We start from the raw sequence: 72,089 nt of genomic DNA, 5'->3' as shown, positions 1-72,089 counted from the left end.
TCACAAGGTCCTTATAGGGTTTCAAATCATGAAGAGAGGGTATAGGCTGGTTAGGTGAAGAGAAATGAGGCCATAAAAGATGGTTAAATACCAAACACTCCCTAAAAATTAGAATTTTCATCTTTCTTTAGTACGCCCCGCGTACATGAGTGTACGCCCACCATACTAGGCCACGCCCTAGTACGCTTAGCATGCACACATGTACGCTTAGCGTACTCCTCCTGCCCAAATTACAAGAATGCTAGTAAAGCTTCAAGGCACATTCTATTGGACTTAGGGACCAAAATGACATATAATAAACTTAAAGGGATAAATTTGGAAATACCTAAACATTAAGATGTTACAATTCTCCCCCACTTGAACTAGACTTCATCCTCGAAGTCTACTACGACAAACAAATTCGGATAATGCTCCCGCATCTCAGCCTCCGGATCCCATGTCCACTCGGAGCCCCTTTGGTGCTACCATGGTACATTTACCAAAGGTACTTCCTTGATATGCAAAAACTTCATCTTCCTATCTAGGATAGTCCAGGCGTAAATCCTTCATCTTCCTATCAAGGATAGTTCAGGTCCACTCGGAGCCCCTCCGGTGTTGCCACCGTACCTTACCGGCTTCCCTTCATAGTTCAAGCGTTCATCAACCTAAATATCATCCAAAGAAACCACTGTATCCTCATTTAATGTGCACCTTCACAGCTATGAAACATGGAAAGTGTTGTGAATCTGAATGAGCTTCTCAGGAAGATCCAATCTGTAAGCAACCTTGCTAAACCTAGAAATCACTCGAAAAGACCCAATATATCGGGGGCCCAACTCCCTCTCTTCCTAAATCGTATCACACCTTTCCACAGTGAGACCTTCAGTAATACCATGTTGTTGACCTAAAACTCCAACTCGGATCGGTGCCAGCCGGCATAGCTCTTCTGCCGACTCTGAGCGATCTGCACTCTCTACTTGATCTGTTGGATCAGCTCTGTGGTTTGAAGAACCACCTCATTCCGCCCCATAAACCTGTGACCAACCTCTCCCCAACAAACTAGGGTATGACATCTCTGATCATATAAGATCTCGAAAGGCGGAGCACCAATGCTGGAGTGATAATTGTTGTTGTAGGAAAACTCCACAAGAGGTAGGTAGGAGTCCCAGCTCCTACCGAAATCGATAACACAAGCCTGCAACATATCCTCAAGGATCTCTATCATCCGCTTACTCTGGCCGACGGTCTGCGGATGATAAGCAATGTTGAAGTGCAACCTCGTGCCTAATTACCCATGGAACTTCTACAAAAAACGGGAGGTGAACCGAACATCACAGTCGGAAACAATGGAGACCGGAACTCCATGGTGAGTAACGATCTCACAAACATACACATCGACCAACTTCTCAGCCGAAGAACTCTCCCGAATCGCCAGGAAATAGGCACTCTTGGTCAATCGACCCATGATGACCTAGATAACATCAAAACCCATCTCCGTCTTCGGCAACTTAGTGATGAAATCAATCGAAATCTACTCCCATCAAAACCCAACGTTTTGGATAAACTATAATAGGTATAGTTAAGATTCATCACATAACACACTAGTACAAAAAGGGTACATTCTTACAAAAAGGTTCTACACTCATGCACACTACACGTAAAGTTGTTAACTCAGGATGTGAGACTATCTCTCCCCGTACGTCCGAGTACGGGATCCCTAAAAATTCCTGTAAGTTATAACCAAAATCTCTTGTAGGGAGAGCGTGATAATTGTGTATAGATCTATATTGGGGTTGACATCCCACACCTCGCTGCTAGCTACAGCTGGACCGGCAGGTCCACGGGTGACAAGAGTCATAGGATCAGGGCGTCTAAAAGACGTTGTGCAGGTTACCTCTAGTCATAGTATGGTTATAGCGACTCACATAGGGAGCTAACAATAAATAAAGTTTAAGGGATTTTTATAAAACAAACGGGGTTTTATGTCTATTTAAAATCACTTTTATATCAATAAATTCAGATATTACTATACACTCTCGGTTTAGGTATTTATGACTACGCATCATTTGAAACCACTCTTATATCTTTAAGTATGACAAATACTTGTTCGTTTTCGGTCCTGGTATTAGGACCACATCACTTTTATAAGGAAAATATTGGATTTTTCTTGGTAACATACATCTCTCTACAAAGATCTATTTTCAAACTCTTACTGTCAAAAGCTTATGAACTCACCAACCTTTGTGTTGACACTTTTTCAAAACTACTTGGATTCTCAGGAATTCAGTGAAACAGGAAATCAACAACGTTTTGAGGATGGGACGATAATTCGTCAAACATTTCATTTTGTATCATAATGTAATTGATTTGAATCATGTAAATATATACTTTGTTGTAACTTTTCAATTATATTTATGATGGTTGTATTTACTTTAAGCACTATCATACTCGTTGTTGTGATACTCTACATGAAGTCCTCCACCCCAGGACGTTTCCGCCATCCTTGGTTTGGGGGTGTGACAGATTGGTATCAGAGCATTGTTTATAGTGAACTCAGTATATCAAACCACATAAGATATACAAACTATAAATGCATTGGGACTAAGGTCTCTGATTTAAAGTTTCAAAACAACTATACTTTTAGAAATAAATAGTTTCTTATTAAAAGTATACATGCACACATACATACTAAGGTCAGCACCATTCTAGAACAAAACAAAAGTAATGATTGTTGGATATCACAGGTAAGCTCGGGGATGTATGGTCAGTCTTGGGAGTGGCATAGCCTGATCAACTATGCTGATCTGAGGAGTGATTAGCACATGCCCAAAGAATAGTTGTGATATGGCAACAAGTCTAAAAACTTACCAACACTACCACAATGAGAACATCAAAACAGAACATGAGTTTAAAATACTATAGGAGTATTTTGTAATATCATAACTTATATGAAAACTAAATAGATCCTTAATAATAGGTCTATAGTCCCTAAGTGGATACTTTAAGTTTATATATAACTTAGAAATTTAGACTTAGAATTTGTGGTCATTACCTTACTTCCTTTTCCTTGTTTGGATGTGGACCTAGGGTGGGATCACTTATTCGAAGGCCTATCGTATCTTGTTATATGTAATTAGTACGCACTATGTCATTATAGAAGTAACTAATAAGGATCACCCCCTATAAGTAATTGATAATAGAGTTAGACGCATAGTAATTATCTCTTCCACTCGTATTCTCGCAAGTACAGCATAGCAAGATCCTACTTACTGGACGACCCTTAATTTCCTAATCCGAACTCGAGGAATGGTGAATGTTTATGAGAAGAATCAGAAGCGGAACCGGAGGTAATCGATCCTCCATGCATAGCAAGGGTTCCGTGAACCGTTTTGACTATATCGAACCTGTGACCCGTTGGGCAATCGTGATCGAGGGTTGAATGTCGACAACAATGACAACAACCACCATGTGGAGACCAACGAGGGTGCTATGACCTCAACCACGGGGGACTGACGGACAGAGCCCTCCCAGCAAAGACCCGGCGGATCACGATCATCGGGGATTAAAACAGGAAGACTACAATCTGAGTTCAGAAAACTGCGCACTACTACAGACCCTACCATCTCATGTACCGGTGACTTAGAATTATACTACTATTCCCGAGACCAACTCTCTTTTTAGGACTTTATCGCCGCTCGTGAAGAGGAAAGAGAGTGATGGGGTAGACACACGGTATTCAAAGGAAGGATGATTGCAGCCAAGCATCGATTTGCAAAGCTACAAAATGCATCGACCTAGCCTCAGGCATCACAAGGGATGGATCGTCGTGAGTAGAGTTCATACCGCTCACCAGACCTGGTAAATTAGGTTATGAGTATGCGTTGGTACTACTCTATTATAGGTAAAAGCATGACACTGCAAATTAAGTGGTCATACTAATCGAGAGATCTAGTTACTATCAAAACCCGTCCATGCACAAACGTGAGGTAGAACTGCAGCGAGGTCAAAATTTTCACTGAAACCATGATTTCTAGAGTCATATTAACATGATGGGCTTAGGATGTACCTAACAGACTCGAATGTCTATTTAGCCTTAATTATATAACTAAGCATACATCAATAGATCATGACAAGGATCTAGCTTGGGTCAAGTGTAAGGTTTCACTTGGATACAGAACTACTAAAATACATGAGTTTACCATACAAAGAGTCTCGTTATATATTGTTTTCAGAACACCCTCAACAACCAAATTACGTTACAAATCGATATGAGATAAACTTAGTTAGAAAACTTGCGACATATAGCCATTCTAAGAACTCATTATCGTCTCACCTTTAAAAATTTTGTTGAGAAGTTTCTTCTTCATAGACCTATGGATGCGATCATACCAACACTAATGCACCAAAACTCCTCAGCCAGATGTGTTCGGACAAACATGATTCTAAGATGAGTAAAGCTTAACGCCCGTATGAAACCTACTCCTACCTACTGCCATAACCCCATCTCGGGAGCGTTAGCAGAAACACTAAGAATAGTACAGTAATGTGCAAAATTTATATGCGTAAATATAAATTGTAAGGATGCACTTAAGATAATCATCTCCACTAACGAAGTCGTTTTTCGTCATGAAACAGAGCCATGTCTTCACCAAGAGGCAACAAACCAACTAGCAAGGTGCCAACACTGCAGATAGATGCTGCTACTTTTCAGGCTGCAGTCACGGCAGCCGTGACAGCCGTCATGGTGCAATTCAATGTTAACAACTTCAGCAGGGGTGGAAGCGGTACTAACAATACAAATTGCTGTAACAATCAGGGACACCAAAGGGTGTCTACCAACGAAAATACCTCAGGCCACGAACCTACGAACAAGAAGAGAAAGTTTTGGAACATGAAAGAGCGCCACCAATCTCAAGGATCCACTAAAAGACAACAACCTATGGCCGCCCCTACCATTACAATAGCAGTCACTACGCATGCCTCGACACTAGCCACGGGGTCTACCACCCAAACGCCTGCCAGACCATATGAGGGGTCACTCCCAAAGTGCAACCAATGTGGCTTTCATCACTATGGGGCTTGTCGGGAGATGCACTGTAAAAACTGCAACAGGAAAGGGCATACCGTCCGTTTCTGTAAGGACCCGACCCAACACCTCCCTTCAATCACCTACACCAAGGTAGGCCCAGTATGCTACCTATGCGGTGAAACGGGACACTTCAAGAGAGAATGTCCAACTGAGAAGAATGACGAAGGGACAGGAGGAGTGTGATGAACACACCAACAGGAGCAGCAAGGGAACCATGTTAGGACTTTTGTAATGTTCCCAACGACAAAACGTTTAAGTACTATATGTTTGTAATGAATTTGGTATGCTTACTAAAGTAACCTTCCTTCTAAAAAGTAGCTAAAATATTCTCTCTCATACAAATCAAACTAAAGACATTCATATATGACCTTAGGATCATTACCTGTAAGTTGTGATGACCTTGTCCATACATCGGGGTTAATTAAAATCAAAATACTAAAGTCTTGAAACAAATCATTCCATCCTGACTCCGATTCCATGTCTAGTATTAGGGGTTGAGTGGGGTCACCCACTCGACGATTGTACGATATCAATTTACATACGACGATCATATACCGCTCGATCGTGAGGAGACCTGTCAGGAATCGTGATATCAAATATCATTACTGGCTATCGAAAACACACGCACTACCAGTGCTAGACACTGTGGTATGAATCATCTACAATAATCATAACATCAAACAAAACGGAATACACAGAAAATAAATACAGGGCACTCTATCACTCTAGTGATCTCTTCTTTCGAATACAACTTATCTCATGTTATCTAAAAAGATATTGTTGTCGTTATCCAATTTTGAATGATATAGCCCTCATATTCCCGATTAAACGACTACAAAAGGGCCCTTCGCCTAACCCCCCGAATATCGAAACTATCGTCTCTCATAAACATCCAGCACGGACCTTTGGGTCATCTCTCGCTGTGGAACTCCAAAACACGCACTAGAGGAGTGTTATACTTCTCGAAGCCTTATCACATGTATTTACAGGAGACCTTCGAGAATGTCGCGCATGTAGAAGACAAGATCCAAGCACAGAAGCTTGGGACAGATATGGTACGAGTCCTGCCATGAGCTTCGGGCTAAGGTTGCCCAGAAGGACGAGTAAATGTCCTACCATTCAAAAAGGCCTAGTCGCGTAAACCAAACCCACATGCTTCCTACCGAGCTACAAGAGTTGTCAGGTCAAACCTGTCGAACTACTCAACAATGAAATTGAAGAACCAAGCTTCTCACCCTGGAAAAATCTGGTCTTATTCGTCAAATAGAAAAGAAAATTGCTCATAATTCCATCGAGTTCAGAGGCCCCGACAACATCTCCAATAGAAACCTTTACTATCTGCCTCGCATAGACGAATAGGCCGACCAACCGCAAGGAACGAGGTACCCTTCAGGAATTAGACCTGAGATCTGAATATCACCAGTCACGAGTATTGAAGAAGGATGTCCGAGAACAATCCTCCAATTTCGATGTAGACGCTGAAAGTTCGTAGTGATAACCCTCGGATAGGACCAAACCCACTCGTAGGATTCATGAACGTAATAAATAGAATATGCCATTCTTACTAGGATCAGTTCATCATCGTCATTACAAATGACTTGCTTATCTGCCCTCATAGTAAGAAGGAAATTAACCAAGGAGAGCAGCTACAACAAACCACGGAAGCAATACGATCAGAGAAGTATTACCCAAAGTTCTCTAGATACGAGTTTTGGAATTGAGGAGTCCAATTCTCAAGACACATCATTATCAAGGTGGAAATTCATAAGGACCCTTTCAATTGATCAAAATCGTTGAGAAACAGTCAACACCGAAGGCGTTAGCAGGAATACGCCAAAATTCTGGGTCTCGCTGACCTACCGTCTTAGTTCCTTTAGAACTTCTCGTAAAATACGGACCCCCTCCCAACTTTGACCCTAAAGGGAGAAACCCTTGACAGGAAGAGAAGCAAGAGGGAGAAACCTTTAGAACTCCAGTATAACAGACCAAATTCCTCTAGAAACACTCACTCTGGGAAGGCTTAGTACGCTTCGGAACGCATGGAAAGCCAATAACCCAGATAATTAAGCCTTTTGAGATTCTGTCAGAATCAGCCCTATAACTCGCTACTTTCAATCTACTCCCGCGAGCTTGGTAAAGTACATTCTACACGACACGTCCCGAACTTACGGGATTATCTATCCGACGAGACTCTTGCAATTCCCCTCGACGAGATCGAGTTCCACAAGAACCTCACCTTCGTGGAAGAACCATAGTGACCATGGACCGAGAGGTCAAGCGGACGAAACAACACCACTTCCAAATAGTGAAAGTTCGCTGGAATACTAACCAAGGACCTAGAGTCACATGGGAGCGCGAGAGTCAGTTGATTAGGAAGTATCCTCACTTATTGGCTTGATAGTTCATGCCTACTCCTTTCCTAAATTCAAATTTCAGGACGAAATTCCCTCTAACGGGGGGATGATGTGACAACCGTCAAATTTCGGTCAAGTCAAAGTCAACTAAAGTCAACAAGTCAAACCGTTTGACTCAATTTGCCCGTGGGTACTAGTATTTACATTATGAAACTTCTACACAACTCTCTATTCTAATGAGAGATCATAAAGCAAAAAGTGCGAACATCTAGATCTCCTTAACCTAAAACTGTGGTACGTGGCGAGCCAAACCGATAAAACAATGTTGCATACTCATCGGGAGTGTGTAAGATCCTTAAACAAGGCTTAACAGGGTTTACGAACCATGCATTGCGAAGCCGGACACTCGCAAATGCCACACATGAAACCTCTCTCAATCGTTTTCACTCTATCTCTTATCAAGAATCTCTCCCAAATCTCTCCAAGTATGTGAAATATCTCCCAAATATCTCTTTGTATGAGAAATCTCTCCAAGTATGTGAAATCTCTCCCAAATCTCTCCCCAAATCTCTCTCAAAAGTTTCCGTAACTTTTGAAGTCATTTGGGTTATTCTGACCCTTAACCGGGTCAAAAACGGCTTAAAACGGGGTAAAAACGAGTAAAATAGGCTTAAGGACCCGAAACCCTCTTATAAGAGGCGAAACCTCCTAGAACCGAAGGTCCCTATAGGGACCGAACCTGCTAAGAACCGAAACCAAGAGGACTGAATCTAGGAGACCCGAACCCGAAGGTCCTCTCAGGGCCGAACCTCGCCCAGGAAGAACCGAACCCGAAAGGTCCTTATAGGCCCGAACCCGAAGGCTCCTGGAACCGAACCCGAAGGTACTGTTCATTCGGGCTATTTCGCTTCCTCGCCTCCTTTTGCTTCCTCGCCTCCCTTCTTTTCCGGCTCAGCATCAGCAAGGACCGAACCTTGGCCTAGGACCGAAAGGTCTCGCTGGGAATGCTTTTCTTCCCGGTTTTCACGTAGTTTTGCGTTTAAGGCTCGTTTTTAATTATTTTAACACGGGATTTTCACCCAAAATCATATTTTAACATAATAAACCCTAAATATTCACAATTTAATCATATTTTCATAAAAATCTTTATTTAAATAATAAAAGCAAGTGGGTAAAGTACAAAGAGGTGGAGTGTTGACTTTGCTTTACCTTATGACACAAGCAACCACTCCCACACCTACTCTATGACCAGCCACACCTCCTCACCTTACCTAGGTCACAACAATGTCCCTTACACTCAATTACCACCCATTCCCACGTTTTTGAGAGCTGAATATTCATCCTATCTCCTCACTTCTCTCATTTGCTCTCATTTCACCAAGAATCAAGCACCACTTTTCTCTCAAAATTCTTCTCTCCATTTCAAGTCTCCAAGGCTGATTGTCAAGTGTTCTTCCACTCTTGGTAAGTATAATTCATCCTCCTTGTGATTATTACACTTCATTCTACTCAAATCATTGATTGCTTACACAAACTCCATAACTATGATGTTAGATTCTCGAAAATCTTCAAGGCATCTCCAAGTGTTCTTGACTTAAACACTTCCATTCTTCAACAATAATCTACTGAGATCACTTAAGGTGAGTTCATACCACTACATTTTTATGTTTTCTCAAGTTTTTAGGGGGGGGGGGGTGGGGAATACAAGTTAAAACATCAAGAACATAATTAAACTTTTCTAACAGCCTTCATCAAAAAAGTTCAACTCCATTCACGGACTGTTTTGGGCAACTTAAACATTTTTGTTTTCAAAACTGTATAAGGTGAAAATAGTTCAAGTTCTTAGCTTTAAAATGACTACTTGCAAATATCCATACGATTTTTCTACAATTTATGGTGATTTTACAAAACTGCCTATCATTTCAAACACCAATTCGGACCAGTCTGTGATTATGGACTTTTTCACCTAAGTTGGAGGTCATTAAAAATCATGATAAAAATTATGAGTAAACTAGACACATTTTTAGAACTCTCAGAATTTACGGATTCAGTTTTCGACTTTGTATGAATTTTCTATGATTTTTCCAAAACAGTGCAGAAAGGTTAAAGTTAGTTAACAGCATATAAATTTCATAACACTTTGTATTATGTTGAGCAAAGTGTATAACAATAAGTTCTAAATATTGAATGTCTTTCCTTGTTAGTTTATCTTCATAAACTGAAACTTAATCACTCATTATAAGATTATTCATTTATTTAGATCACGTATATTAAGCTATAATAAGCATAGTTTATGGATTCATAGCACTATTGCAGTTTCATAAAAGAGTTTTTATACATTACCAACGTTTTGGATAAACTATAATAGGTATAGTTAAGATTCATCACATAACACACTAGTACAAAAAGGGTACATTCTTACAAAAAGGTTCTACACTCATGCACACTACACGTAAAGTTGTTAACTCAGGATGTGAGACTATCTCTCCCCGTACGTCCGAGTACGGGATCCCTAAAAATTCCTGTAAGTTATAACCAAAATCTCTTGTAGGGAGAGCGTGATAATTGTGTATAGATCTATATTGGGGTTGACATCCCACACCTCGCTGCTAGCTACAGCTGGACCGGCAGGTCCACGGGTGACAAGAGTCATAGGATCAGGGCGTCTAAAAGACGTTGTGCAGGTTACCTCTAGTCATAGTATGGTTATAGCGACTCACATAGGGAGCTAACAATAAATAAAGTTTAAGGGATTTTTATAAAACAAACGGGGTTTTATGTCTATTTAAAATCACTTTTATATCAATAAATTCAGATATTACTATACACTCTCGGTTTAGGTATTTATGACTACGCATCATTTGAAACCACTCTTATATCTTTAAGTATGACAAATACTTGTTCGTTTTCGGTCCTGGTATTAGGACCACATCACTTTTATAAGGAAAATATTGGATTTTTCTTGGTAACATACATCTCTCTACAAAGATCTATTTTCAAACTCTTACTGTCAAAAGCTTATGAACTCACCAACCTTTGTGTTGACACTTTTTCAAAACTACTTGTATTCTCAGGAATTCAGTGAAACAGGAAATCAACAACGTTTTGAGGATGGGACGATAATTCGTCAAACAGTTCATTTTGTATCATAATGTAATTGATTTGAATCATGTAAATATATACTTTGGTGTAACTTTTCAATTATATTTATGATGGTTGTATTTACTTTGAGCACTATCATACTCGTTGTCGTGATACTCTACATGAAGTCCTCCACCCCCGGACGTTTCCGCCATCCTTGGTTTGGGGGTGTGACATCTAGTCATGGGGAACAGAAGAACGTCCGTTGTCACCAAGATTGGAGTGTATTCTTTAGTGCTTAGTAATGGATTAAATTTAGATTTGAGTAATTGTTGCTACTCGCCAGATATGGCAAGAAACATCATTTCATTTCATGGTTTATTTAGACAGGGATTTAGATATTCGTCTAATAATGAGAATGGTTATATTTATGCTTATCTAAATGGTGTCTTATACTTTGAAGCAATACCTTGCAATGGAATTTATGAAACTGTTATGGTTGTAGATAACCTAGGAAATGATGTGTTGTGTATAGATTCTTCCAATAGTATGGATAAAGCATCTTTGTGGCATTATCATCTTGGACATGTCAACAAGAAACGCATAGCCCAACTCCAAAAGGATGGAGTGTTGGAGTCATTCGACCTTAGAGAAGATGATGCGCGCGAATCTTGTTTGCTTGGAAAGATGACCAAGTCACCCTTCACTGGCACTTGTGCGAGGGGTGAAGGTTTATTGGATCTCATACATACCGATGTATGTGGGCCCTTTAGATCCACCAAAAAGGATGGAAACCGCTTCTATGTGACTTTTACCGATGATTATAGTAGATATGGGTATATTTACTTAATCAAGCACAAGTCAGAAACGTTTGAAAAGTTCAAAGAATTCAAGCATGAAGTGGAGAATCAATTGGGCAGGAAAATCAAGATGCTTCGATCCGATCGAGGAGGAGAGTACCTAAGTCTTGAATTCCACGACTATCTCAAGGAATGAGGAATAGTTTCGCAATTGACGCCACCTAGGACACCGCAACTAAATGGTGTGGCAGAAAGGCGTAATCGAACCTTGTCAGACATGGTCTGTTCAATGATGAGTCGTGCTTCACTACCTATCTCATTATGGGGGTATGCCTTAGAGATTGCCGCCCATATCCTTAACCTGGTCCCTACAAATAAGGTTTCCAAAACACCTCACGATATGTGGACAGGGAAGGCACCCTCGTTGGCACATATCAAGGTTTGGGGCTGTGAGGTTTTCGTAAGATGAGAAACTCACGATAAGCTCGAACCTCGTAGTGAGCGATGTATTTTCATCAGCTACCCGCAGAGATCCTTTGGATATCTCTTCTATAGATCAAATGACAATGTTGTCTTCGTTACGAGGAGAGGGGTTTTCCGAGAGTGAGAACTCATAAGCCAAGGAGACAGTGGGAGGAAAATCGATCTTGAAGATATTCAAGAATCGAGTGATGAAGGAACCTCTACCACTGGCGCTCAACCCGAGGAGGAAACTCCGGTTGAACCAATTGACGAGTCCTTACCTCTTAGACGTTCCGAAAGAGTTAGAGTTCAACCCCAATTTTATGGTTTTCATATTACTACTGAAGGGGACACGTATATTAGTGATGGTACACTAATAAATTTAGATGAACCTAATAGCTATAAGGAATCCATGGCAGGCCTAGAGTCTGAGAAATGGAAAGAGGCAATGGACAACAAGATTCAGTCCATGTATGATAACCAAGTTTGGAATTTGGTTGACAATGTACCCGGACGTAAGACGGTTGGGCGCAAATGGATCTTCAAGAAGAAGACCGATGTGGATGGGAATATACACACTTATAAGGTGCGATTGGTGGCGAAGGGCTTTACTCAAACTCCCGGAGTTGACTGTGATGAGACCTTCCCACCAGTTGCGAAAATAAAGTCTATTAGGGTAATGTTATCCATTGCTGCATTTCATGACTATGAGATATGGAAAATGGATGTCAAGACCGCTTTCCTTAATGAGAAGTTGGTTGAGGATGTTTACATGGCTCGGCCAAAGGGTTTTGTCGATACGAATCATCCCGATAGAGTGTGCAAGCTTGAGAAGTCCATTTATGGGCTTAAGCAAGCATCTCGCAGATGGAATCTTTGCTTTGATGAGAAAGTCAAAGAGTTTGGATTTGTACGAAACGAAGATGAATCATGTGTATATGTCAAAGCCAGTGGGAGTATAGTTAGCTTCCTTGTTTTGTATGTCGATGACATACTGCTCATAGGAAATGACATCCCGACTCTGCAGGAGGTTAAGTCCTGGCTCGGGAAGTGCTTCGCTATGAAGGACCTCGGAGAGGCTTCCTATATTTTGGGAATAAGGATAGTGAGAGAATGAAGTAAGAGACTAATAGGACTTAGTCAGAATACTTACTTGGAAAAGGTACTAAAATGTTTTAGTATGGAAAACTCGAAGAAGGGAGAACTAGACTCAAAGTCCGAGTACCGAAGCCAAAATAGCAGAGATGAGCCGAGTACCTTACGCTTCCGCAGTTGGCTCAATCATGTATGCTATGACTTGTACTTGCCTTGATGTGGCCTTTGCTTTGAGCATGGTCAGTAGATATCAAGGGAATCCAGGCAAAGCTCATTGGATTGTTGTCAAGAATATACTTAAGTACCTTCGGAGGACGAAGGAATGGTTCTTAGTCCTTGGAGGGAGTGATTGTTGGATTAATGTCTAAGTCCATAACTATAATTGGTAAGACTTGACCCGACCCGGCATGGTCCATTTGGGTTGCATGACATCATGCACTTGGATAGACTATAATGAGAGAAATAAGACACTTACGGTTATTAATATATTATAAGTTCTAGTATATTAATAATAAGAATAATGAGATTATTTAATTAGTATTGATCAAGAATTAATCTAGGATTAATTAAGTGATCAAAAGAAGACTAATTAAATATATGGGTTGATTGTGTAAATCATCCATACTTGTATAGTGGGTTAATGCTCCATGGATTATCTAGTTGGGCCAAAACCCATATGATGCTCCATGGGGTATTTGAACCCATGGATCTAAGGAAATGGAAAGTCATGACAATTAGAGTTTACCCTAATTGTAACACTATATAAAGATCTTATTCTTGACCAAAATCGGCCACTAGTGAGAGCAACAAAGGGCTAGCCGATTTTCATGAAGTGTAGAATTCTCTCAAGTTATTCCAAGTGTATTTGGTGTTGTGTGAACCATTTGAGGTGTCACACTTGGGGCACTAGGCACTCAAGCTTCATGAAGACATTCTACATCAAAGAGGTATGTATTCTATCTTGTTATATTGATTGTTTTTGTATGCTAGATTAGGATAATACCTTGGATGTTCATATTTGCATGTATAATAGAGAAAACATAGATCCAAGGTATTTAGGGTTGCATGTACACTTAGGAGTGTTAGAATGCTCATAACCCAACAGTGGTATCAGAGCCTAAGCTTGTTTTCTTGTTATACCTGCAATAGAAGCTGAAAAATCGAAATTGGTGCTGTCAGCCCAGCAGACTCGCCGAGTCCATCAAGGGACTCGGCGAGTCCAAGGCAAAATGCATCCAACTCGCCGAGTTTTGTTCATGCACTCGACGAGTTGGACCCCAGACAACATATTTTCGAGGTTTTTGGCTAGAAATGGACTAGGAACATTACCCTAAGTTGTTTTTGAACTTATAAACTTGTTTTTTAATGTGGTAATGTTCATGCTAATCCATTTTCAAAGATAATTGTCAATAGATTCATGTTTTGTATTAGTTTAAGGTTTAGACTAATTACATGAAAAAGTTTGATTTGAATTATCTTGTTCTTATGAGTTTCTTAGATTAATAGAAAAGTTGAATGAAATAGTTTTTTCAATCCAAATTAATCTAAGAGTTGATTCTAAAATGTGTTTTTGTAACTTATCCTCAAGTTATATGAAAAGTCACATTTAAGTTTCATAAAACTCATAAAAGTTGGCAAAGGTTACAAAATTGAAGAGTCTAGTTCTAATTAATTGGAGTTATGACTCCATAATTTGTCCTCAAGTTATGGAGGACCAAGAGTCTCTTCATTAAATAAATAAAAAAAAATAATGTAACCTTAATTAATTCCATAAGTTATAAAATAAAGAAAAGTTAATTCTTTATTAGTTTAAAGTCTTCCATAATTTGTCCACAAGTTGTGGAACTTGAAGAGTTTTTGGATTAAAACTACTTTAAATACATAAGTTATGGAATTAATTAGTTTTGAATAGTTTCAAAAACTTGCCCTCAAGTTTTGGAATTTGTAAAGTTTTCACTTATGAATACTTTAATTCCAAGTTAGCCCTTAGAATTTTAAAAGTTAAAATTCAACCCTTATACTTTATAATATTATAAGTTAATAATATATATATATATATATATATATGTGTGTGTATAAGAGTAAAGTCAGTCTTACCGCTAGTACGCCTCATTCACGAAGCCGGTCTATAAGGTGGGTATAAGGTTGTTGCCTATAAAATGGCAACTTAATGGGTGTCCACTCTCACCCACCGCTTGCTTGACTGGTGGAGGGTCGTTAGCCGAACGGGTTTGACAGGACTATAATTCTCCCTTCATTAAAAGTATTAATGATAAATACTAAGTAACTAAACTCTTATAAATACCCAATCTTAGTTACTTAGGAAAAATGTGAAGAAGGTGCTAATCCATGAAATTACACTTTGCACTTTGTTTAAGTCGGTTAGTGGAGCGTGTGTGGTTAACCGGCACACTAACTCGTATTTAACAAGGTAGGAAAAGGGTAACTTAATGTTTATCATAGTATCGATGGAGCGTGTGTGGTTAACCGGCACATCGATTGAGGGGTAAACACTTAAGGGTACCAAGTAATTTGCATGGTTACTTCACACCTTGTTTTGTGATCCTCGGCATCCCAGTCACAAAACCTGAAGGGCACACTCGAGATTGAAACATGCCATTGAACAGTTCAATGAATCTCAAAAGATCTAGGAGTTTCAAAAACCAATTAAAACCTAATAATACATTTCGTTTATCTTGGTGGAAATTGGTGAATCGTCATTCACCTACCATCAAATTGTTTTATAGCTTGGATTACGGCATATCTCTTCTAAGTTATAAAATATTTTGTTGGGTCCTAGCCTTAATATTTCATATTGGGTGTCATATTAAGGACTTTAAGATCAACTATCTTGAATATCTCCCAAAACATGTCTAGTTTAGACATTTATGATCTTCCCAAATCTCTTGAAACAAGTTTTCCTAAATGAATATGATGTCCCATGGAAATCATACTTCTTTCACCTCCTCCAATTATTCTCCCTACCCCACAAGTTCTTGAAAAGTTTAAGGTCACTCGAGCCCTATTGGCAAGTAAAGGTCTAGGTGTGGTCACATCTTGGAGATGTAGTCACATATTGACAAGTCGGGAGACTTGGGTGTCAAAGTCTTGAGAAAGTTGGTGGTTCAATCACTTTCTAAGTCACATAGTGAGTTCTTTTGGAACACCTATGAAATAGACTATGACAAGACCCTTAATGATCTTATCTATTTGTTAAGATCAACTTCCGCAAAACTTGATGGACATTGACAATAGTGACACAGAAAATCCAGAAAAGCATTCTCTTCCCAATGGAAAGGGATCGGCCATAGTCAACTCGGTTGAACAAATGGTAAAGAGAAAAGCTAAGTCTGTGATAATCCCATGTATCATTATCAAAGGGTCCATATGTTTCTATTGCCAAAGGAAGGGTCATTAGTTGCGAAGCTGCCAAATTTACCTAAGGATGTTAAAGTCAATAAGGTTGACTCTACTTCAGGTAAAGTCCACTAATCTAACTCTGTTGAGTTTCTATTTTGAGATTCCTGATACATGATGTGACTGGGTCACATGGTAATGTTTTAAGAATCAAAGAAAAGTAAAGGAACTTAAAGAAAGAATACGCTGAATCTGATCGCATAGATGGATTTCTATCACGTAGTTTGAAAATCGGATTCTTGAGCTACTTCTTAGGAGTTATGAGATATTGCTTAGGAATAGATAACAACAAGTTTTCATATGGATTGTAAGGATAAGTTTTTCCGCATAGTTTTAAAATAAAAGAAAATTTTTGATTTTAGTTATTTTAAAATATCCTTACAATGGAATTTGAGGAAAAATTGTTGCTTATATGATTCCATTAATAGCAAGAGTGGAAATATGAAATTGATTCTTTCATTTGTGGTAATGTCTAAATTTACCAAATAAGGAAAGATTCTCATCATCCAAAGTCTCAATTGGACCAGGACTTGGAATCATGCAAGTTCTATAGCATGATGAATGAGAACTTTCAAGTATTGGAAAAATTAAGACTAATTACTTGTTCACATGGATGTGTGAGTCAAGTAATGGACTAAGGGATCGAGTACATAGTCATGTGCACTGATTAAGTCCGCCACAAAAGATATAAGGCTATTCGTCATAGTTTACTAAAGCTCAGTAAATATGATTATACTTACAAGCTTAAGTGTAACTCTGAGACATTGGAAAAGGTTCCAATGCATGGCAGAGCGGATAAGAAGAATCAAATTAGGCAGAAAGATAAAAGTTTCTCAAATCTGAAAAGATGGGAGAGTACTTTAGTATCAGCTTTGTGATCATCTCAATGATTAAGAAACCATATCAAAATTAGTTCTCTAAGGAAGTCTTAGTGCATTCTTATGACTAAGAAGAAGGGATCTTGAATTGTTGAAATGGTTAAATTAAGAAGATGAGTCATACTTCGTTCCAATACAAGTCTTAGAGTCATACTCCAAGATTGTAATTTGAGTGACATGTCTTTAATAAAGTTTAAAAACACTTATCAAATGTAAGAGTAAAAGTTTTCTACTCTTGTACATTTGAAATTGGTAAGTTGTGATGTTTTGGATAAAACAAAGACCAACTTAGGCCAATTGTGTGAAGTGTTTGTCTTGGTTAGAATCCACACTATCTCTTGGATGTTTGACAAGGGAGTCTTATAGGTCAAGAGGACAGTGGGAGTCTTAAAGGTCTTGAAAGTCTCAAGAACTAATCAAGAATGAAACCTGAAGTTCCTCACTAGCACACAACTTGAGGTTTATAACCTATCGTGTTGACATATTCTGTTCCCATTCCAATTAAAGTTGGCTTTGCATATGAGTTCTTAGAGTTCTCAATTGGTTGCACAACAACTTGGAAGCAATGGTAGGCCCTTGAGCTGCCAGGTGGCAAGAAATTAAGATTGAGTTCAGTCCATATGAGTTTGGATTTGTCATTATCCTTGTCTTGTGACTATGGTTTTGACAATTCACATGGATAAGAACACATACACCATTAAATCTAAGTGTCATAAGGTTTCTCTCCGATTCATGAAAATGATGGTGAGGAAACACTTTCACTAAGTAGATTTTAGTTAGATAGCAATTGTGATATTTGCATTCTCAAAGTCGTTAGTGGAGCGTGTGTGGTTTACCGGCACACTAACCTGGACTTGTGAGAAGTGGCAAAAAGGTCTAACCATTATGATTACGGCATCCCTCTTCATAATGGTTTAGACACACAAGTGTGATATCTAAGGGAAGGTGTATGATTTTGATAAAGTTCTATCAAAACAATCCAGTATCAGAAATCTGAACTTTGGTAAGAAAGTCAATAAAGTATTGATTTCTAGAAGTCCAGCTGATTTCTGAGTACATGTCAAAGCTAGTGGGAGCATAATTGTTATGCTAATAATCATCATGTTAGTGGGAGCATGATAATTATGATAAAGATTGCAAGTTAGACATGTTAATTATAGAAAACAAAAGGTTTCAAATGGGAAAAAGTTGTTTTGCTATAATTAAGGGAGAGGAAATTATACTTCATCTCAAATCTATAAGCTTAGATCGTGAGGTTTTAATCATTTAGTCAAGGATATATATGAATTTCATGTTGGAATGGCTCAACATAAAGAAATTCTGTATGAATTTCATGTTGAAATGGCTCAACATGAGGAAATTCTGTATATGGGTCCATTATTTGCGTTCTTAAATTCGATTATGATTACGGTATCCCTTTTCATAATCTGAATTATGAGAACTTGGCAAATAGAAATGGAAATGTTATAGCAAAAGACTAGTTTAGTCTTTATGTGAGACATCATGAATCGTGTCCCATATGCTTCGGATATAGGATCGATTACATGTGTTATATTCATCTTTTCTAAAAGTTTCCAAATGCCTGGGGCATTAAGAAGGGAAAAGGTTTAGAACTGGATATGACTAAAAGGATTAAACAATTGTCGAGGACAATCTAAGGTTTACCAAAGATTGGTTACTCAAGGACAGTTGGAAGTATAGTGATAATTCTGGAAGGACCATATTGACATAATCTGTAAGGAGGCAACTCTTTTTCAGAAGTGATAGTCAAAATGGAATCTGGAAATGTTTCAAAGTCAAAGATTTCAATCTGTGTAAGATTAAGGAAACTTAATGCAAGAAGGATGGTTCCAAGGAGTTGATCTCCTTTGGAATGCTCTGTAATGATTGTTGTCAAGTCTTTCTGACTTTTTGCATAATCATTACAAGAGGATCAATGCATATAAGTTTAGAATCTAACAGATTTCAGTAAATGGCATGAATTTGAAATTCTTGCATTTGCAGTAAGGATTTGGGAGTGTGAAAAGAGAATCATTGAAGTTATGTTCAATTGATCTAGTGCACAAGGTAAAGATCATAGACAAACATAGTATGCATACTTGGTGTGTGGCATGACTAGTGTTTAGAAAACATAGTGTACGTGCTTGGAGAATGGGACAACTATTGTTTTAAATTCAAGAATAAAGTTGATAGCTAAAACAGTATACAATGAATAATGTGTAATCATATGGTGATAAATAAAAGGTGTTTTATTTATGTTCATAGGTTTTGATACCATATTGGATCCAATTATTATTGTGTTTCGCTTTGCATGTTTTGACTTCCCGAATAAACTAGGTTATTCTTCCGGAATGACTAAGTTATTCAAACCATCCACAGTCGGTCATATGTTGGAAGTAGATATGAATTAAGACTGTCATGGGTTGGCTTGTAGAGGTCTAAGGTATTGGACAAAGGGCTACAACACTCATGAGTGCTCATAAGTTCTGAGTATTGGATTCAACCCGCGCTCATTGGAATCACTTCATGGATTTTATCACGAGTGATCATGAGACGATAATATCTTATATTCTTCAAACCTAGAGATATGAGTTGTTACTATGAGTTGGTTGTACATTGATTGCACGAAACCGCATTTGGTAACTCGGTGCTATAAAACGTGCCTTTGTGTATGATTCAACAAGTAGTAGAACAAGCCATATGAGTCGAAGTTTATCCATTTCTTTTACCTTCAGGATAAAAGCGATATCTGTGGGCCCCTCGATGATTTGATGATGACAAATGGAAGTGCTCGGCCGGGACAGGACTGATTTGATTTGTTCAATTAGTCAGTCGTCATAAATCGGAAATCGAGAAACAACAAATGGACAGAGAGAATGATTATAATCCATGTCTCAGTCCATATGATATCTAGAATGGAGGAATATATGATCCCTTATCTAATGGACAAGTCATTGACAAAGGTCAGCGTTTATCGACAAGGTTAGAGTTCGACAGAAGCTTTTGAGAGCTACGATTGCCAGTTGGTTCCTGAAGTCATATGCAATAATAGTTTTAGACTTATCCAAGTGGGAGACTGTTGGATTAATGTCTAAGTCCATAACTATAATTGGTAAGACTTGACCCGACCCGGCATGGTCCATTTGGGTTGCATGGCATCATGCACTTGGATAGACTATAATGAGAGAAATAAGACACTTACGGTTATTAATATATTATAAGTTCTAGTATATTAATAATAAGAATAATGAGATTATTTAATTAGTATTGATCAAGAATTAATCTAGGATTAATTAAGTGATCAAAAGAAGACTAATTAAATATATGGGTTGATTGTGTAAATCATCCATACTTGTATAGTGGGCTAATGCTCCATGGATTATCTAGTTGGGCCAAAACCCATATGATGCTCCATGGGGTATTTGAACCCATGGATCTAAGGAAATGGAAAGTCATGACAATTAGAGTTTACCCTAATGTAACACTATATAAAGATCTTATTCTTGACCAAAATCGGCCACTAGTGAGAGCAACAAAGGGCTAGCCGATTTTCATGAAGTGTAGAATTCTCTCAAGTTATTCCAAGTGTATTTGGTGTTGTGTGAACCATTTGAGGTGTCACACTTGGGGCACTAGGCACTCAAGCTTCATGAAGACATTCTACATCAAAGAGGTATGTATTCTATCTTGTTATATTGATTGTTTTTGTATGCTAGATTAGGATAATACCTTGGATGTTCATATTTGCATGTATAATAGAGAAAACATAGATCCAAGGTATTTAGGGTTGCATGTACACTTAGGAGTGTTAGAATGCTCATAACTCAACAGTGATAACTTAAAAGTGCGAGGGTATAGTGACGCCAACTTCCAAACTGACAGAGACAACTACCGTTCGCAGTCGGGTTGGGTCTTTACTCTAAATGGTGGAGCAGTGACTTGGAAAAGTTCCAAGCAGGAAACTGTAGCTTATTCAACGTGCGAATCAGAGTACATTGCAGTGATCGAAGCGTCAAAAGAGGCGATATGGTTAAAGAACTTCATTGGTGACCTTGGAGTTGTGCCTGCCATAAAGGAGCCTATGGAAATTTTCTGTGATAATGAAGGAGCGGTTGCCTTGACCAAGGAACCAAGGGATCATGGTAGATCCCGACATATCAACAGAAAATATCATTTTATTAGACATCGAGTAGAAGAAGGACACCTCGTGGTTAAGAGGATACCATCGGAAGATAACCCAACAGATCTGCTTACGAAGGGACTGAGTAGGGTTAAGCATTTGCAGCATGCTAGGAGCATTGGACTGAAAGATGATATTAGTTTAGATTAGATAGTTTGAAACGTGTAATAGATAAATGTAATTGACATTTGATGATTAAATAAAGGAGTATTATTTATAAGTAAAGTTACTGTCTTATGTTAATTGTTTAACTATTGTTTCACTTTGCATGTTTTGACTTCTAGAATAATTGAGTTTATTAAGAATAATCGAGTTATTCAAACAGTCCACGATCGTTTATATGATTGAAGTAGGTATAAATGAAGATTGTCATGAATTGGTGTGTAGATTGTCTAAATGGTATTAGACATGGCAAATGTTTGCTACAACGTTCATGAGTGCTTATGAAAAAGGTTTTAAGCATTGGAATAAACCCGCACTTGCTGGAATCACTTTATGGAATATGACAAAAGGTGATCGCAAGATGATAATATCATATGGTCTTAAAACCTAGATATATGGTTTATTATTTGCTTATTGGTTATGCATTGATAATGCAAAACCACATCAATAAATTGATGTCATAAAACGCATTGTTGTGTATAATTGATTGGTGAATAAGTAAATGCATATAAGTCGAACTTTATCTATTACTTCTATCCTAAGAGGATAAAAGCGATATCACGGCCGCTCGATGATTTGATTTGACTTATGTGTCGGGCCCGGTCAGGACTCAATTAATGTGTTCAATTAAGTTCTATGTCGAATAAATCTGAGATCGAGAAACCAATTGCTAGACAATTAGTTCCATGAAATTGTCAGCACAATATCTAAACAGAGGACTGTACGATCCCTTATCTAAAGGACAAGTTACTGATAAGATCAGAGTTCAATAGCGTCTTTGAGAGCTACGATTGCTAATCGAGGTGTACATTACATTTGTGGTTACTAGACTTATCCAAGTGGGATACTGTTGGATTAGTGTCTAAGGCTGTAACCATATTTGGTAAGTACTTGACCCGGTTGTGCATGGTCCTTTTGGGTTGCCTTCACCAAAGCAACTTGATTGGAGAAATATTTGAAGAAAGAGGTTATTATGATTTATTAATATGTTATAAGAATAATATATTAAAGGAGAACTCATATTTGTTTAATTAATATTGGTCAATAATTGATTAGGAATTAATTTTGTGATAAAGTGTAATTAATTAAACTAGAGGGGTTGAATTGTAATTATATGATAGTTGCAAAGTAGGGCAATGATTATCCTTGTTAAAGGGTGGACGAATTCAAGGATAAGGATATCCTTAAAATCGTCGAAGGTCCAAGGGATAAGGGCTTTTTAAGGCTTATCTTATGGTTGCTTGGTGGGCAAGTAATTAGATAAGGATAAGGACTGAAACCCTAATCCTAACCCTATATAAAGACCCCTAGGCCTTCAGAAATCGTCCCACCTATTCTATGGAGATACTCAGGCCGATTTCTATTCCTCCTCTCTCTCTCTATAGTTTCTCCAATTGCTTGTGGTGTTTGTGAGCCATTAGAGGCATTACATTTGTGGTGCTTGCTTTCAAGACAAAGGGTTTGGAGATTTGAGTTGTTATTACAATATAACAACAAGAGGTATTGATCTATCCTTTTATGTGAATTTCAAAAATAGCATTGTACATTAGGGTTTTATTCTTGTGTTCATAATGTTGAATATCTAATAGTGAAGACATAGATCCAAAGCTAGGGTTGCATGTACACATATGATTGTTTGTATAAAACCCATCACCCATCTCATAGAAACGCCTCCAAAACTAGTTCCAAACGCCTTAGAGTTGTCCAATCTTCAAACAATGCTCCCGATCAACAAATTCCACCGGTCCAAAATAGGAGCCAGAATTTGGGAAGCCCTAAATTTTGCATACATTCCTACCCTTCGGTCTTTACACATTGACTTTGAAATCTGCAAGCTTCTCATGAATATTGGGTAGGAAGGTATTCTCTCAATCGGTGATGTGGGTTTTGTGCAAACCACTTTGGAATTTATCTTCTATTGAGTGCAATCATGATATCGAATTCTTATTCTTCTGTGCTTTTAATCACAATATTCTGTTAAGCACAATCATGCAACGAGTTCTTATCCTTCTGTGCTTTCAATCGCAATTACCAACTTCACAAAAACCAAATTTGTGAGATTATTGGTGCTCTAACCCACAACACATATGGTCCATTTAGAAGGATGAATACAACATTCTTTCTTGACTGTAATCATTTTTCAAGCAGAATTATCAAACTCGAGTACAATTCCAGTTCCGCCAAAGCTACAACTCTTGTTCATTCCTTGTTAAAGGTTTTCCAACACATCTTTGCTTCCATCTTATCTCCTCAAGATAAATTTAGCAAAGTTTGTCAGAAAGAGTTGGATTGTTGTGGTGTTCAATTTATAGCCCCAATCTCCATCCTAACTTTGGAGAATGGGTTATTTACAAACTTCTAAAACTTAACAAAAGCAATAGTGTGCAGTTACATTGTGGTGGCATGATTACCATTATCTTATAGCATCCTGCCTTGGGAATCCAGTTTGCCGAAGGTCATGATGTTATTCTAGGTGAACATCGTCTAACCACTATTGTGCTCCACAATATGAAACTAGTACGGATGGATGAGCGTGATATTTACTGGCAAGTTAAGGGTGCAGACTATTTTCGTATTCATAGTCGAAATCGATAACTTCTAACCCTCACTTACCCACTCATAGGCATGAATGGTGTCTTGAATCCAATTTTGATATTGCAATTTCCGACAATAATCTTGAGCCTAAAGCAAATGAGCCTATTCCTGATGTTGATACCCCAATGCAACAACAACCTGTCATGCATTCTCACCATGATATGTACATGCAAGAATTTCAGCTCTGTCACACCGATTATAGAAGCCTTCATCGCTACTATTCTGATCTTTATGAAAGTGCTTCTGATATGAATACAGAGATGGTAGAGTTGATAGATGAATTTTATTCCTTCCACGATAGCTAACAAACACATAACCAACATGTGGATACTATCATGACTGAAATGCATCATGTGTTGTGTTTGGGTTGTCAACCCATACTACCCTCCATACCCACCCCAATACCCTCCACAATTTCATCCTCCTCAATAGTCAATCTCGTTCTCTTCCCAAGCATCGAGGACGATGCACATTTTTAGGCTTGAGGGGTGAATTTCATTCATTTCATTTTTAAAAAATATATAAAAAGGCATTATATATATATATATATATATATATATATATATATATATATATATATATATATATACACACACACACACACACATTGCATAGAATATTTCATTTCATTGCATAATGAATTTTTATAAAAAAATTACAAAAACATTTTGAATTTCTCATTTTGATTTTACCTTTTCGTTTAGGTTTTTAGGGTCATTTTCATGCATTTTCTCTCCGCTTTCTTCTCGTTTCTAGGATGCCTTTAATTTTTTGTCACAATACACGGTTAATTACAAAGTTTTTTCTGCTTATACACTGTATAAACGTGGTGTCACCTATTTGTAAAACTTTAAAACTATTGAGAACACACTTATTCGCTAATTCACTTAGTGGTGGTGCATTGAGGTGTTTATGACAAACAACTATTCTTAAATAATTCGAGTCACAGCAGGTGATAATCAAATATATGACATTTTAAAATACCCATGAGTACGTCGTTGTGTGAATCGGTAAGGCATGCTACGACACAGAAGTTCGTTTAGTTTTTTAGTTTTGTTCTTGGTTTTATATTGTTAATCGTTTGTATATATGTTTGTTTTTGCTTTTTTTTTTGTTATATAATCGTTTGTATATATGTTTGTTTTTGCTTTTTTTTTGTATTATATAGTTTAGATTTAGATTAATTGACTTTTTGTTGAATTTTATATATATATATATATATATATATATATATATATATATATATATATATATATATATATATATATATATATATGTTATTCGCTTGATTCAAAAAGATTGGTTAAAAGAAAAAATTTAAATTTAAAAAATAAAATAAAATAAACATATATAGGATTTATGCAGTTTTTTCAATACTTATCTTTGTGTATTTGAAGTCAAGCCATTTCCAAAAAATAGTTGTTGAAGTTGATTGTCATTTTAATTAAAGTTTATTAGTTGTAAATATTTTGAAGTTTGTTGCTACTGTGAACCAAATTGTTCCTTAAAGTTAAAACCGCGAAGTCATCAAAGGTAGATTTCAAAGTCAAATTGTTCCTTCGCTTCGCTGCCGCTTCCGTCGCTCCACGCCGTCGCCTCATTTGTTGCACTCCGCCTTCTGTCAGTATGTTCTTTCCCTTATCATCGTTTTTTCCAAATATTTCCCCCTTTTTTTTCTGATTTGACGATCAACCTTGCTGGTTGTCCGTGTTCTCAGTTTTATGTTATGAATATAGGTATTAACAAGTTTACTTATTGATTTCACCTTCTCTTTCAATCATAGTTTCTCCCCAAAACCATATTGTTATACATTGTTGTACTTATGTATTTTATGTGATGATGAACATAGGATTATTAACAATATCTTAAAATTTTCAAATCATATTGCTCTTTGGTATTAACAGATTTTACATATTGTTTTGACTCTACATTATGAAATCATACAAATCCTTGTTACCAGTCCTATTGAGTGTCTTGTTTAGTCATTGTTGTTCACTTGTTTGTTCATGTTGAGTGTCTTCTTGAGTAACTTTAAATAGAAAAAGTGGATCATTGGATTTATTGACATAGCAATGCAATAAATGTATGTATCGTAGTAGCTTTCTTATGAGACCTATATCCTCTTTGTGCTCTGATTTTTTAATTCATAGCTCTATTGTTTTATGAAAAAATATGCTTGCTATAGGTGGTGTCCATTTTGGCCAATGATCTTTTTGAAACCGCTCATTTTACCCTTACAAGTTACCACTTTAACTCATTGTCCAATCAACCCAACTACCCATTTAGCCACCTCTTATCATCTTCTTATTCGCTCACTTAATCTTTTCTCATAAACAACCTAAATAGCTAATTTTATAGTTATATAGAGACCTTATACCTTAGTAGTTAGAAATTGTCACATCTATAGATTTGATATGTTAATATTTGTTTCATAAATTTTATGGTTCATATTAATGAATTTACTAGTGTTTGAAATCGTAAACTTTTATGGAAATAGATTTTAAATTTAAGATAATGAACAATTAGTTATGCACTTTCTTAATAGTGTCCATGAAACTACATTTTTTAAGTTATTGTATGTAGCTTGTCTAAATCGGAGACAAACTATAATGGTCGAACGAGCAAGTAAAATGCTTATTAGATACGTGCATCGAAGAGGTCGATAAAATTGGTAGAAAGTGAGGTAGCATGCATAAGGAGTCTTGGGTTACGTTAAGGAAAGCTCTAAAAGAAAAGTTTGACATGGATACTACACAAAAACAATTGAAAAATGCTTTTGATAATCTAAAAGCTAAATACATAGGGTGGAAATATTTGAGAAACAAGTGAGAGAATTTATACATGCTCAAACAAATTCATTTGCCATAGTGAACACAAAATATGAAGAATTCAAGAAGGTGTGTCTATATAATTTATTTTTTTTAGTTTATGTCCAATTTTAGTAATGATGTCAAATACTTATAATCACTATTAATCTTCATTTAGGGTCATCCAAAGGCAAGATTATTGAGGACACACCCATTGTCTTATCCCAACCTTTGTGCATCTTTGTTTGATGGAAGTAGTGCAGTGGTAGCATTAAATGGACCTCTACTTAAACAACACCTGCATATACACCATCTTCTTCCTATCGTGTCCAAACACTTCTGATTAATGACAACCCTTCTAATGGCATAGAAGATGATGATGATGCTTCCAATGACACTAGTGGTCGAGCTCCTAGTGATCAAGCTCATGGTGCTTCTACTTATAGGCCTGATAAAAAGGGATAAAACCACTGATGCTTCTACTGATATGCCCGATAAAAGGGCTAAAACCAGCGATGCTTCTACTGATAGGACTAATAGGGATAAAGCCACTAAAACCTCTGTTAGTCTTGATGAGTTGAGTCTTGATATGTAAAAAGCTCTGCAACATTTGGTGAATAGCAATGAAGGGCCAACAGTAGAAGAATGTTATGAGAGGTTGAAGCTAGTTGGATTAGACCCAATGGATCCTATATTTTTGGCAGCCTGTCACCTTTTTGAAATATCCATGAATATGAGAGAGGCATGGATGACATTGTCACCGATACCTGAGGTCTTAAAAGGGTGGATAAAGATGACTGGCACCACATTAGGAATATTTAAGTAGTCTTAATGCTTATGTTTTTTCTTTCATTTTGAACAATTATGTGTTTCTTGAACTTATGTTTGACATTATGTTTTTTGTTATTATTTGAATGATTGAGTAGTTATTTAACACAAATATTGCTAGTATTGGGACTGTATGCTTATTTGAAACAAAATGTGTGCTTTGGATATGATACAAATGCTTATGTTTTTTGCTTTAGCATATTGGGATTTAACAAGTGTTGACGGATTAACAGGTTCACAATGGATTACGATAAAAAATTATGCCTCCTAATTGTTATGTATTTGTATCTTCGCCTTTTTTTTGGAGAAGAGGTTTGAAAAGAATGCGAGATAATGACTCAAAAACGTTTGGGCATCAATTCACATTAGAGTTGTTACAAGGAACTAATAACCAATGCATTGAGCTCTTACATATGTTACGTGATTCTTATGTTCGGCTTTGCACACATTTTAGAGTAAAAAAATGGTTAAAGGATAGTAAACATATATCGGTTGAAGAGAAGTTGGCGATGTTCTTGATGATGATTGGTCACAATCAACGTTGTGTAATCGTCAAACGTAGATTTCAACACTCAAAACAAACGATTCATAAGTATTTTTATGAAGTATCGGATAAAATGATGGTATTCGCAAAGGATATAATAGTACCAACTTCCTTTAATCCAAATCCAAACATTTCAGGACATGATAGGAAGTTACGACAGATTTGTAAAGGAGCTGTTGGTGCACTTAATGGAACTTTGGTACATGCTATTGTCCCTCTCGACAAACAACATTTATACAGAGGAAAGGGAAAGGGCGATTGTTATCAAAATGTACTGGCAATATGCGACTTCAACATGATTTTTACGTTTGTCGTAGCTGGTTGGGAAGGAAGAGCACATGATTCTAGAATATTATCTGAAGCTTTAGCGGATCCAAATGCATTAGTCTCATTTCCACCGCTAGGTTTCTTTACATTTTCATTTTAATATTTCTACTTTTTTTAATTATTTATTTCCTTATATTTACATATAAGTATTATCTCTGTGATGTTGCGTATACACACACTCGAGGATTTATGGCTCATCATCGTAATGTTTGGTATTGGCTTGGAGATGTACAACAAAGACGTGCATTAACCAACAAAGAAAATTTTAATCACTCACATGCAAAACTTCAAAATGTCATTGAGCGTGTTTTTGGTGTCTTGAAAACATGTTTCCCTATATTGATGAGAATGGCTCCATTTCCATTGGTTACACAAAGAAACATCATCATTGCATGTTTTGCGCTTCATAATCATATACGAAAAGAATGATTGAGTGATAGTATTTTTCTCAATATAATCAAGTCGAAGTATCACTTTAAAGTAATAGTGTACAAGATGATCATGATGATGAGGAGGAGGAGGAGGATGAGGATGAGGTACAACCATATAGAAATGCAACTATGCAAGAGATCGGGAATATATGGTTCATCTACGAGATCAAATTGTTGATCAGTTAATGCGAACTGTGGAATATATATATATATATATATATATATATATATATATATATATATATATATATATATATATATATATGATAGTTGTGTGAATTTAGTTTTAATATTGTAAGACAATCATTGAAACAGTACTTTATGTTTTTAAAAAGATCAACTTTAATAAGTAAACCTTTCGGTTTGAACCGAAATATATATAGTTTATGTTTTAAAAAGTATTATATATTTGAAACTGTATGAAATTTCTATGTTACTTTTTTCATATTATCTAATATTTTCTTACAAAATACTATAAATCTATTAAATTGTTCGTAAATATTATCAAATTGTTAGGTTTTTCAATTTATTAAAAAACCAACGCGAATTATTCATATTTTAATATGAGAAAAAAAAAATATGGTTAACTGATTTCCTTTATTACAAGATCTCTTAAATGTTAGTTCATTCTATTTAAAAAAACAAAAAATCTTTTTGTATTAAGACTTTTTGTATGAATACATAAAAAAAGACTCTTCATCCACATCTTCTTCCGGAACAAAAAGACAAAAGACATTTGACCACTTCCAAAACAAACACCACCTTAATTTTTCTAGCGTATTACCATTAACATTTTGGTCTAGGTCTGCAACTGTTATGATACGGTGATGTTATATGGTTGATAAGTTTGCTAGATACTACCATTTTAGTTTACAAGTGTTGCAGTTATGATGGTGAGTGACATATCTTTCCATAGAATTGTAATTTTACCGAAGTCCAAATACTTTGTGACAAATTAGAGTATAAATCTTAATCAACTGCAAAAAACACAACACGTATACCAACAAAATCCACCATCTTTAAAAATATCAAACATTACTCAAACAAAAATACAACTTGTAGGTTCATTTTATCAACATAACGGTATGAGAAAAATAAGAAGACATAATCGACATGCAAATCATAAAACCTTTCAGCACAAGAAAAGTCATTAGTTTTTTCTTTTTTTTCTAAGTAAACTATACCATTTTCAGTTATGGTATTCCGTCAGTAAAAATAAAAGGGAAATGAAAAATTACCTTTTGATGTTTCATTTAAACTAGTTCGGGGCCATTGGGCAGACTCTCATACCCATCATTTTGTTGTTTAACAGCTGCTGTCTTCTCAACTGGAATACACTTCAAAACAACAGCAATCGGCATACTCACCAATCCAATCCCAATACTAAGTCCCCACAGTTCCCAGTCCAGTGGCACAGTGCTTGCAAAAGTCCCAAGAAACTCCACTATTATTACTTGAAATACCACCGTCGATATCATCACACCCACAAAAATCCAACTACTAAACATCCCTCGGAAAATATTAATCTTGTCAATGTCACGGCTGTTTATTTCATTAAACACCTACAAACAATATAAATATATAATTCAATATGTCATGTATATCAATCGTATAGCTGATAAAAACATATATATAATGAGGTAATTAGTTAGAAGTTATGTAATAAATAACCTGGCAGAAGACAAAGGTGTTGAAGATAAATGTGTTGAGAATGGCGGTTGAATTTGGGCCGTGTAGATTTAAGATTGGTTTCCCGGCAAAATTTAGAACAAATAGGACAGCCATTTGGTAAATACTTTGACCAATGATATTCCGCCACATGGTCTTGGTGATGAAACTGTCGGTTCTCTTGACAGGTTGTCGTTGCATTAGACCATCGTTCGGTGGTTCGGTGGCTAGTGCCAGTGCACCCAATGTGTCCATGATCAGGTTCACCCAAAGTAATTGGACAGCTGTAAGTGGTGCAGATCCTGAGATTTGTAGAGTATATAATAAGTTAATGTTTTAAGGAATAATTTTCTTGAAGATGTATATAAGGAATAAAATAAGAAGGTGTAGACCTGTGATGCATGCGGAAACAAAATTGATCATAAGAGCAACGATGTTTACAGTCAACTGGAACTGTACGAATTTTTGGATATTGATGTAGACAGCACGTCCCCATTTGGCTACTTTCACAATTGTTGCAAAATCATCGTCCATCACAATGACATCAGCTTGTTCTTTTGCGACCTATATGTATAGTTGATGGATATTATTTGTAGTGGATATAAGGAAAAAGCAAGAAATAGCAATGTACTTTCATTGAATTGTATATTATTCAAAGTACAATGCTATAACAAGAAAAGAATCATAGTACAAACCTCGGTTCCTGCTATGCCCATGGCAAATCCAATATCAGACTCGTGTAGAGCGGGAGCATCATTTGTGCCATCACCTGTAACTGCCACAACTTGTGACATGCGTTTCAAATGCTTCACAAGTTCATGTTTGTCTGTTGGTGATGATCTAGCCATTACCTGTAATGACAAAAGAGTTCAATGCAATAAATAGCAATGTACTTTCATTTCCTCCTATCACAACATTATACTATAAAATATCAATACGATTATAGAACTTATGGATTTTCCAAAGTATAATGTCTTAATAAGAAAGAACCGAAAAAATACCTGAATTCTAGGAGCTAGTGCGTCCAATTCTTGGATGGTTTTGGTTCTAAAATCTGGACCTTCAATTGCTATGCCACCTTCGGTAAGTATACCACATTCCTTTGCAATGGCTTTAGCTGTGTTGATATTATCACCGGTAACCATACGAACAGTAATACCAGCAGCCAAACAGGTTTCAACTGCTTCTTTTACTCCTGGCCTAAGTGGGTCCTTAATTCCAACAACCGCAATCAATGTGTAACCACTCTCGGGTAGATTTTTTTCACAATCAAAGCTACCTTCAACATCCAAATAAGCCAAACAAAGAGTTCTCAAAGCCTCAACCGCAAATTCTTCAATAACATTTGTAACAAATTTCACTTTCTCTTCGGACAGAGGAACAACCTCTCCATTCCCATCGATCATCTTGTCACATAATCCCAACACTATTTCAGATGCACCTTTACAAAAAGCACGCGTTTGACCTTCCGGAAGAGTCACGATCACCGACATTTTCTTTTTAGCAGAATTAAAAGGTTCCATTTTCAACATTTTAATCTCACGGCGTACGGTTTCAAAATCGCCACCTAGATCCAACCCGTATTGTAGAATCGCGGATTCTGTTGGGGTACCTAAAATTGAAGTTTTTCCAGATTTGTCCTTCACCACCTCGGACCCCGTACATTCAAATATACCTTGCAAGAGAACCTCCGATACCCTTTCCGGTAATTTTGCATTATCTTTAACTTCTTTAATTTCACCGGATACGAATATTTTAGTAACTACCATGTGATTTGTTGTTAAAGTCCCGGTTTTATCCGTGCATATAACCGTAGAAGAACCCATTGTCTCACAAGCAGATAGATGTCTCACAAGTGCTTTGTCTTTCATTAATTCCTTCATAGCAAACGCCAGACTTAAAGTAACCGCTAAAGGTAACCCTTCAGGTACAGCAACCACAATTATAGTAACCGCGGTTGCGAAATAATCCAACATATTCAAAGCATCAGCAGACGACCAAGTTGTAAACTCATTGCGCATTGCTTTTTCTATAAGAAATCTCACAGTCAACACAAGAAAAGTCAAAATTGCGAAAACCAATCCGATTTTTCCAATGATTGTAGCGACGCCGTTTAGTTTCACTTGTAAAGGAGTCTCGTCTTCTCCTTCTTCGCTTAACGTTTCCATTAATTTTCCCCATTCGGTTTTCATGCCGACTGCTGTCACGAGCATTTTGGCTGAGCCGTCTTGTACTTTCGTTCCGGCGAGTAGGAACGGTTTTTTCTCGTTGATGATTACAGGATCGCTCTCGCCGGTTAAACTTGATTCGTCGATTAATAAATTGTATCCGGAGATGAATATTCCGTCGGCGGGGACTTGGTCGCCGATGGATAAATGGACGACGTCGCCGACCACCAGGTCGTAAATTGAGACCTTTTGGCGACACGTGTCTCGAGTGACATGACATGAAATCTTTTTTTTCTCCTTGTCGAGGTCTTTAAATTGTAACGATTGTTTGTAGTCGCTGACAGCAGTGACAGTGACGACAAGTAAAATACTGAGTAAGATTCCGAGTCCATCGTATATTCCGTTTGGAAAGCCTTCGGTTGCGAGTCCTACGCCTATCGAGACAATGGCGCATACTATAAGGATGATAAGAGTTAAATCATGAAGGGCGTCCCATATGAACATGAAGAAACTCTTGGAAGGCTTTTCGGTGTACTTGTTGATTCCGTATGTTTCTTGTCTGGTAGGTATATCGGTTGATTTGACTCCTTCGTCGATTGAGACGTTGACTGCTTCTGCGATTCCGTTGACTCCATTAAGGGATCGTAAGGCTTTCATGTCGTAATTACGTACCATGGATGCGAGTTTGTCTGGGTTTTTGCTGTATTCGGAGTGTTTTATGTCTCTTGGTTGATGGGGTTCGCGTGTCATGTTTTGAGGGTGAGCGGCAGCTGTGAGTTGAGGCATGCATGAATGAATAATGAACAAAAAGAAAGAGAAAAACCTTGAAACGTGCATATTAGATATGTTATATGTATTGGCGTTTTAAAAGAATACCATCCATAAAGCGCATTGCTGCCCTTATGGCGATGAAGGTAACACGCAGGTCTTCCTGCAAAGGTAAAAACGAAATGATTTTGTGAAAAAGATCTTACGCAAATTAAATATGTTCTGAATATATGTATTTTGTTAAAGGAGTTGATTATGGTTGCAAACTCATGCATAACATATCCACATTAGATCCACATTTAACCTGGAATTCCTAGGCTAATATATAGTTTTTTCTTGGATCCATGAGAAATCAGTGTGTCTTAAAAAATACAGAGGAGCAGTTGAATCACATATTGAGCTCAGAAAATGATTAGTATATTAACAATGAGTTCCTAATGATTATCTATCAAAGTTGAATCTATATCTTGTTTATGATGCTAATTAACTTGGGAAACAACGTGCTTTTCTATTTGATTTTGCAATTGATTTTCAGTTTACTTAGTTTAATTCATCTTATCCACCTCATCCTTGTATGGGTGGTGCATGTATATATTTACCTTAACTAATAACTATGATCTGAATCTAAATCGCATTTGCATGTATGATCCATACACTGATACACACAATCCTCAAAGACTATAAATCTTTTTCATGCTGACAATTCCATGGAATATAAAGAAATGAAGAATATCATCTCTTTCTTTTCTTCATCAACAAGGCATTGTATTTGTGCCTCAAGAGCTGATTTGGCTCAGTTGGCTTGTTTTTGACATGGCCCCAAGTTCACTCCTATTACTTTGTGGTGTGTGCCAGTCGAATTGCTATTCAAAGTCCTTACAATGATGTCTTCCATTAACGCACCAAACATCTTGAAATTAACTCACACTCTAATTGTTCATCAAACATAAGGTTTCACAACATTCATTTCCTTCCTATAGTCAACATCTTCACCAAAAAGCTCATTCTCCTAGCTAGTTGTTTTCAAGTCCTGGTTTCCATACTCAACTTGGGTTTATTATATGTATATTTTATAGTATAGGGGTTTGTTTTGTTATTTCTCGTCCTTGGTTTAGGTATATATTACTTTCCCTTTTCTCCTTTTAGAATTAATGTATCAGAAACATTTCTTCCAAAAAATCCGTTTGAGCTTTTTTGGTATCGTGATTCTTTCTCTTCTAGATACTTAATGGTGATCTTTCTTTTTGGATATTAAAACTATTAGATTGTATAAAATTACTGAAGATAAGTTGATTACGACAACTTCCATGCAGTAGAGAAGTAAAGATACTATGGGAGCTAAAACAAACAAACATGTGGAGTGGAGGAGCTGGATAATTAAAGCTTTTGGCAACCCAAGATATATACTATTCTTGTGAATCGTTCAATAAAAGTATAAAACAATACAATGTATTTTCTGCAATGACTGGACCTTCCATTATTTATATGAGACATTTATATGTAGGACAATAAATTGATCGGTGGGGTGTGTCAGGACTGGAGGAAAGTTCTAGGAAATTTCCAGGGTATCCAGAAAGGTAAACGAATCTACAAGTCTTTTTCGCGGAAATTTCCTACTTAAAACTTATGGCATACTCATCAAACCCAGAGGGTCTTTCTTGAAATTCATGCTGAAAGTCTAGGTTTGACCCTTTCGACTCATGGAAAAGTCACCTACAAATGGACTCGTTTTTTGGTTGGTTTGCTTATTTATGAGTAATTTATGACTTCATCTCTAATTAATTATTGTTATATTTACCATAAATAATAATAATAATAATAATAACATTATCTCTGCCTCCACGATGTCCAATAACATTAGTTACCATTTTTACTTTTTGAAAAGTTCTCACGATAAAATTATTTACAAATCAATAATTATTAATTAATGCAAATAAAGCAACCGTCATTAAGTGATAGAATCCATAATGTTTATAGTGTTAGTTATATGAGAATCTGAAAAAAAAAATCTCTAAGCTTTTAAATTATATAAAATTACATAAAAAGGCATTATGAAAAAGCTAAATGTAAAATATAATAAATAAAAACGTAATAATTTTGTCCTAAATGTTACAGATTTGAAGTTTTTGTTTATACTAAAAACTAAAAATTTGTCCTTCTAAACAATTTTTTTTGTTTACATCTAAGTTTTTGCTAAAAGTTACAAACCAGAAGCTTTCAAAAGTTAGTAACCGAAAAGTCTATGGGCGTGTTTGGCACAGAGTTTTTGGAAGCGTTTGGGAGCTTCTAGCTTTTAGCTTTTGACAAAACGCTCTAGTTTAAACAAAAAGCTTCGTTTGGCAGTACGAGTGTTTAGCTTTTAGTTTTAACAAAACGCTCCGATTCTAAAAGCTACTTCATGTAGCTTTTAACAAAACGCTCCGGAGCTTTTGAAATCAATTTCCATAATTACCTTTAAAAATATATTCATATATTTTTTATTTTTAATAAATTGTCCTTTTATGTAATTTAGTATATTTCAAAAGCTTCCAGCTATTTTTACCAAACATTCATATAACAAATAAAAACTACAGCTTCCCGCTACCAGCTACCAGCTACACGCTACCAGCTACCCGCTACCAGCTAACCGCTACCCGCTTGCAGCTAACAGCTACTTTTGTCAAACACGCCCTATGTGTGTTTTTCCATTTTATAAGAGCATTCCATATAAATATTTTACCGCTAAGAAACTTTTGGTTAATGTTTGAATACAATTTTACTTATCTACCACCCAATAATCACTATTTTAGGGGAAACGCTTGACAAAATTGCCATCCCTCAAATTTTCACCAAAATAGCACTAATTTCCGAACGTTGTTTAACATTGTGAGATGCTACCCCCTATTTAAGTCATTTTTCTTTTTTTTTCACACACAAGATTTTCAAAATCTCTTTCAACCTAACTATCCACGAGAAAAAGTTTGCTGGAACTTACTTTTTGAAGATCCCCACTATAAAGAAGGTTTAAAAAAATTGATTAAAGTTTATGAATTCAGCATTAAGTAAGGAAAAAATTCGTATTAATAAATTATTGTACTTTAAAAAATACATAGAGAACATATAAAACAAATTTGAAAGAAAAAGTGGTCCCTTGCGAAAAAAAAATAGCCATTTGTGTAAAAAACAATTTTTTTAAAGCATTTTATTAAAAAGGATTTCCCAATTTAGACCATTTTTGTGATATAACCATGTATTTATCTTCATATACTAAACAACATAAATATGTTAGCTGATAATGAAAAAAATAGCATTTGATAACTTCAAACTTTTAACTAAGATAATTAGCAATTGTAGAATATTTAATTTGGCTATAAATCCAAAGATGGTCTCTTTATTTAAAGATACGGTCTGGTGCATTATCTACTTTTTCTAGATGTCAAGTAATTAATTATGAGATGAACATAAAAAAATAAAAAATAAAAACATATTAATTAACAAACACATAAGTTGTATTAGACTAGTAACAAATAACAACGGATGAATATAAGCTTCGTTTATTAAAAAGTGTTTTCTAATAACAGATCATTTCAATATGTCAAGTCAAACATTAACTTTGAAAACTAGGAATCTAAGCTAAAAAGGCTAAACGTATAGAAAAGGGCTAAAAACGGCACCTCGTGAATTATTGAAGAAGAAAATTGTAAAATTCATGAGAGAAATGATGCAAATGGTCTAGAATACGAGGACACGGAAATTGACAAGAAAAACTTCGCATGACCTACACGACACGTTTATAAATTTTATCGTCATTATCGTTATTTATATAAAACATTTGTTAAAAGTTATAAAAAAAACAATATAACACCCTAACAATAGTAACATAAAATAGTGATGATATAACCTTACGAAATTTCTTATAACGACTTGTATGAATGAAATTGACAAACAATATGGGGTATTCTGAGTCTACTCGTTAAGTTCAGGGGTTTCTTGCAACTTATTTTTCCTTTTCATGTTGTTGTTTAAAAAAGGTTTTCGTTGGAATATTAAATATTAAATATTAAATAAACAATGTTGAAGACCACTATCGCACTATGTCCCAGATCTATATTAGACTATTACTCCTATAATTTAATAGTCCCTCCTTTTTGGAAAATGATCAAACGTGTATGGACTGTGTGGGCTTATGCGGAAGCGTATACTATTAATAGTAAGGTTGAATTCATACACCAATTGACTATTATTATGTCTATTATTAATTATCTGGATACACAATAATTATAACAGATTTAAATACAGTTAAAGTGAATGTTATATATTTAAAATAATACATCAATACTCATAGATGATAATTAATAGACAAACAGAAAAATTAAAAAACATTCTTAAAGTGAATGTTATATGTTTAGAATAACACAAAATAAAAAGAAAATGTGTGTGTGTGTGTGTTTTGTTATTTTTATCTGGTGGAAGAGATAATGAAATGACAAATAACAAGGCCTTGGTTTTCCCGATTACCCTACGTTTAATCTTATGGTTGTTTTTTGTCCAGGAGGAACTAATCTTGCTCGATCTTATCATTTAATATATTTGTATTGTTGCATATAAACAAAACAAAAGATGTAATTAGATCTACTGATGAAAATATAAACTAAATATACGTGAACAATGAATTGAATGGGAAATTTCTCATCGGAAATGAGTTAGGCGGCTGAAATCTATCGAAAGAGGTGGGGTATCAATATCAGCGATCAATAAAGTGTGGTGGAATCACTTTTGACACGCAAACTTGAAAAGTAAAAAATATCGAAGTTATGTGTGTACATATCCGGATTCTAACCATAAGTTATATTCCATTAACAATCCATACTGTTTTCTATCCTTGTTGAAACGTCGATATTCTATTCATAGCTATATGTTTCTGTTACGTTTACACTGACCAGATAATAAAATAAGAGAGAAATACTGTGGGGTGGAAATGAAATATGTCGTTTACCAAATAAATTTATGAGCAATAGACAATAGTATATGTATGGATTTAAGCCGAAAATTTTGAATTTGTTTACAAATGAAATTTTCAATATATTCTGCTTATTCCATACCAATATTTTTGTAACAAACTTTAACGGCAGATTTTATTATGTTCATCACGGTTTGACTTTTGACTTTTATGTTTATCTTAATGATTCCGTGTTATAAATCCTAATAAACTAAAAAATCGGTTGTTTCCTTCAAGCATGTAAAGTTTTTTGGCGATAGAACAAATTATGAGAACTTTGATTCTGAAAACTACAAAATAAAATCAGGTATATATAAGCATGAGAGAGAGAGAGAGAGGGGGGGGATTAGAACCTTGATTTTGCTAAGTCGGTTCTGGTGAATAGATCGCTTTTCGAGGTCAGCAACATGACGAAAGCGTCGGCGGTGGTTTTTGACGAGTGAGACGGCGTTGCGCCATTTCTTCAGAGCCGCTTCCGACGGATGCTTCGCCGGAAAATCAAAATCCTTCTTCAAATATCCTTCCATTTCAACTAGTTAGCACCTGCACCGCCAGCCGGCGGAGCACAAATCAGTTAGCGAGAGAGTGAGGATGAGGCCAATATTCGATTAATGGCATATGACTAGAGTATCATCCTCTCCTTTGTAACGCAAATGGCTGTAGTTATTGAACCTCTTTATTACAGACTTGGAATTTGGAGAGGATATCAAAAGGAGATATATATTGCTCTTTATAACTATAGGAACATTTACGGGTAGTGGAGCCGGGTGACTCCTGGTGGTGGAGAAAAGAAATATATTTTTAGTTTCTTGAAAAATGTTGTACGGCCCAACCCAAAAGTTTACCGGAGCCTTTCCCATGAGAGTTTTTAGGGGAAAATGATTTAAAAGCCCAACAAAGTTTTCAAACCGTTTAAAAAACCCCAATCATGTTTTGTCTGTTCAAAAAAACCCAACAAACTTAACATTTTATCTAAAAAGCCCAACTAAGTTACACTTTCTCGAAAGTCAAATAAGAGAAACAGATGACGTGACTTATTACCGTATCGGAAAAATGACTTGTTAGACCAACGAAGTTTCCAAAACGTTTAAAAAACTCCAATCATGTTTTGACTGTTCAAAAAAAACCCAGAACTTAAACAAACCAAAATTGAAATTTTCTGAACGGTTTGAAACTTTGTTGGACTTTTTAGACAAAATGTTAAGTTCGTTGGGTTTTCTTGAACAGATAAAACATGATTGGGGTTTTTTGAATGGTTTGAAAACTTCATTGGGCTTTTAAGTCATTTTCCCCGAGTTTTTATTAGCAAAAACTGATTGGTATAGTTCTCTCTACTGCGTTCAGGGGAGTTCTAAATATATATTGGGTACAGGCTAAAGAAATTTTATCGGGCCGTTCTAAATATATATTAGCAAAATTTTATCGGCCGTTCTAAATATATATTGGGTACAGGCTAAAGAAATTTTATCGGGCCGTTCTAAATATATATTAGCAAAATTTTATCGGCCGTTCTAAATATATATTGAGTACAAGGCTAGAGAAAAAAAATGACCCTTAAAATACACAAAAATCATTAAGTTTTTTATAATAAATCAACAATTGAAAAAAATTATTTGTATTATCTTCTATATATAACAATTTCCATAAAAAATTTAGAATCGTTTAAAAGATTGGCCATGGACAGTCGCCCCTATCGCTCACCTTCTAGGATGGGTATGACTACGTTGAGAGACCTATGTGGTCTCCCTTAACGTCGTTAAGGAAAGATGATCATTTTCGCCCTCAACGCCTCGTTACTTCTTGTTGCCACTACAACGTCCGTTTCTTCTTCCACTCTGTTTTTTTCTTCTTCATCTCTATTTTTGTTCTTTCAAGACCTCATAACGATGTTTTCATGGACAACCCCACCCCCACCCCAGGTGTTGAGGGCTCAATGCTAATGTGCAGCGTTATACCGATATTGTGACAACCGTCAACTTTGGGTCAAACAAAGTCAACCCGGTCAACACGACCAGTAATAGTATGTTAGGGTTTACATTATGTTTCCTAATGTACAACTCGCCGAGTATTCCTTGTTCCTGGTACGTATTCCCTGTAACTAATATTTCTTAAATAATGCATTTTGCCTTGGACTCGACGAGTTGAAGGACCGACTCACCGAGTAAAAGCGGGATGAGACACGGGGTCTAAGCTTTGGACTCGGCGAGTAGGCCCTGTTTGGGCAAAAACCCTAACCCGGGTGTTTGCACCCTATTTAAACACTCTAACTCGGTCTCCCTTGTCCCTAACACTTCCAGAATAGCTGTAGAGCGAAACCCTAGCCCCCTTTTGTCCTTGTGAGTGATTTTGGCCTTTTGAAGGAAGTTTGAAGCTTAAGAGAATAAGAAGGAGGTGGAAGAGTGCAAGGAGGAGAAGTAGATCCGACATCTACCCTGCAAGAGGCTTCCATTCAGGTAGATAAGTCCCTACCTTGATCACTAGTTCATTAGATCCCCTTTTGTCCCTAATTGGTAGTTTTCAAGCCCTAAAACACCAAACTCCATGTGTTTGTGCCCTATGATCCGAAAGGACTTCAGATCTAGACCTTATGGACGTATTGGAAGTATAAAGTCTCTGTGGATGAAGTGATTGAGGTCCCTATTGAGTGTATGACCTCATAAAGAACTTGGATTTGCCTTTTGGAGCTTATAGGTCCATGCATGCATGTAAAGTTTGCAACTTTACGTGATAAGCATGCCCTAGGAACATAGATCTATGGTTTGGAGGCGTTGCATGTCTCGTATTTGGTCTATATGGGAAGTGGTTCGAAGGGACTCGGCGAGTACAGAACTGGAACTCGGCGAGTTCTATGAAGATGGTCTTAGACTCAGCGAGTTGGATGAACAGTTTCGGCGAGTCATATGAAGATTGCCTGGAACTCGACGAGTTGTTCTTCAAACTCGGCGAGTCATATAAATTGTTACTGAGTAAGAGGGGTTTAGGTGTTGAAGGTCCAACCCTTCGTATTTGCACGCGGAATTAGCAATTTAACGTGTAGCAATAGTCCCAGAAACCCAAATCCTCATAAAGGATGCTCTGGTGAGGATTTGGAAGCCCGTAAGAGATCTGCTCGTGGGGACTCGGTGAGTTGTTCTTGGACTTGACGAGTCAGATCGCGAGTCGGTTCTATCGTCCCAAGTAGTGAGTTAAGGGTGACTCAGATAATGGGAAGAGGGACTTGTCGAGTAGGACCGGGTTAGTAGGAGAAGGACTCGGCGAGTCTGTGCCATGACTCGGTGAGTCCAGTCAACTGGAAGTTGACTTTGACCAAGGAGTTGACCTTGGACTAGGGGTGGGTCAGTCATCTGACCTAAGGGTATTTATGAGTGGCTAATATATGTTTATGATTTATAGCCGGAGGATTACCGGATCAGCCGTCAGTCGCTTAGCAAGCAGACTTTCAACAGCTACTTTTCGAGGTGAGTTACCTTCCAGTAGCAGTGGGTCTACGGCCACAATGTCTGCCCACCAGTAGGAGTTGTATGATTAGATGATTGTCTCTGTGATATTCATCTAGGGTTGCTACTACCTGTGATATGTTTATGTGCTAGTATGATACGATGTTATGTGCCAATGACAGTAGGGGAGATAGTCCCCAAATTACTGTTCGATAGGGCCGAAGGGGCAGTCATGCCCAGCCATGCTAGATAGATTATGTGATATGTGTTATGTGGTAATATTAGGGGGTGAAATAGTCCCCAACATCCGGTCGAGAAGACCGAAGGGGAGACCAGCACCCAGATATGCTAGTCAGCATCTGGTCGAGAGGACTGAAGGAGAGACCAGCACCCAGATATGCTAGTCAGTATCCGGTTGAGAGGACCGAAGGGTATCAGCAAAAGCATTGGCACGATAACGACCACTCCCAACCAACCCCTGATTCACCCACAACCATTTTTCCTGTCAATTTTTTGGGGTGCGCCCGTCGGGAACTAAGGTGTGTCCCCCTCGCCAAACCGAGAAGGTGTATTTGTCGCCGGTAACATAGAATCGAAAGAAAAACTTGAAGACGAAGTAGTCTGGAAGATACCCATTAGCTCTGCAGATCATTTCAAACGCAACTATCTTGTTAACTGCATTGGGAGTCAATCATCTGATCCCATAAGAACTCTGCAGTTAAGCGTAAGGGCAGCAGATCCCATAAGAACTCTGCAGTTAAGCGTGCTCGGGCGGGAGTAGTACCAGGATGGGTGACCCCCTGGGAAGTCCTCGTGCCGAGTGGCCCAAAGCGGACAATATTGTGATACGTGCCAGAGGGGGATGTTACAGAAAATTAGGCCATGTGTTTGGCTTTGATTCCTATTTGACTTTGGGCCTATGTATTGGGCCTTGGGCTTGAATGAACCAAGCTTGGGGTAGTGTAGGAATTATCCAAAGAATGTACTATTGGTTATGTGTTGGGACCTAATTATTAATTGGGTGATGTTTTGATGTTGACAGATCGGGATTCTATCATCCATCAGCCGAGGTTGTATCTTCGGGACTTCAGCAGTGTGAGGTGAGTTGCATTCCAGTAGCGGTGGGTCTACAACCACAATGTCGACCCACCAGTAGGAGTTGTTGTTAGATGATTGTCTTTGTGATAATTGTCTATGTTTGCTACTACCCGTTATGTTTATGTGCTAGCATGATTTGATGTTATGTGATAGTGGTAGTAGGGGGTGAAATAGTCCCCGGTTACCGGTCGATAGGACCGAAAGGGTAGATTACCACCCAACTATGCTAGACAGATTATGATATATGTGATACGATATTATGTGGTAGTAGTAGGGGTGAAATAGTCCCCAGTTACTGGTTGACAGGACCGAAGGGGTAGGCCAACACCTAGATATGCTAGGCAATATATGATTTATGTGCTTATGCTATGCTTTTATGTGGTAGTGTTAGGGGGTGAAATAGTCTCCGGTTACCGGTTGAAAGATACTGAAGGGGAGGCTGGCTCCCGATTAGTGGTTGAAAGATACCAAAGGGGTAGGTCGGGCACCTAGATATGTCTGACATGGGGTAGGTTGGGCACCCCGATATGCCTGATAGTGGGGTAGGTTGAGCACCCCTATATGCTCAGAAGGGTAGGTTGGGCACCCAAATATGCTTGGCAATATGTGATTGTATGGTATGTGGTATGTGGTATGAAAACTTTAAAATATTAGGGTATGAACTCACCTTGAGTGTGGCTGTAGTTGGGTAAAAAGATGACTGTGGAGGTCTTCAAGCCTAAACACTTGAATGGGGTTGATGAACTTCCTTGGAAATGATATTATCCTAAGAGTTTTAACACATAATAATGTGTGTAAATAAGATGTAACTAGTGTAAAGGTGTGTAAAAACAATAGATAATCAAGTAGAACTTACCAAAACTCTAAGAATAAACTTGAAGATTTTAAACTTGGAAGATCTGAACTTGATTTTTGAGAGAGTTTAGAGTATACAAGAAGGATAAATGGAAATAGCGGGGAGTTAGTGAATGTTTTTTCTGTGTTTAAAGAGGAAAGGATGATGTAATGTTTTCCTAGTTATTTGTTGGATATCAACATTGATACATGCTGGGTAAACTTGGTATTGGAAAAGTTGAACTTAAAATCACAAAGTCAACCCTTCCTTATCTTATTTTCTCACCAAAATCCTCTATTTCTTACCGAAATCACATGTGATTTCGGCCTTGGTGTGAGTTTGGCACTGTAGGGATTTTGGTCTAACATGTTTTCGATTTGGCACCACTTACCAATGGTGATTTCGGTTTGGTATCCCCCACTAAAGGGAGATTTCGGTCCTAGTGGTCTCTTAGCATGTGATTTTGGTTTTGGTGTTACCCACCAAAGGGTGATTTCGTCCTAGTGCAAACCGAAATCACTAGATTGTTGGGGTCCTAAGCCGAAGACTTTAAAGGGTTATTTCACAATTTATACTCTAACTTGTTGTCTTTCAATGGCTCATTACAATCATTTACTTATACAAATAATGCCCTTTTGGCTTTCAAAGTTTTATTGCAACAAAGTTACGTTATGGATTCACTTATACGCAAGTACATTTTAGACCTTGCTTGGCCCAAAATTTGTCAGTTGTCACATCTTTTAACATTCAAATTCAATGGAGGAAAAACAAGAAAGGATGGTGAAGAATATGGGGTTGTTGCAAGTACTTTCTATGAAGGAGGGGGTGGTGTTTGGGTACGTATTAGCGTCCAATGGAGAGAGGGAGAGAGAGAGAGAGAGAGAGAGAGTTTGTGGGCCCTTATTTTATTTTATATATAAATACTTATAGGAATAAAAAAAGAAAAGTGGAAAATAAATACAATAAGGGCAATTTATTCTTTTCAGTTTACCGAATGACCAAAATCACAAGCAAACTATCTCAAAATGACCATCAATCTAAAAAAGTTGTGGTTTGGACTAAAACCTCAAAAATTTACATACCACATGACCATTTTTTGTAATTTTGTCTATTTAATAAAAACGTAAGTTTTTCAAAAACCTTTTTCACAGAAGCATACGATTAGAGCCACAAATGCAAAAATCAAAATCCTTTCTATACTTCATCTTTGTGGCTGCGTGCCCTAGCCTCCGTCCGTCGTCCACCGTCATCCCTCTCCTCCCAGAAGCACCAACGACCTACATTTGACTTCGACGACCTCTAGGCTCCGACTTCGTCTCATGTAAACCACTACAATCGCCAACCATTCTTCTACTATCTTCGATATGTTTCCTCTTCGGTTCTTTTCCAACGTATGCACTGTGCTATGCTGATTTGTGTTCAAGCATTTTCCCAACAAAGATTCGGTTGTTGTGTAGTTTAGTTTTGGATTACATAGGTTGTTTTAGTAGTTTGATTTTGTACTATGTATCACCAAATGTGAGTCTTACTGAGGCAGTTTGAGGAAAACATAATCTTGAAAATCATTTCATTATTGTTAACTATCAAGTATGTATATGTATACAGAGGTGTTTAAGTTTTTACTATTGCTTGACTGTTTATGACTTTGTGTATGAGTATTCTAGTATTGTTTGGTTATTCTAGTACTGACTAGTATTGTTTGGTTATGTGCAATAAAATTCTGCTCAATTTTAAATGAAAGTGAACAAAATTTTTGTTTTGTTTTTTTTTTTTTTATTTATTAAAAACCTCATCTAATCATTTTTCGGTTAAAAACCGAAACCAGACCGAAATATCTACAAAATGCACTGAATAAAAACTATAAAATTTTGATTTTTCCTTATAAAAAATCGGAACTTGCGATTTGCGGTTCAGTTTGGTCCAAAAACCGCATAGTGCTCACTTCTACCGATCAATGTTGAGTGTTGAGCCTTGACGTATGTATAAACAACTGTTGAGTAACTAGTTAATTTGGTATTAAGGTTAAAAATGTAAAAACTCAAACTTTGGTGAACCAAAAAACTCGATAGGGTAAAACAGAACATTTTATAAAATCTTGAAGGATTTTTTTGAGTATTGATGTATGTATAGACAACCATTGAGTAACTAGGTAAACTGGTAAAAAGGTTAAAAATATAAAAACTCAAACTTTGATGAACCGAAAAACTCCTTAGGGTAAAACTGAACATCTTAGAAAAACTTAAAGGGTTTTTTATGCCAGCCTGTAGTTGTAATTTCCTTTTTGAATACTTGAAGTAACGCTTTTCTGCGGCTTTTTTTTTTTTTTTTTTTTTTTTTTTTTTTTTCGTTAGGGCTCTTGCGTTTTGAGCTCCAAAACCCCAAAAGAAAATTTTGGCTTCCTCCCTTCGGCGCATCGCTTCATACAAGCTTTCTTCCTCACAACATCAACCTTCCAACAATGACGAGCGACGCAGATATGAGTAGCTGGACGGATCTTCTACATTCATCTTCGAAGCTCGTCGAGCAAGCTGCTCCTTCTGCTCAGTTTCCTCCTCTCCAGGTTCGATTTTTGTGGCACAAGTTATTTCTCATTTCTTACAGTGCATATATATATTTTTTCTCTGCGTGCCTATTATTGTTTCTGTATCTGCAGAGAAATCTGGATCAATTAGAGGCATTGTCAAAGAAGCTCAAGTCGAAAACGCTCAGAACCGAGGCTCCCTCTCAATCGATTGCAGCTACAAGGTAGATTCTGGTGATTGCGTTAAATTCATGTGTACATTTTTCTATATTTATAGTGCTACATACGTTGTTACTATGGGTTTTAATTTCTATATCCGTGGGCGTAGACTATAGTGTTTTTAACGAGGATAATTTGTATAGAAAAACTAACTCGAAAAGGAATACAAGTTTCACCCAAACTCAGACAAGAGTGCATCCGTAGCTGTTTTAGATTTGAAAGATCGTAATTTATCTGTGATTTCTCCATGCTATTCAATTGTTTGTGTCATTTAGATTTGAAAAATCATAATTCTCTATGCAATAGAAAACTCTGAAGCTATAATATCTATTTATGTTTATTGGTCCTGGATTTGCCTGTTCTTATTAGTGCACTGAAGTTTACTATTGCTACATGATGTTCAGAATACAAGCATCTTCCTAAAACATGTTGCTTGTTAAATATTGTGCAGGCTACTTGCACGTGAGGGGATAAATGCTGAGCAACTAGCACGTGATCTTAAGTCTTTTGAATTGAAGGTATCAGCTATTTCTTTGATTCATGTCAGGCTAAATTAATCTGATTGATCATGTATACAAATCATATGCTTAGTTTGGTTCACAAGGTAAGTAAGTATACAATAACAACCTCTCTGCAATAAGTGCAGGGGAAATGTTGTCTCTCCATGTATTCATGAATGATATCAAGTTAAAAATGTTCTAGACCTCAAGTGTGGTGAATTTGTTTCTTGTTTAAAAATAGCATTTAGTTCAATACACTTTCCCACATTTGTTTCGGATTTTCCAGTTTGAGCATCATATTAGATTTTCTATATTCTTTAGTTTTTAAACAATGGATCTTGACTTTTGAGATTGTAAGATCACCATCTGGTTATTTTATTCTTGTGAGATTCATATCAATCACTTATTTTTCCTGAGTTTAATCTTGTTACTTTCTTTGTAGACAACTTTTGAGGATGTTTTCCCTGCCGAGGCTACAAGCGTTGAGGAATACTTGCAGCAGGTACTTACTGCAACTTATTGCTATTGAATTACATTTTTTTTCTTAAAGAATTAATCTTTACAATCTTGGTCTTTTTTTGTATAACGTTATAAGGAATATTAGCTGTTGCATGAGTATCTATGCTCATTATTTGTTGTTGCATATGAGTATCTGTTTGTGCACTTGTGTCTTCTTTTTAACTGTTTTGCAAAAGGGCAATAGTCAACAGAGAATAAACTAATCCATACCTTTATTTTCTCATGTGTGCATTTGTATGTTAAAGTTTTCTCAACATGATTATATCGTGCTAATGTCTTAAGAGTTTTTTCATGCTGAATTTTTCTTTCATGAGTGTTAGTTATGTATAAATTATCATGTCAGAATGTTCTATGTGAATGTTGCTATGCTATAAGTATTCAGTAACCTATTCTTTTGGGTCACATGGTTATATATTCATGATCTTTATGTTCATTTTCATAATCTCAGGTTCGTGAAATGGCAATGGTTTCTGCTGTTCAGGAAGCTCAGAAAGATAATCTCAGAAACTTTAGTGACTACATGATGACAGTGTTAGAGGTTAGTTGCTACACAAAGTCAAAGTTACATTTCAATTCTGTATTTCGATATCTACTACATTACCCTTTTACTCCTTGTTTAATACTAAATTACCTTTTTTTTTTTTTTTTTTTTTTTTTTTTCTATCTGTCAGGATGACTGGCAAAAGGAAAAAAGGGACTTTCTTCACAGCCTGAGCCGCATCTCCAGTTTACCAAGGACCAATGTAACTGATTCAAGCATTGGGGCTAACCGATCAGGGCCAATATTATCTCTAACTTCTAGTCCTCACATTTCATCTGGTCCTTCTAACATGGAGCTTTTGGCAATAGCTGATAAAAAGGCTGCAGCATATGCTGAGGTTGTGAGAAAACTCAATGATGCAAGACAACGTAGTTTAGAATATAAAGTAAGTCCATCAACTTATCATACTTTTATTACTTAATTATGTATTAATATGTGGTTTTTGTTCCATTTGTCAGCCAGCTACTGCTTTTAAGAATGCATATGACAGTCTTGGCCTGGATTCTTCTGGTGGTAAATCAGTTACCATGAACAAGATCTGGCATCTAATTCAGGTACACATGCCTACTATGTAATATGAGTTGTAATTGCAATAATCTTTTTTTACAGAGAATGTAATGCAATCATCATCTTATATAATTCACAGACTTTGACTGGTGAGAATTCAAGTGTCCAAAGAAATCTTTCAAAGAAAATGTTGCTAATAATTGGTGCAAGGCGCCACCTGGAGTGGGGCCATGATAAATATATCATGGAAATGATACACAGTCATCCAGCACAGGTAATAAAAAAGATAGTTTTTATGTTTGTTTGTTTGATTTCTCGCTGTCATCCACTATGCAGTTATGTTCCTTGCACAAAGTTTGATTTTATGGTTTTCTGTTTATCTTATTCTAGGCTGCTCTTGGTGGAGTGGTTGGAAATTTGCCAAAGATCCATGCTTTTCTTAGGGTTTGTGATCACTTCTTACTTTAAATTACCATATTACCCTCTCATGTTTGCACCTTACCTGTTTATTTCTTTCTTCCAGATCCGGTTGAGAGACTACGGGGTTCTTGATTTCGATGCAGGCGATGCTCGTAGACAGCCTCCTGTTGATACCACGTGGCAGCAGGTATTCAACTCTTGATTTCTATTACAGTCATGTGTATCATCCTTTACTTAATATATATATATATATATATATATATATATATATATATATATATATATATATATATATATTTGAAATTTAACCACAACTTAATTCTATTCTTTCTTAAACAGATCTATTTCTGCTTGAGAACTGGGTACTACGACGATGCACAAAAGGTTGCTTCAAGCTCCCGTGTTTCTCACCATTTTGCATCACAGGTATTGATCTCATGGTGTATCTTTGTTTTGAATGAAACTGAACCTTGCTGTCCTGAATATTGAAAATGACCGTTTTACCCTTCTGTGATTCTGAATGATAACTGACTGAATATTTGATAGATATAAGTGGAAGTTGTATATAACTATGATAAAAAGTTAGTAAAAAATGTTCACATTAAGTTCTACATTCACATTAATAGTTTTCAGTTTAGTGAAATAACCAAAATCATCCGCAATGGAATATGCTCAAATTTAAATTTCAAAGGATTAGTGTTCTAATAATCGTATTTACAAAGCTTACAACGAAATATGAATAATAGAAATTTACTTGTGTTACATGTTATTTTCGATGAAGATTTATCATCAAGTCAAAAAGAAACAACACCACAGTCATCTCACTCTTTTTTAACAGCTTACAGAATGGATCTCAAACGGAGGCATGGTATCAGTAGAAACCGCATCCATTGCTGCAGAAGAATGTGAAAAAATGTTACGTATGGGCGATCGATCAGGCCGAGGAACATTCGACAAAAAAAAACTACTTCTCTACGCCCTCATATCCGGGTCCCGCAGACAAATCGATCGCCTACTGAGAGAACACCCAACACTTTTCAACACCATAGAAGATTTCCTCTGGTTCAAACTCTGTGCTGTTCGAGATTCCCCAACCAATTCAAACGAAGGCTTATCACCCTACACCTTACACGATCTACAAGCCTACTTAAACAAATTCGAACCATCTTACTACACAAAAAACGGGAAAGACCCGTTGGTGTATCCGTATGTCTTGCTTCTAAGCATACAGTTGCTTCCAGCTGTTTTATATCTGTCTAAAGATATCGGAGACGATGGGTACAACATCGATGCTACTCATATAGCAATTGTGTTAGCAGACCACGGTGTTCTCGCTGATGTCACTGGTCATAAGTTGGGTGTGATGGATGGTTTTGCTGAGTCAGCGAGTATAATTAGACAATATGGTTCATTGTATCTACGGCATAACAATCTTTCGATGGCGTTGGAGTATTACGCGCAGGCGGCTGCTGCTGTTGGTGGTGGGAAGGTGTCTTGGTCTGGGAGAGGGAATGTGGATCAACAAAGGCAACGCGGGTTGATGATGCAGCAGTTGTTGATGGAGTTGCTGTTGCGTGATGGTGGGATACTTTTGTTGCTTGGGGCAAGAGGGGAGGGAGAAGAAGGTGAGTTAAGGAGGTTTTTGGTTGATGGGAAAGAGAGGTACCGGTTTTTGTTTGAAGCTGCTCGCAGGTGTCTGGAAGCTGGGCTTAATGACAAGGTAAACTTTCATTCTCTTCTCTTTTTTTTTTTTAAGCTCTTTTTTCGCAAGTTGCTTATTGTATGATATGGTAACCAATGTTTTACTCTGGATTTCAGTCTATAGAAATTCAAAAGAGAATTGGGGCATTTTCAGCAGCACTGGATACCATAAACAAAAGTTTGTCTGAAGCTATCTGTTCTTTATCACGTGGTAGACTCGATGGAGAGAGCCGAACTGCTGGACTTATTCATTCTGGAAATGAGCTGCTGGAGACATTTAAATACTTTCCGAATGTGAGGTGAGAAATCATTCGAACAATTCCCATTTCAAAATTTCTATTTATCCACTTATTACTAACGTTGTGCATGCAGTCTACAAGAAAGAGAACTTGTCTTAGAGCAAGAAACTGTGTTAAGACAACTTGAGAACATTTTGGCTATTCATAAGTTGGCAAGGCAAGAACATCATCTAGATGCTTTAAGGGAGATTGCCAAGCTTCCATTTCTTCCATTTGATCCTAGGGCATCTGATACAGCTGCAACAGATACTTTCCAAAATTTGTCCCCTCATGTTCAAGCTTGTATTCCAGACCTTCTTAAGCTCTCCCTTCAGTCTATAGACAATGTCAGAGACTCAGATGGTTCACTTCGTGCCTTGAGGATCAAGGTATGTTGTTATATTGATATCTTATAATGATATGGGCAAATACGTAAATTTGCAAAGTATGCTTTTCCATAAACGTAAAATTTGCATTTTTTTTAATGATCACACAAAAAATACAAATATTGCAAATTTTGGGATGGAGGGAGTATTCTTTATTTTTCTCCACTTATGTTTTTAAGTCATCCACTTAAAAAAAGGTGTTTTGACTTTTATACCCCTCATTTTAAGTGGATGGATCAAAAGCATAAGTTGAATAGGAAGAAAATAAATGACATTACAATGCTGTAAATTTTAATACTTAGAAAAAAAAAAATGAAAGTAGGATATGCTATAACACATTAATATATGAAAGTGCATTGCTATTTATGGATCAAGGTCAGTAATTATTTGGGTTTTGCAGATTGCCAATTTCCTTGCGAATAATTTGAATCGAAACTGGCCACGGGACTTATATGAGAGAGTAGCTAGAAGTCTGTGAAACATCAAGAGAGAGAGAAAGAGAGTTGTGTGTTTCATGCTGTTTTGGTGAGTAGTGACTTGTTTTAGAGAGTTTTATATGCAATTGTATGACTATAATGGTGCGTGTGAGGATGTTATCTTAGCTCGGTTTTTATATTTGCAAATGCCAATTTCAAGAGCTATTTTAGGCATAATGGAATGGTAAATATAATTTTCCATCATTTGCTTGTAAAGTTTATGTTGATTTCAATTATGTTTTATCTTTAGGGAGTTGAATGATAAATAGTTGGAAAGGAGAGAGATGACATTGGGTCAAAAGTCGTTCAAACTTCACAACTTTATTTCTACTACATAGATTTTTGGCTTTCTTAAATAATCAATAATTTAACAGAAAAAATATATACCAAATCTAATAGTATAAGGTTATACATTCTTTGATCTATTAACCTTATTGGTCTATTTAATTAGTTTTAGTGTTAAATGTTTAAACATGATTAGGTTCAAAAAAACATTGAATGCATGCATTACGTTTTTGGAAGTGATAGAAATAAAGAGGTTTTGGTGACATTAAAGTTTGTTGTATTTGTCACTATGTGAAGTTTGAGTGCAACTCATGTTATATGACCTAAGCAAAATTTGGGTGTCTTATCAAGTATCATTGGACATGTTTCAGAAAAGTCAGAATACATCTAAAAAAGTGACGATACGTCCGAAATTTAATCTGTTACATTTTTTAGAATAAGGCTATAATACGCAGTCCGTCTTAGTATAACAGGATTAATTTAGATAGTTTTTGCATCTCCTTCAATTCATTAGTTAGTCGACACTATCACACAACCTTGCATTCCTTTTCTTTTTTTGATGTATTTATAGTTCTTATCTGTAACATGTATTGATAAAATTTAAAATTAAATATATTTATTATCATTTAGTAATTATTAGTTTTAATCTTCAGTATGGCTTGATGTAACTTTTTTTTTTCCCGTTTTTCTTTGTTAAAAGGCGTCTAATTGATTTTTTTTCTCGATTCAAATATCTTCTTACAACTTTATCATAACTTAACAATATTACTTGATTTGCAACATGGAACTCAACAAATACTAACATTATTCCAAAGATAAACTAAAGCCATTGTTACTAAAAACTGCTAGTGATTTCTTATAACTTTTAACAATGAGAATATGCAATCAAATGACATCATTTGCTATGATGTTGATGCCCAACGGAATCCACTCCAATTTCACTTTTTATTTAACAATAGGGAAAACCCTATAAAAACTCAACATATTTTCATCTGATTCTTAAAAAAACTATTATATTATTTTTTAGTGCATAAAAACCCCTATGTTTTCTGACATTAGAAAAACACAATCTGTTTTCATCTAAGCATTAAAAAAACCACTATATTATTTTTTTAATACATCAAAACCCTTCAATTTTTTTTAATATAATGGATTGTAACCACCAAACTGTTGAAAATCGATTACCTAACATTTTTTGCTATCTAGGGTTTATTGATATCGAACTTTAAATTAGACATTTTAAAAATATAAGGGTTTTAACGTACAAAAATAAATAATATAATGGTTTTTTTAAGGATTGGATGAAAATGAGTTGGGTTTTTCTAAGGTTTTCCCTTAAGAATATATTACAAGAATGATTGTTACAATCAGAAATCATAGAGAAACACTATATAAATACAAAACAACTATATAATATTGGAACTCTAGTGTTTCAATTTTGCTAATCCCTAATCATCCAATTCTTTCAACGAATATTATCTAAAATTTGAGGTATCGTTGATGGAAGTGTCACTTACGAAAATCGATCGAATAACCTTCAACTGACAGAGTGGTGGGTGTTACTATTTTTAGACTTTTGACTCTAAATTTGGTACATGGCACACATGTCATTTAAAAGAGAATACGTAGGATAATGAATTGTCTAGTGAGTACATGAGTTTAAGAGAAAAAATATAATGTTTGAGAATATATATTTTTATATCATTCTTTCAAAGTAATTGCTTTCAAAATGCATTTACTTTCCAAAAGTTTTTCTATAGCAAAATTACTCATTTGTCAAAATTGTCTTTTGGTCGAATGGTCTTTACCATTGTAAAAATTTAAAAACTAGTGTAACATCCTAAATTTTCAACAAAAACTTTCTTTAAACAATAATTAAACAACCCTAAAACCATTATTTCAAAAGCACATAAAAATCAATTTGTTCAAACCAAATATAATCACAAATCAGAGTCATATCATAAAACCAACGGAAGTCTCAAAACAAAATCAAACACTAATGCAAGTACAATCAACCAAAATTTTCTTTTTAAACTATAATTAAACAACCCCAAAACCATTATTTGCGGAGCACAAAAAAATCCATTTGTTCAAACCAAACATAGTAACAAAACTGAGTCATATCATAAAACCAACGAAAATCTCAAAACAAAATCAAACACTAATGCGAGTAGAGTCATATTGTGCCCTTCCTTTTCTTATCAGAACAACCTAAAAAATATTAAACTTTAAAACTTAAACACAAAGTTTAGTGAGTTCCCCAATATACCATACACTCAATTACACATACAATGTATACACTTACGAATGTTATAGTCCCATTATAGTCTTACAATGTTATAATCTCACACACAATTATTATATTCCAATTATAGTCTCACATACCGTTGTTATAGTCTCACATACAATTGTTATAGTCCAACTATAGTCTCACATTAGTCACACATACAACCTAACACCCAAGGACATCTAATATGACACTTAGAGGGTGTTTGGCAAAAGTAGTTGTTAGCTGGAAGTGGGTAGCGGGTAGTTGATAGCAGGTAGCAGGTAGTGTGTAGCAGGTAGCTGGTATCGGGAAGCTATAACTTTTATTTGTTATATGAGTGCTTGACAAAAGCAACTTGAAGCTTTTGAAATACATAAAACTACATAAAAGGACAATTGATTAAAAATAAATAAATATATAAATACATTTTTAAGGGTAATTATGGAAATTGAGTTTATGCCACGTAAAGTTTCCAACTTTACTTTTAAGCATGCTTAGAAGAAGCTCATATGCTCTAAAAGAAGCCATAAGATGGACTTAATGAATGCATGGAGCCCTTAAGACCATAAAGTTAGCACCTTTATGCCAAAAGAGCTCATGGGGATCATATATCTGAAATAATAGCACGTGGGACGTCCTACGCCCCCATAGACCACCAAAACATGGCCAAAAGCATAAAAACTAACCCAAAAAGAGATCTAAGCTCATGTTAAGCAAGGTTAGAACTTTATACTCGAAGTGTGCTGGAAATGGAGCAGAGAATTAAGATTTAAGAGCTCGTTCTTGAACCACCACCTTGCACCAAGCTTTTCTTCCTTCAAATCGCTTCCAATACACGAAAATACACTTATAAAGAACTCACAACACTTAAAGGGAGCTATAGGGTTTCAAAGTTAGGGTTAAGGGCTATGGAGGCTGGAAATGAGGCAAACACCTGAGGCTTAAGGCATTTAAATAAGGTGAAAAACCCTAAAATTAGGGTTTCCACTTCTGCTGCCAACTCGCTGAGTTGAGGCATCCCAAATCGTCGAGTTGACTCATTAAATTTCGTGGCCAAAACAACTTCAACACGTTGAGTTGATGCTTCCAACTTGACGAGTCCTACAGGAAAAATGCCATAATTTGAAATAAAATCATACCAGAAACAAGGCGTTACACACACACACACACACACACACACATATATATATATATATATATATATATATATATATATATATATAGAAAATACGGATACATGTCACGACTCTGGCATTTCTTGCATCACGAGCTAGAACGTTTCTGCGATGTGCTCAAACTCTTTAGCTGGAGCACAAAGCATGTATGAGGTTCGCACGACAAGTCCTTTAGTTTTTGGCCTTATTAGCTCCATTTGTCCCAATATTTTATTTTTGTTCATCAACTACAACTTTTCTTATATTTATCAAATTCAAATCATTATCATTTAAGCTCATAAATATTAAGATAATGGGCTAAAAATATGTATGAATATGGCCATATCATTAACTATATGTGGTTTCTGAAGGACTTCAGTTTACCGGGAGTACACATCCTTATACCTTACTTTTGTATTTTGATGAGTTTTGCTTGGTTTTTATAATATGATATTATAATGTGAACCTTGATTGCAATGTAGTTCATTTGTGAATTCATGAAATGATATTTTTTTTAAATGCTTTTGTAAATATAAATCTAAAATGATTATTTTTGAGAAAAGGAGTTTTAACATCATACTTGTTACATACATGTTGGGATAGGAAGTGACTTGTGTGAGCCCGAGCCCAACTATAGTATTTGCGTGATAGTGACTAGATTTCTAGATGATCCCTACTTACACATGAGGGCTAGTTACCCATTGTGTGACACTTAGGATAATGGCACCCAAGTTCCTAGTATGATGAGATTTCCATCATGAAAAATATAGGTGGGATTTCCACCTAAAGGTAAGATTTCTACCATTAACTTGATGGGATTTCTCTCAAGTGTCCATTACCATTTATGTGATGGGCTATTGAGTTTGATATCAAATTGGGATAAATGTATGCATTACATAGCTACATTATGAAATATTATTGATTACCCCTTTTGTAATTTTGAAATGATTTTTCAATATTTGCAACAAATACTTAGCTCTTGAGCGTATGAAAACTTATAGGGCATATAAGACCCCTTTTAAACTTGTTTTTGGTTAATAAAATCCCAAAGTATTTTGGAGGTTTGATTCGAGTGAATTGAATTACTATCCCTTACTTTAAACGAATCAACCTTGGATGAACTCACTACGTGATTTCATGCCTAACTTTATTTTAATGTGTGCTCATATTGAAGACCCTAGCTCGAGTTTGGGATTAGTCTGGACCTTAAGAAAGCACAAAATATGATGTGAGCTTGAACAATGTTGTGATTTTTTATTGTTAACAACCTCTCTATTTAAAAACTTACCAATGTGTTTTTGAGATATTGAGGCTGTATTTTTTGCAATTATTTTCAAATTAAACACTTGGATTTAAAATGTTTGTTCATTAACTATATTTTAAAATAGACCTTAACGAGGGATGTTACAAAATTCCCTCTATAATATGGCTTAATAACATTTCTATTACTTTAGAAAATTCGACTAACTTAAAGTCAAAACATAAAACAATTTCCAAATGATATTTAATTCATTAATAAACAACCAATTGGTCAACCAAAAAGACTCGACCAATCAATGTAAGAGTAACTCGTTCATTACATAGTTTATTGCTCCAAAAGTCGTTTTAATGAGATTATTATTACGACACCACCTTTTATACACATACTTGGGAGATACAAAAGATAGGGTAACACATGTTATCCTTTTAATCGGGAACGATCATATTAAGTATGGTAAATCAACATATAATAATGTATAAATCGATCGACCCAAAATTAAAATCAAGATATCTAACTAAGTAGGTTGCTTATAAATGAAAAATTATCCTTATCTGATAATTAAAAACTTTTGAAAATAAATGTAAGTATAAAGCAAGAATTACATTGACATTGAAAAATCATTTAGAGGCTATATTGCTATCTATTCTTCCAGGTGAATAAATATGCATTTTCTTACTTTGAGGTACATGATACAATATGATTATATTTCTCTTTTGCATGAAATGTTATCATGAAATGACATGTGTATATGATTTAAATAGCACCTTATGAAATGTTTATGTTACGGATGGTCTTTATGATAGAATATCATCATGCATTGAACATGATATTTGTGAATGGTATGATGAAATGAAAAGAGTTCTTGTTGCGTGCACATCTTTACATAGAATGTGAATTTCATTTGGTTGATAGTCTAGGCATCCTTGAGAACTAAAATGGTTGGCTCGCGAAATAGTTAGGGAAACGACCAATTACAAGGGAGAAGAAGCGGCAAGTGTTGAAAAGTGAAGGGTGTAAGTTGGCAAAATGGTAAAACTAATGGCGGTGACATGATTTAACCGCAGAAAGCGTTGGTATGTAAAATAGGAAAAAGGGGAATTCTGCACGCAATTAGTCCTTTGAACCGTGGTTCTTTCTTGAGAGCCTCGAGTGGAGACGGGGGTTGGTTAATATCCTGTAGTTGTACTCCAAGATAAAAGTGATATAAAAATCTCAGAGGGGATTAGGATTCTGATGCAATACTGCTTCTTCAGCCCTGGGGCGTCAAAGCTGTGAAATCGGCAACTGTTATTGCGCCGATTGGCTTCTTCGATACATGTTCAGGATGGAGATTGATTCATCATCATCATCCGAACCCAACACGCCTCCGCTTTCTCCAAAAGATCATATACTCAAGGTAGTATTTTATCTTTAAATTCTTTAACCCTGAATTTGTACCGGAAATTGGGCATTTTCGATAGTGACAATCATGGATTGGGAATGTATCTGGAAATGGGAAATTTGTTGTGATTTTTCTTTCAGTACGCATTTAGATTAGTTTGGAATTTCGTTAATATAATTGATTCTCACTGTTTTGCTGACAATTTTCAGTTAAGGAACAGTAAATTTGAACGGCTACCCCCATAGTTGACTGATTCTGGAATAGAGGAGTATAGTGATCCTCATATTCAATGGGGGGAAAGTTTACGTTTTCACTAGTAAAAAGTCATAATCAGTTCTTCTCATACTAAATTGCGATCTTTTATCATTTTCCAAAAACCATACATTTTCTTCTAGTGTTTTAGGTCACTTAAAATTGCCATTTTCGGTCAGTTAAAATCAAGATGTTGACATATTTTCTTTCTTTTTTATTTTTTGGTATCAGAGGCTTGTCCTGATAGGAGTTCCTGAAGACAGACTCGATCATCAGGAGTCTGGCTTAGTTTCATATGTTAAAGAAAACAAACATCGAATACCAGATATCGTCTCTGCAGTTTTACCAACTGATGTTGAAATGGAAACTGCCATGGAAGTCCAGTCAGAACCTCCTGCTAGATCAAAGATTGAAGATTTACTACATGAAAGTATGATCTGGTTACAGTGGTTGATGTTTGATGGTGATCCTAGTGAAGTCCTACAACGCCTGGCAATCATGAATATTGGTCAACGTGGTGTTTGTGGGGCTGTTTGGGGTCACAATGATATAGCATATCGCTGTAGAACATGTGAACATGATCCCACTTGTGCAATTTGTGTCCCATGTTTCCAAAATGGTAACCACAAAGACCATGATTACTCCATCATATATACAGGTGGTGGATGCTGTGATTGTGGGGATGTGACTGCATGGAAACGTAGTGGCTTTTGTTCTAAACATAAAGGAGCTGAACAGATACAGCCACTTCAACAAGATGTTGCAAATACTTTATCTCCTGTTCTTGATTCCCTTCTCGTTTTCTGGAAGAACAAACTGCTATTTGCAGAGAGCATTCATCAAGATCGTGATCGACCCACTCTTGATGATAATGTTGCAGAACAGAAAAAGGTTGCAGATGAGCTGACATCAGCGGTGGTAGGGATGCTTTTGGAATTTTGCAAGTGTAGTGAAAGTTTACTCAGTTTTGTTTCTGGAAGGGTATGCTCTTTGGTTGGTTTGTTGGATGTTCTTGTAATGGCAGAGAGGTTTTTAAGCACTGAAGTTGTCCGGAAGCTTCAGGAGTTACTGTTGAAATTACTAAGTGATCCTTTCTTCAAGTATGAGTTTGCAAAGGCTTTTTTACGGTATTACCCCACAGTTGTGAATGAAGCTGTAAAAGAGTGTAAAGATTCTATTTTTAGAAAGTATCCACTGCTGCCGACATTTTCTGTTCAAATCTTCACTGTTCCTACTCTGACACCACGCCTTGTTAAGGAGATGGATCTTTTGGCAATGCTGTTGGAATGTTTGACCAATATATTCAGTTCTTGTTCTAGAGAGGATCATCGACTACAGGTAAAATCAGCTTCTATTAGTGTTCTTATCAGGTTATTATGGTGTTTTAATATCATCTTTGATGTTGAAATTATCATCACTTTCTTTGTTTGACATTCATCTACTTACTTACTCTAAGGTAGTGTTTGGTATGTAGTAATCAAGGAAAGAATGGAATGGAGCATTACAACGGAATGAAAAAATCATGTTTGTTTGTCTCGTAGGAATGGAATGGATCATTCGCGATTCCTTTTTCTAGGATTATATCCATTCATATGGAGGAGTGTTTTTCTTTTTAATTCCTTGATGAAATGGAATGATATGTTACATATAAATTACTTTATTTTATATACATATATATATATATATATATATATATATATATATATATATATATTCAATAACAATAGTGTTTATGTAAAATTTCTGAACTCGAATTCAATTATTTATCGTCATTTTCCAAAAACAAATAATATTTTTACTTTAATTCTATCTTAAGATTTCATGGTATCTAATTGAATTTGCATTTTTATTTTTATGAAAAGTTATTTAAAGTGATGAATGAACTTTTTTTGATTATTTGAAATACAAATAATACAATTTTAAATGACATGAAATATGTTGATATGCAATTTATTTAGCGAAATGTTTTTATTTGATTAGTATTTTTTAATTAATTTTTATAGAATATTGTTCTTTTTCCTTATTTATCAATATAATCTCATTTAGTTCTCTGATTATATGTATCACAACATGGTTGAATGACTCATTCCATTCCTTTAAACCAACCAAACATGATGAGGGAATGTGATGACCTTATTCATTCCATCACCTTTGTGATTCCATTCCTTAATACCAAACAGAGTTTAAATTTCATTTTCCAATCATTGACTTCTGTTGGTGATTTCTTTTTCCAGGTTTCCAAATGGGGAAACTTATATGAAACAACTCATCGTGTGGTTGAAGACATTCGATTTGTCATGAGCCATTCAACAATTCCAAAATACATGACATGTGATAGGCGTGATATCTCAAGAACATGGATGAAACTTTTAGCTTTTGTCCAAGGCATGAGCCCTCAAAAAAGAGAAACAAATATTCACATAGAAGAAGAAAACGAAAACATGCATTTACCTTTCGTTTTAGGTCATTCAATTGCAAATATTCATGCTCTGTTAGTGGCTGGAGCATTTTCCAACAAAGAAACAGAAGACGAAACAGTCATTGATGAACAAGATAGTTTAAGACATGCAAAAGTGGGAAGACTTTCACAAGAAAGCTCTGTTTCTAGTGTTACTGGGAGTGGAAGGGGTAGTGATAGTTTCACAGTGTTGACTTCAATTTCATGGTTGACTTTCGAGTGTTTAAGAGCGATTGAAAACTGGTTGAAAGTGGACAATACATCAGGAGATCTTAATTCGAGAGGAACCAATGCTTCTGGTAGTAATTTCTTTCAGTTAAAGAGAACGCTTTCTAAGTTTAGAAAGGGAAAAACTATCTTCAAGTCACCTTCAAGTAAAACTATGGGTGGTGGTGTTCATCCACGTTTGACCGGGTCAAACGATACCATTTCTGTAGGTTTAGGTGATCATCAAATGGAAGGAGATTATACAAACGAATTGGAATCACTTAGTGTTCTAAGTTTATCAGATTGGCCAGAAATTGAATATGATGTTAGTTCACAGGAGATATCAGTACACATTCCATTACACCGATTGCTGTCATTGGTTTTACAAAGAGCATTAAAAAGATGTTATGGTGAATCTGAATCTGAATCTGAATCTGGATTGCCAGCTGTATATGGTGATTTCTTTGGCCATGTTTTAGGTGGTTGCCACCCGTATGGATTCTCAGCTTTTGTAATGGAACATCCTTTGCGAATTAGGGTTTTCTGTAGTGAAGTTCATGCTGGAATGTGGAGAAAAAACGGGGATGCTGCAATATTATCATATGAGTGGTATCGTTCTGTTCGATGGTATGTATGCAAAAATTTCCAAATTACATCTTTTTACCTACCCTTCTTCTAACATTGATTTTCATTCTTCTTTTCTCTCTTTTCAGGTCTGAACAGGGTTTAGAACTTGATCTATTTCTTCTACAGTGTTGTGCTGCATTAGCCCCTGCAGATCTTTATATTGCTAGAATCATCGAACGTTTTGGTCTTTCAAGTTACCTTTCCTTAAATTTGGAAAGAGCTAGTGAGTACGTATCTTTCCTAAAACTTTCTCTTTGTGTGTGAGAACATGTTGTTGTTATGCATAGGTGTTGATGAACAATTGGAATAGATTCAATGCTGTCCTAAATCAACAGAATCAATATGGAAACTAATTTTCTATTTTGAATGGAAAATCCACAAAAAAGCTTAATCTAGAAGGAAAGCTCAGATCAGTGATGAATTCTCACTAATTCTCACACTAAAGGCTATAACAATTCTTTTAGGGTTTCATAAGGAATGAACATGTATTTATACTATCTTCAGGGTAATTATGTTAAAAATTTTGGTGCCATGTCAGCAAAAGCTTCTTTATAAACTGACTAGGTAAAACCGATCGCAACACTTGAAAGACCTTTTTAAAACTGACCGAATCGGTTATTAAGAGTTGGATTCTATTGTAATGTCATCATCAAATCTAATATATCTAATCAGTGAAACTAACAATAGGTAATGTAACAATAATATCTATGATATTTTCAGGTATGAAGCGATTTTGGTACAAGAAATGCTAAATCTTATTATACAGATAGTAAAAGAAAGGCGATTTTGTGGATTAACTACAGCTCAATGTCTACAACGTGAGTTAATCTATAAGCTATCAACCGGAAACGCTACTCATAGTCAACTGGTCAAATCCCTTCCCCGTGACCTTTCCAAAGTCGAACAATTTCAACAAATTTTGGATACTGTAGCCGAGTACTCGTATCCCTCTGGAATCAAACAGGTAATGGGATGAGTATTTATTATTATTTTTTTAATCAATGTGAAGTTAAATTCCTTTCCATGTACTAAAATTACGATAATGCCATTTTATCTTAGGGTATGTACAAATTACGGTTGGAATACTGGAAAGAGTTGGATTTGTATCATCCTCGTTGGAACTCACGAGACTTGCAAGTTGCAGAAGAAAGATACTTGCGTTTTTGTAGTGTGTCTGCATTGATGAATCAGCTCCCAAAATGGACAAAAATCTATCCTCCTCTTAATGGGTTAGCTAAAGTAGCCACATGTAAAACAGTTCTTCAAATCATCCGATCTGTTCTTTTCTACGCGCTTTTCACAGATAAATTAATAGCATCGCGTGCGCCAGATGGCGTTCTTATAACAGCATTGCACTTGCTGTCACTAGCTTTGGACATTTCTCAAGCACAGATCGAGTCACAATCTGGTGGTTTTGATAATTCTATTCCCCTTTTAGTCTTTGCTGCTGAAGAAATATCTACAGGGTTGAATGATGGATATGATGATCAAAGCTTGTTGTCGCTTCTTGTGTCGCTAATGAGGATAAATAAGAAGGAAAATGCTTATAACTATGTGGAGTCTGGTGGGTTTGACCTTTCTTCTTTGATTAAGAATCTTCTTCAGAAGTTTGCTGAGCTGGATGCTGGATGTTTAACAAAACTGCAAATGTTGGCGCCTGAAGTTGTTAATCAGTTATCTTATTCTAGTGATGTGAGTAACAACAGTGCACCTGTTTCTGATAGTGAAAAAAGAAAGGCAAAAGCACGTGAGAGACAAGCTGCAATAATGGTCAGTTATAGTTTTCCAGCTTTTATAGATTTAAGAAAAACATTGTATTTTTTGGCTTTATACAGATTTCACCCATATTTTTTTTTGTTACAGTGATAAATTACATTATTAGACAAATTATAACAAAAATAAATTATTCATATATAATTACACTTGTATTTTGAAATAAATGTATTCAGCACACATTAAAATAAATGTTACGCATGCATTTTGAAAATAGTAGACATACTTTAATAAAATTATTGCACATTTATGCGTTAAATATGTATTTTGTTCTAAGTTATCAGAAAGTACTACATTTTTTAATAAGTTTGGAACATAAAAGTTCAATTAATACACATAATAGGTTATATCAATCAAATTCATAATATAAGGCCACAAGTAACAAATATTACGTACATCATATTATCATACAAATAATAAACTAAAAATGCATACATTTAAAGTTGAAGGATCAATTTGCACGAAGGAAACTTTTAACACTGAATTTTGATAACACCATTTTGGTGAACAAATGGTTTTGGATTGGACATGCCCTTAGAAAATAAGAGATTTCTACTACCCTTTTTAATTTTTAATTTTGTTATTACTTACAGGAAAAAATGAAGGCACAACAGTCAAAGTTCATGGAGAATATGACAGAAGACAATGGCTTAGATGACACAAATGACCCTGAAGAAAGTCTTCCTGATGTCACAAATGAGTCAGATGTACAAGTAGTCTGCTCACTTTGTCATGATGCAAATTCCAAGACTCCTGTCTCTTTTCTAATTCTACTCCAGGTTGGTAATCTACTATTGTTTATATTACATTTGACTATTTGACCATGAACTGACCTCATATCTGATTTCCTGATACAAGAAATCCAGGCTTGTGAGTTTACTTGACAAAGGCCCCCCATCATGGGAAAAAGAAGCTCAAAGATCTGGAAAGGAACAAGTCAATGAGGACACATTGACTGTTAAATTAACTGAAACTGTAAATTCTCAGTTAATGGAAGTAATTCAGACTGCAATTAATGAATTTGCATCCACTGGTCAACCAAGAGAGGTTGATGCTTTTCTGGAGTTTATAAAAACCCGATTCCCTTCTCTCAACAATATAAATATTCCTCCTCAAACAGCACATGATAGCAGTCAAAGTCAACCAACCACAGCTTCAGCTTCTGGTGATGCATTTGAAGAAGATATGTACACACTCATTCTGGATGTTATGGAAAATAATCTGGGGGAATCAGATGTTTTGATTGATGAGGTGGATTTTTCAATTCCTGGAAGTAGTTCATACAGTAATTATGATACAAATGAATCTCTTTTGCTTGGAAAGTACATTGCCTCTCTCTCTCATGAAGTTGTAAATAATCCATCATCATCATCATCATCTTCATCAGAAAATGTGGGGTCGCCTAGTGGTAAGGCACAGATAGGTGCTTCAGTTGCTTCACGGTTGCCATATGATGGATTTGGGCCTTCGGATTGTAATGGCATTTATGTTACTTCTTGTGGCCATGCTGTCCATCAAGGTTGCCTTGATCGTTATCTACGCTCGCTGAAGGAAAGGTAAAATGACTATTTTACCCTTATCTCTCATTATATCTTTTTATAAAATTAACAAGGGTAAATTGCAAGTTTCGTCCCTGAAAGAAAGTTTCCGGCCGGGCTATCAATGTGATTTGGTTTTGTTTTGGCTTTGGTCCATGACCAACGTAAAATGACTATTTTGCCCTTATCAGACATATACATTACTGTTTTAGGAAAACATCATTGTTCTACCTAAGATGTGAGATATATTGTCTGCAGATACACAAGAAGGATTGATTTTGAAGGAGGACATATTGTGGATCCAGATCAGGTGCATCTTGTTAAAGTCCATTGTAGATTTTGATGCGAATAATTCATAATTTTTTTTTTCTTATATTTTTGTTTTTTGATGTCCAGGGGGAGTTTCTATGTCCTGTTTGTCGGGGCCTTGCAAATTCTGTCCTACCTGATTTGCCTAGAGAAGGAACGATAATGAAGGAGAGTGTAGCATCCAAAATTCCAAATCTGTCCCCCATGGATGCTGCTAACTACGAATCATCTGAACATCTCCTTCTTCTTAAACAATCCCTATCTCTTTTACAAGCTTCTGCAGATGTTTCTAGAAGGAACGAATTCCTCAAATCTTTTCCCGTAAAACACAAAGGAGGAACAGGGGCGAATCTTGAATCTGTTGTTCATTTACTACATGAAATGTATTTTCCAGGAAATGATAAAATCTCAGGATCAAGTCGATTGAGCGACTCCATGATCATGTGGGACACACTCAAGTATTCCCTTGTGTCTACAGAAATTGCTGCAAGATCTGAAAAAACTTCACATGCCACCAATTATAGCGTTAGTTCATTGTATGAGGAATTAAGATCTTCCAGTGGCTTCATTTTGTCGTTGTTGCTGAAAATTGTCCACAGCATCCGTTCCCAAAATTCTCTTGATGTTCTTTTAAGATTAAGGTGTATTCAGCAGTTTGCAAAGTCTATACATGCTGATACTCTCAATGAATTACCTGGTCACACAAACAGAGTTGAAGGTATGTTATTATTACTTTACTTTAATGAGTTTACATGTTTTTTGTGAAATTGATTTTGTTGATATTGTTTTCAGAAAATATGATGAGCATATTGGAAAATGCTGACATGGGCATACGATTCCCTGATGTACAGTTTTGGACCATGGCATCCAATCCTGTCCTTGCATCTGATCCCTTTTCAACTTTAATGTGGATCCTCTTCTGTCTTCCAGTCCCATTTATGTCCTCTGAGAAATCATTCTTGCCTCTTGTTCATATGTGCTATGTTGTCTCCATTACTCAGGTTCATATAACTTCTCTTCTTTTTGAGTAAATTGAAAACCTTCTTTATCCTTCTTATCAATATAGACAAATAAATATACTTTATATTTTACTCTTTCTAGTTTCTTTAATCTGTTTCTCCTTTGGTTCAAGTCATTTGTTAATTCTGTTTTACAGGCTGTAATAACATATTTTGGGAAAAATGAATCTGCTATGGATGATTTCAGTTACCATGAATCTCTCATCACAGACATATACAAATTCATGGGTGAACATGTGTTGATACGCCAATATTTTGTTTCCAATTATATTGATAGTTCTCGTGATATTAAGGAGACAATTCGTAGCTTGAGCTTTCCATTCTTAAGAAGGTGTGCACTGTTATGGAAATTAATGAACTCTTCGAGTTTAGCACCGTTTAGTGGAGCCCACAGATCATCACAATCATTCGAAGATAGGATGGATTTTGCTTATGGTTTTGCTGAAGAGTTTGTTGAAATTGAAGAGTTGGAGAAGATGTTCAAGATTCCAACATTAGAGAACATTGTTAATGATGAGGTGTCACGTTCTCTGGTTTTAAAATGGTTGAATCATTTTGCTAGAGAATTTGAAGTAGGGGTTTTGTACAAAACCCCTGTTGTCCCATTTAAGTTGATGGTTTTGCCTTACCTCTACCAAGATCTCTTACAAAGGTTCTTACTATTCTTTTAAAAAAATGTCTTAATTAAACCATGATTTTGATCTTTATTTGATTTATTAGGGCTTTTATTTTTTATTTTTTATTTTTTTATTATAAATCTTCAGGTACATAAAACAGAAGTGTGTTGACTGTGGAGCAGTTCAAGATGAACCTGCATTATGCTTGTTGTGTGGTAAATTGTGCTCACCAAGCTGGAAGACATGCTGCAGGTTTATTTAATGCTAAGTAAATTACATTTTTGGTCCCCGAGTATCACTGATCTTTGCAATTTTGGTCCCAAAAATATAGTCATTATACTTGGAAGAGAGACCAAAAACATGATACAAACCTCGAATAAGGAGCAAAATTGCTAGAGAAAATTTTTTGGGACCAAAATTGAAAAAAACAACTATACTCAGGGACCAAAAATGTACTTGGGTCCCAATATTTTTTAGTTTGAATATGGAATTATATTTGACAATTGACACGTGTTTGTGTTTAGGAATAACAAGTGCCAAACTCATGCAATGTCTTGTGGTGCTGGTACTGGTGTGTTTCTTTTAATCAGGGTAAGTCTCACTGATTGGATTAAAAATTTTTATTATTTAAATAATATTATGTTCTGATATTAGATATTGATGAGTGTAGAAAACCACAATATTACTTCAAAGATCTGCACGTCAGGCACGTTGGCCATCTCCATACTTGGATGCATTTGGTGAAGAGGTAGTTTTTATTTTATTGTTCACAATTTTTAATTTTTTGGAAGAAAACATTAGAAGAAAGTAAAAACGGATAATATAATCTATATATAAAGTTTTTGTGTGAATAATAACGGTTGATTGCAGGATGTTGAAATGCATAGGGGAAAGCCATTGTATTTGAACGAGGAACGCTATGCAGCATTGAGTCATATGGTAAGATTGATTACAAATTCATTATGATGATTTTAATTTGTTAATAATCCCCCATCCATGTTGTTGATTTGATGATATTGATAGGTGGCTTCTCATGGACTTGATCGTAGTTCAAAAGTGTTGCATCAGACATCAATTGGAGCTTTCCTAATGCTATAGATATATATATATATATATATATATATATATATATATATATATATATATAATATAATATAGTCTTCATTGACCTATACTTCTACTCTACTGGAGGTATGTTCTCCACACTCTTGTTATAATTTTTTCTGCTTTTTGAAATTTAAATTTAAAACCTCAAAACTATCAGAATTAGCTTTTGCTTTATTGCTTCTAGTGTTGGCAATGAGTTTTTAGATCATCTTCATCTATATTTTTGATTATTTTATCCGCATTAATTGGTTACCCAAATGACTTGAGGGAGGGAGGGCAAATTAGTTATAGTTCTCAACATTATTATAAAGTAATTTTAGGATATTATATGTTGTATAATCAGTTTATTATTTTTGGTCAGGGTCAGGGTCAGGGGAGTGGCAGATTGGGTAGGAAATTAAGATGAAATTTTCATGTTAATCCATCTGTACAGTTATTGTATATATTTATGTCCCAAATCATTTACATTTAACTATGCAAACAACATAATATATTATTTATATAGTGGTTGTATAAATATTTGCCAAATTTCGATATTATTTATCTTTATGTTTGTTTATTGCTTCGTTATTCCATTGAATCTCTTCACATGACATGAGTAGTGTTGTAGTTTTATGACATTATAAATATCTGTTATATGTTAATTGTTTTCAATGGGTACTTTATTAGGTTAGGTGTTTAGGAGGGCTTGAGAGAAGGTTATTGATGAAGCCAAGTTGCAGACACACATACAGGGTTGATTGGTGCACTCAATTCGTATGCTTGATGAAACCATTTGACTAAAGAAAGAGTCGTTGGGTGGGGGGTGGGTATATGTAAATGTATATGTGCAAATGGGCTGTGTTGGTGGTGTATGTGTGTATGTTTGTGTCGCAGATGCAGGATTTGAATTCACATGCAACCAGAAATGTTTTATTTGTTGAGTTTTCTTTAAAATTTCAAAAAAGTAAAGCGTTTTTTTAGTTAAAATCTAAATACCATGTTCCATGTGTATTCTATTCGTAGAAAAAACGAAAAACGAGTTACTTAAAATAATCGACCACAACCGTAATTGTAGAATTTTGAATAAAATGATGTTTGGAGTGGACAAATAATAATTAAAGTTGAGGATTGTTTGATATGCCTCTTACCGATTCTGATAAGTGGCTCGGTCTGATTTGGTATATTACATTTAGAATTCTTTGAGGTCCCGACTCGTTTGATATGCCTTTGACTTGTTCGATGTCAGACCTAAGGTTTTAAAAACTGTTTTAGTTGCACTGGTTTGATGACCGGTTCCTGGTTCGACCGTCGGTTGATCTGTTTTTGTGTGCGTCGGCCTTTGAGTTGTGTGCGCTTCGGGTAACCTAATCAATTGAATTTTTTAATTTTCTTTGGAGATGAATTGTTTTTTTAATGGACTAAGTGAAATTCATTTATCCAAATCCAATAAAACGGTTCAAATGATTTTTTACTGGTTGTATCACACCGGTTCAATCCGGTTTTTAAAGATACCGTCCAGTTCGATCCAATCTAAAAGTTGACATAAAACTGATTGTTGTTGAACCGCTTTCGTCTCCTGTTGCTAGTGTGACCGGTCCGAACTGGTTTTTAAAACATTGGTGAGACCTTAACTAAATAAAATTTGATTCAATTATCAACTATCAAACAACTCTTTATTCGATATAGTAATACTCGTGCATGCACATTTTCAATGAGTAATTCAATTTATGAATATGATCAGTTTCACATGTAATGCTTTATGTAGTTTGAGGGATTTGTATAATAATCCATGATTGGAAAATATATATTTTTATATGGTAAATAATAAAATTATCGTTAAGAAACAACAAATTATGGTAAATGATATAATATGTACTATAAACCAATGAAAGCTTTACAAAATAAATCAAAAGATATTATGATTCATGAGAGCAAAAATGGTCATGTATCTTTACATTGATTAGACATTATTCTATAAATTTTTATGATGTACATATACAATACTATTAACCATTATAAATACTTGTTAGCTATGAATTATAGTTTATTTGTGTGTCCGTTTGAACATGGTATATACATACATCTTATTCTGAAAAAAATGACATCTTTTTCAGATGAAAACTTATTAAACGTCACATCGTGGAAGAAACGTTCATATGTTTTTGATTTAAACGCATCTGTAAGAATTTTTAGCATCTGCTTTTAAACTGTTTAAGATGCAATTTCTATCTTCAACCACATGTGAAATAGTTATGGGTTATACCTCAAGTTAGTTTTTCTTATATGGATCTTTGCATTTTATTTATTTAATTAATGATAGTTTTCTTTAATGTTGTAGCCACCAAGGATACCCTATGAGAAAGAGGATGCGCTTTTTAGTGAAAATACAATTCCTACAATTTCCACCATTTATCATCATGGACTAAAAGCTAATGTCAACATGGTTGAGGTAACTTATATTTCAATTCATCAACTCCACATGATCATTAATTTTAAGTTATTTAGAGATAACTGTAATTAAGTGCATAAAATTGTAAATACCGGCATATAGGGTTAAGAACGACGCATTTGTAATAGACTCATAGACTTACAGCTTTTGAAAACAATATCTTCATCGTTTTTATAGTGCTCATACATATGCATGAGTAACTATGCATTTATAGCTATTTACATATTTAACTATTAAAATGACTTTAATTATTGTATATGTTTATTATGTATCTATATGTTTGTACATATGTGTAGTGTGTATTTGAATGTGTATTATAGCATATGATTTCTTGTTATGATTGATTCATTTGATTATGTGATAAACAAGGAAGCACTTGCAAGCATCCCATTATCATTCAAGAGACAGGAGGAGACTTCAGAGAGTATATTGGTTATAGAGAAAGTAAGCATCATGTGCTTGCATTAAGTAAAAAAACAAGCATCAATATATGGATTTTAAGTATTAGTAAGAGGTAGCAAAATAACCTGGTTTTGTAACAAATCAAAGTGAGTTCATATGAAACTTTTATAAGATACCACATTACTCCTTTTGTTTCTTACACTTGATTCAATTTCCAAAATAGCTATTTGACAAATTTCCCCACAACAATAGGGGATATTAACGTTAGTCCAAAATCCAACACATGATCAACCACAACAAGGGATGCATAAAAGAGGCCTAAGAACATCATGGACCGTCCATCATGTTGATGGACACTTTGAACTTCCAAGCGAATGTGTCAAGTACCTTCTCATAAGGGATAAAGTAACATTTTCCCCCTTCCTTCTCTCTTTTCTTGTAAAAAACTAATATTTTCATTAAGGTGTTATTTTTTAAAATGTAAAATATCTACAATTTTTTTCCACATCTGGAGAAGAAGACGTGGAAAAAAGTCTGTAGTATGTAAAAAACGACTGTTTGTTTATTTATTTATTTATTTGTTGAGAAGATCAGTAAGTTATATATATATATATATATATATATATATATATATATATATATATATATATATATATATATATATATATATATATATATATATATATATATAATGCAGTGTCGTCAACAGCCATCAAGATTTGGTAAGAGGCTCTCCGATGCTGAGGCCCGAAGTTATCCTATATCAATACATATTCGGTTGGAAGGATGGAGAGTGGAGACTAGAAAACGGCCGGACAAAACCCATGACAAGGTTTGATCTTCCTAAACAAAAGCGTAGATGTATTTTTTCATGTGCTCATTCAATTCTCATAAGAAGATTAAATACTTAATATGAATAAAAACAATTTTATTGGTGAATTTTCACAATA

General features: G+C 35.7%; 4 protein-coding genes and 1 pseudogene across 5 annotated transcripts; 4 read left to right on the top strand and 1 right to left on the bottom strand.

Moving 5' to 3' along the window:
• Positions 1-28,050: 28,050 nt before the first annotated feature.
• LOC145009814 (uncharacterized) lies at positions 28,051-28,698 on the top strand. Its single transcript, XM_078968445.1, has one exon. The coding sequence runs from the start codon at positions 28,051-28,053 to the stop codon at positions 28,696-28,698; it is 648 nt and encodes a 215-aa protein (XP_078824571.1).
• A 1,329-nt stretch (positions 28,699-30,027) lies between these two features.
• LOC145009340 (putative calcium-transporting ATPase 11, plasma membrane-type) lies at positions 30,028-39,336 on the bottom strand. Its single transcript, XM_078968048.1, has 7 exons — positions 38,965-39,336; positions 33,742-33,796; positions 31,699-33,635; positions 31,393-31,548; positions 31,090-31,261; positions 30,701-30,999; positions 30,028-30,591 (listed from the first exon to the last, which is right to left on the bottom strand). The coding sequence occupies exons 1-7, from the start codon at positions 39,136-39,138 to the stop codon at positions 30,283-30,285; spliced, it is 3,102 nt and encodes a 1,033-aa protein (XP_078824174.1). The 5' UTR covers positions 39,139-39,336; the 3' UTR covers positions 30,028-30,282.
• A 3,422-nt stretch (positions 39,337-42,758) lies between these two features.
• On the top strand, positions 42,759-42,870 carry LOC145013716 (5S ribosomal RNA; annotated as a pseudogene).
• Positions 42,871-46,333: 3,463 nt separating this feature from the next.
• Positions 46,334-52,265, top strand: LOC145010912 (Nucleoporin interacting component (Nup93/Nic96-like) family protein). Its single transcript, XM_078969483.1, has 15 exons — positions 46,334-46,541; positions 46,635-46,726; positions 47,173-47,239; positions 47,664-47,723; positions 48,189-48,278; positions 48,412-48,666; positions 48,740-48,835; positions 48,928-49,062; positions 49,179-49,232; positions 49,312-49,395; positions 49,548-49,634; positions 50,047-50,928; positions 51,027-51,208; positions 51,282-51,576; positions 51,974-52,265. Exons 1-15 carry the CDS (start codon positions 46,440-46,442, stop codon positions 52,049-52,051), a joined length of 2,559 nt encoding a protein of 852 aa, XP_078825609.1. The 5' UTR covers positions 46,334-46,439; the 3' UTR covers positions 52,052-52,265.
• A 5,843-nt stretch (positions 52,266-58,108) lies between these two features.
• Positions 58,109-69,275, top strand: PRT6 (proteolysis 6). Of its 2 annotated transcripts, none has more exons than XM_078967803.1 (18): positions 58,109-58,414; positions 58,883-59,989; positions 60,886-61,943; positions 62,030-62,170; positions 62,664-62,907; positions 63,003-63,713; positions 64,310-64,495; positions 64,575-65,272; positions 65,513-65,564; positions 65,651-66,281; positions 66,356-66,564; positions 66,720-67,234; positions 67,347-67,451; positions 67,724-67,790; positions 67,870-67,947; positions 68,070-68,138; positions 68,223-68,390; positions 68,976-69,275. In XM_078967803.1, exons 1-17 carry the CDS (start codon positions 58,334-58,336, stop codon positions 68,295-68,297), a joined length of 6,027 nt encoding a protein of 2,008 aa, XP_078823929.1. In that variant the 5' UTR covers positions 58,109-58,333; the 3' UTR covers positions 68,298-68,390; positions 68,976-69,275. The 2 variants fall into 2 exon arrangements, with proteins under 2 accessions (XP_078823929.1, XP_078823930.1); XM_078967804.1 differs by lacking the exon at positions 68,976-69,275 and adding an exon at positions 68,668-68,865.
• The last annotated feature ends 2,814 nt before the right edge of the window (positions 69,276-72,089 follow it).

The sequence above is a fragment of the Lactuca saligna genome, chromosome 8 (genome assembly GCF_052625555.1).
Source record: "Lactuca saligna cultivar CGN05327 chromosome 8, ASM5262555v1, whole genome shotgun sequence".
NCBI classification, from domain to species: domain Eukaryota; kingdom Viridiplantae; phylum Streptophyta; class Magnoliopsida; order Asterales; family Asteraceae; genus Lactuca; species Lactuca saligna.
This window is presented reverse-complemented; position numbering and strand designations above follow the sequence as displayed.

Excerpts from the sequence above, each read along its gene's own strand:
- LOC145009814 (XM_078968445.1), top strand. The coding sequence starts at position 28,051 with ATGCGAGATAATGACTCAAAAACGTTTGGGCATCAATTCACATTAGAG.
- LOC145009340 (XM_078968048.1), bottom strand. The coding sequence starts at position 39,138 with ATGGAAGGATATTTGAAGAAGGATTTTGATTTTCCGGCGAAGCATCCG. Across the intron at positions 33,797-38,964 it reads ACCGACTTAGCAAAATCAAG|GAAGACCTGCGTGTTACCTT; the intron begins GTTCTAATCCCC and ends TTACCTTTGCAG. Across the intron at positions 31,262-31,392 it reads TGGGCATAGCAGGAACCGAG|GTCGCAAAAGAACAAGCTGA; the intron begins GTTTGTACTATG and ends CTATACATATAG.
- LOC145010912 (XM_078969483.1), top strand. The coding sequence starts at position 46,440 with ATGACGAGCGACGCAGATATGAGTAGCTGGACGGATCTTCTACATTCA. Across the intron at positions 48,667-48,739 it reads AACGTAGTTTAGAATATAAA|CCAGCTACTGCTTTTAAGAA; the intron begins GTAAGTCCATCA and ends TCCATTTGTCAG. Across the intron at positions 50,929-51,026 it reads AAGCTGGGCTTAATGACAAG|TCTATAGAAATTCAAAAGAG; the intron begins GTAAACTTTCAT and ends TCTGGATTTCAG.
- PRT6 (XM_078967803.1), top strand. The coding sequence starts at position 58,334 with ATGTTCAGGATGGAGATTGATTCATCATCATCATCCGAACCCAACACG. Across the intron at positions 62,171-62,663 it reads AATTTGGAAAGAGCTAGTGA|GTATGAAGCGATTTTGGTAC; the intron begins GTACGTATCTTT and ends TGATATTTTCAG. Across the intron at positions 62,908-63,002 it reads ATCCCTCTGGAATCAAACAG|GGTATGTACAAATTACGGTT; the intron begins GTAATGGGATGA and ends ATTTTATCTTAG.